This window comes from Myzus persicae, unplaced genomic scaffold (genome assembly GCF_001856785.1).
Source record: "Myzus persicae strain clone G006 unplaced genomic scaffold, MPER_G0061.0, whole genome shotgun sequence".
Lineage (NCBI taxonomy): Eukaryota > Metazoa > Arthropoda > Insecta > Hemiptera > Aphididae > Myzus > Myzus persicae.
This window is the reverse complement of record NW_019103974.1, coordinates 46,060-118,148: the sequence shown is the minus strand read 5'-3', so window position 1 is coordinate 118,148 and position 72,089 is coordinate 46,060. Positions and strand designations below refer to the sequence as shown.

Sequence of the window (72,089 nt, the reverse complement as noted above, 5' to 3'; positions counted from 1 at the left end):
TCTAATAATCAAATTGGTATAACGAGAGTATATTATTGAACATACAATATATGCTTTATATTTTTAATGAAACAGCATAAAATTATATATATCATTATATAGGCCTATTTTGTTTAAAATTTTCCTTATTGATTTACCTACACAGAATTTGTAATATTTTGAAACTAAATATAATACTGGACTAAAATAAGACAACAGTTAATTTTTTTCGAAAAAAATTTAATTATTATTTATTTAATTATTTCAGCATAATTCAATAGTATATTTACTTAAAATCAATTAAAATAATATGAGGTGATACTTTTACCAACTGATTTATGCTCTTCCATCTGGTATATAGGAACCTGCTATAGAAATTACAGAATTAATCTCATTAGCTATTTGATAAAATAAAAAAAAAATTATTGCTCAGCATTGGTTTAAACTATATTTATTGAATACACGATATATTAATACCGGGTTAGGTTAGATATCATCACTAAACATTTAAGGAATCCATGGTAAGCTAATGGCTCCTTAAACATGATTTAGTGGCCAACGATTATTCCATTACATTTTAATGAATCATTAATCAATTTGTCCACGAAATAATATTATACTTAGGTATTTAACATGCTAATATTAAATGAAATGCTTGAACATCAATCTAAAAATAATTAAATAATCAATATGTGTTATACATTTAATAATTTAAAAAAGTATTTCAACTGTAGTTATTATTATTCATTATATTAATAAACAACAGAAGATTTTTGGTAAAAATCGTTGTATATTTGAATGATTTAATATTTTGTGTCAGATATTAAAATATTTCTCAACTTTTTACCTACCATACATTTTCATATGCCTATTATATGTTATATCACAGTACCACTTCTTGATGTGTAATACGATTTTACAGAAAACATTTCTCAAGTAGTCTGATTCAAGGTCTGGAGATGTCTCATGTGATTATAAAATATTTTCCCAAAGACCTTTTTTTTTGTTTTAAGCTAATTGAATCTTAATGTTTTTATGATAATATCATATATTATTATCAGATTAATTACTGTTTAAGTATAGAAATAAAATATATTTCCCTAAGCATTATATACCATAAAATATATGTATTCATAAATATGACCGGCTTTACAATTTTAACTATCAAAAAGAAAAAATTAGTAGGTACATAAATCTAAGTGAGTAGTCGCCTAAATATGTTACACATTCCTCCTATATAAACATATCTTTTATAGTCGGAACTGGTAAGACATATGCCTTAGAAACGTTATAATTATAAATTATTTTAATTAAACAATATAGAATAGTTATTTGGAATTCGAATCAAAAGCGTGCTTGCATACCGAAAAAAGTTATTATTAATGTTATATTTTAAATCTGTTACATAGTTTCAGCTATATCTTAATTCTTATAATATTTTAAATTTTGCAAAATGAATATTTAATAAATAAATATTTCGATAGTTTTATTTTCATCTTTAAATTTTTAAATGTTCGTTGTTCGACTTATTTACAACCAATTTACTAATAGAACAATGTAGTGAAAATTTGAATTTTCTAGAAACATTAATTGTTAATTATTGTAAATTTGCTGAAATTCTGTCGTGTACAGTATATTTTTCAATAAATATTTTTAATTTTTTTCCGAAATAGCCAATAGGTATACAAACATGAAGAGTACAAGAAAGTATGATCAATACAAGTATTAATTTTTTCATTTTTTGAACACTTTTTCACTGGCTTATATTTTTTATTCTATTGTTATATTATTGATAATATTATGATATTGGTGATTTTTTTAAGAAAACTCATTTCTCATTGTTTTAAACATTTTTGTAAATATTTTTTTAATATAATTTAAATAGTAATTTATTGTCAAACAAATTTTTAATCTCTAAAAATTTGTAATGTTTTTAATTTTTTGAATGACATATATTTTCAATTTCGTATTCCGATTCATAATTTTTTTTAAAGAATAAATACATATACCTATACCTATGCACATTTTAATTTTTGAATGAGTAGTTAGTTTTTATGTTTTAATGAGATTCTAACATCGATAAATAATTATGTAAAGAGTAAGTTAGTTATAACTTATAATTATGTAAAGTACAGATGAATAAACGAATTCAATAAAAGACAAGCTTAAAAGAAAAACGATAAAAAGAGGAAAAAGTTTTTTTAACTTCAAAAATATTTCTCAAAACGATAATATATTTCTAGAAAACAAATATTTACCTTTAAAAATATCACTCAGTACATATAATTATATATATTTTTTACTTAATTTTGTACCAACTATTATGGTAGGTACCTATATGACATAGTTCGGATCGGAATGATTGTCCCAACATTTTAAAAATCCACCAAAACCTCGACAAACGCGAGTGAATCCATTCGTCTAGATATCTACCGACTACGGGCAGGTTATTATAATCAGGCATGTACGAGATAGTTTTGAAATGTATAAAATAAATAGTACGTTATAACGTGTTTGCACGCAACGAGTCAAAAACTTTACGTGATATTTTTTTTTCGAGAATCGGTTTTGTTAACTAACTATAATAGGTGTATATAGTATAGGTATGAAGTACAAATCTCACGGAGGAGTTGAACGTTAACATCGCGGTCCGTATTCAAGTGAACTGCCCAGAAATACATATAAAACTATATTCTCTATTGACTATTAGTTATATTAAGAACTACGAGTGTACAGGTTTAAACAACACGCGATAATATACGATAGGTAATATTATGCGTTTATGGCGACCGATCGGCGGACGAGTGACGAAAACATTGTAAAGGCGGCAATGACGATAAAAAGAAAAAAATGTATTACCTACGACAAAACATCATAACAATCGCACAGCGCAGCGATGACGTTTGTACTGCACGCGCTGACGGCTGCTTCTGCGGCGGCGACTGTGCGCAGGTCGTGGGCGTCAGCGCCCGTCGCACACGGGGTACAATATCCGTCGGCGACGACGCGGCGGCGGCGTCGAAGGCGCAAGTACGTCATACGCACGCACAAGACAGACGCGACCTCGTGACGAGACGCCGCCGCCGCCGCCGCCGCCGCCGAGCGTCTCCGCGGACGTCCTCCTCGTGAAAGTGCTCGTCTGCACGCCGTTCGGGGGGATAGACCCCACTGCGGCGGCGCGCGCTGGCGACGGCCGATGACGTGTTTCGCCCCCACGGCCGGCGGCCAAGCTTTGGTCTCGGGCCTACTATAAATAATCGCGTGCTCCCGAAACAGACATTCACAGTCGACCCGTTCGCCGCACCAACAGGGACGCACACCACTGCTCGCCATCGTCGTCATCACCGCGTGTATTTTTTTTATTCCATTAAAAATAATATTCGTACGACGCGTCGTCGAGCTTTCAAGTCTGCGGAGTGTGTTCTCGTACAGTAATATAAGTGTGATTCGTCAGCGAATTTAATTTTTTTGTGCACTTCTACACCAGCGGTGTACACCGCGGCAGATACCGATCGTCATATCCTCTCGTCGGCTAAAAGGTAAGACGTGACTCTATTTTGTCACTGCTGCAATAGCGGATAGGCATTATACTATATTATTGTACAGATACAGTCGGCCACCATTATTGCCGTTATTATAAAATCATTTTCCACCGTGCGATTCGTCCGTGCATCTTATACATTCGTCTTCGGCGGAAACGCTGTCTAATCAATATCTTAACATTTTCCATACAATACTATACGCCCGTGTACTCGTAAAGTACACAGCAAGTATTAGTATTTAAAATCAATGGTTATACTCGTAAGCAGTGTGAAAGATATAATTAACTTTTATAATTATAAAACTAATATTATTATATGGTGTTTGTCCAAATGCATTCTCCGAGTTGTAGCCATTATTATAATATTGTATTATTTACTTTACAACAGCAGTGTAGTAAAATAATAATAGTAGCCTTTTTGGTACCGACTAATGAACGTTCAGAAATGTCTTATATCGGTGTATTATTATATACGTCTTATTGGTACATGGTTATTCGATTATACCATGATGTTATATGATAACATGTGATCTTATACTTGCAACACTTGAGTATACCGTTCACCTTTATTTTTACATGTTTCACTAACTATTATCATTTCCATCGCCAATAAAATATTTTATCATCATTATTATAAGAAGATTTAGCAATTCAATTTAATAAATGGACATTTTTCATTTTTGTTTATGAATTTAAAATATTAAGCTTTATAATTAATAATTAATATATTATGTGTAAACTAAACGTTAGAAATAAAAATAAATATTGAAATAATTCTAGTATATTAAACCATCAATAAATATGAATAAAATGTAAATGCTTACAAAATTAACACTATATATTCATCGCACTAATTTTTACCAAGCTGTATATTGTTTTAAAAGCAATATTGTAATTAACATATAAGTTATTTTTTCAGTACGATAAACTACAAAAAAAAATCATTATTTTTGATAAAAATGTGAACAATTTAAAACAATTATCCAATGTCTGACACTTATATATACCAGACATTTCATATCTGGTTTTAAGTTTTGTATTACGAAGGACATAGCGACTTAAGTATATCGTACACCACAATAGTAATAAAATGTACCTACTAAAAACATTTAAACAATTTTTGTAAACCATCAATGCTTCATTTTAATTTAATTTAATAAAATATAAAATTAAAATCACAACATAATAAAGAATATTCAAAAAGAATTGAAAAAGGCGATGGCCATCGTCTGAGATGGTTGAAATGTAATTTCCATAATTCGGTATATAATAATATAGGAAACAATTCGTATAATTGTGTTTCATCAAGTTATTTTTGTAAATAAAACAGAGAAAATAGTATTATAATTTGATTTGAAACATTCTTTTTTACTAAAATGCTATTAAAACGATTTTGATAGGCAATTTTTCAATTTAAATGAATTACTTACCGTTATGAAATAGGACGAAAAATAAGACAAGTAATTATCGATTTATGTCACGGTGTGGTATCGAATACAATCCTATTTCGTTTGCATCGACCATTACCATCAATATACGCTGTCCGAGGAAACGAGAGAGCGAAATTGAGAGGTTCGGTAGACCGACAGCTGGCATAGGTATTGTGAGACAGGCGGCCTGATAATATTATAGTATTATACATACAGGTAGTTTGTCGACCGAAATTCGTTTTTAATTATTGTAACTCGGTACGCAAATATATTGTACGCAATAATAATAATAATAATAATATGCTATTGTGCACGTGTGGCAGGTCCACGTTCGTTCCCATTATAAAACATTGTAAATAATAAAACAAACGTCTAACGTCACATTATTATACATATATAGATACACAATATACACGGGTACCTATATATATATAATACTATTGTGCGGCCACCGGCGCTTACCCGTAAATCGTATAATTAACTGACATTAATCGGTTGCAAAATATCATCATCGCCGCGTTTTCAAACCGTTCGCTGGGTCGCATCCGAAATTGGAACGGTCGTATTTTTCGAGTGTGAGAAGAAATACACAGTGGCGTGTTATAATAATAACGGCGGTGAACAATCGTTCGGAAACGTGTGTTACGTGATTCTCGAGCAAAACGCTCCGCTCGAATTGGTAATATTTACATAGGTAGGTACATATTTCACAGTAACAATAACGTGAGCCTATCTATATTGTGTATAGGTTTTGTAGAGTTATTACGACACGACGACAAGCGTCCGAATTGACCGATCCGGGTCGCCGTTGGGATTCGAATATTAATAAAAACATGTTGACAAAGAATAGACCGCGAAGATGCCTACTATATCATTATAACTTTGAGTGAGATTCCAACCACCTCACGTTTATCAGTTCAGTAAAAAATACCGACCATTCCTCTGCTGCGGGTTAACGGCTTCAGTTTTTATTCACAAATCACCCGAGGGTATTTATTTGACATTTTTGCATATATTTTAGGAAAAAATATGACCACCGGTCAAACATAATAGTATTAAAATATAAATGGTCTTGTTATTACTATTATCACTTGGCGTCCAAGATCACCGTAACATTTACATAGCATAATATATAATAGATCGTTGAGGAGCGCTATCGATTACTCTCGTTTATTTCACATTTTCACCGGGTCGATCAATCGATAGCCCGCCACAACCTCGGTACGTGACACAAACAATTTAACGATCGAGCACAATATTATTATAATAATATTATGTTGTGACTTTATAATAATATATAATGATATGAACTCATCGACCCGATCGGATCGATATAAACGACGTGCTAGCTATCATATTATAAAGTTGCAGCTCGCGGGTCATAAAATAGGTACGAGTTTGAAAAAAAAACACATTAGCCTCGCAAAGACAAGTTGTTGACCGTACAGACTCCAAAAACAATGAATTCGATACGCTGCGGCGGCGTAAGCTATATACAATTCGGTTGTTATTACGATCGTTTCGTTTGGCCGAAGGTAAGCAAACAATTTAAAACAGAAGGGCCGCCGCCAGATTTTCCTAGTTCGATAACGATCTCGCAGACCTTACACGGTCACACGCGTTTACTCTTGAACTTTAAATTTTACACTGGAATGAACCACTAAATTGAACACCGCAATTATCGTGTTATAGGAACATTGACCAGACCGGAGGGTGACGATTATTAAAAAATAAATACACCTTTTTAACCATGTTAGGTGCCTAATCATATACACATGTATTGCGCGTGCGCATTTCGATTTGACACAGAACGATCGGAACTGATGACCCGAAGGACGTGTCGACGGGCATTAAAATCTTAGTTCTGCGCCTGGGCGATTTCGATCCAAACAGGAGAGATCATTAATAGAGAACATGTATAAATTTACCTATAATTGTTGTTGCACCATTATGCAGTTGTATCATTAAAACGCACACCATCACGGACAAATTAAATCCGCACTAAATCAACCGCAGACAATAATACTATAATATACCTATACCTGGCTACCTAACGTTGTCAAATGAGTTTACCAGCCGTTTTACCATCATAATATTATTGTATACTGTACCCAACTATATCATAATATTATTTTAATACTGTTGTTTTGGTTTTTTATGTTTTCAGGTGGTGGTGTGCCAATCATCATGAATACGTCTTTCTTGCGGTTGCTGTGTAAGTATCTTTAATAGTAACACGCGCGATCCATTATTATGATTAATCGACCACGTGATTGAAGCTCTTTTATAAAGCCACAACTATAATTGTATATGTGTATAAAGTAACTTCAGCAGATAATATGCGTGCGGGATTTGTGTGTATAAAATCAATAGCATCACGAATTCTATTGGTTTCTCTTCCAATTACATGTATCGAAGCATAGTATAAATGCTGTTCGATGTTCTTTTTTTTCGTGAAATTTCGACAGTGCAAATCGTAATAATTGCGTTCGTGATATTAGATTAGCTGTCGGATGCACGTCGAACACAAGTTATGTTTATAATAACATTTTACGATAAGATCCCGTGGCAATAATAATAGACGAGTGTGCCAATTCGTTGGCAGACGGTTTTCGCAATGAAATGCCGTAATTGGCATTAAACGACCTAGAAGGGTTATCGTAGATTCCCATCCCGAATACGTGTCGTACCCACTTCATGGGATAAATGTCATTTGGGAATGAATTTTATTATTTTTCCTGCTACGGCGGCGATTTGTGAACTTTCAAAAATCGTTTCACAACCGACAATGGGAATCTTTAAAAATAATAAAAATAAAATAAAATGTAAATATATCACATCTCTTCTCTCCGGTGGAGACGGTACACATATCGACTGTTATATTTCACCTAGGTTTTCAAAAGAAAACACGACGGTGACTGCAGTGTGCAAACATAGCTCGTGCATGAAGTCGTGACCGTGCGAGATGATGAACGGGACGACTACTCCGTCTCGTCAGCTGGCGGCTTCGTTGCTCAATTTGTCCGAATCCGGCAAACTAAAACGGCCGAGGCTTGCAAAACGGTCTTAAACAGACGGGTTACAATATTTGTTAATTTCGTTCGCCTTATTGTTAAGACTACACAACAATAAAATAATATTATATCGTCTGAGTAGATTAATTGTTCCACATGACGAGTTATACCGTCAAACTATAAGGAAGTCACAGCCTAGTGGTCAACAAGGCGTAAGTTCTGACAAAGAAGATTGTATCGCATAATATGTGATATAATTTTATTGAAAAAATGTATACGAGCGTATTGTATTAAATTTAAATAGTTTACATATCGTCATAAAATTAACTTCACAACCAAATTAGGCGTGACAGCAGTGCATTGAATACAATTATAATAATGAACAGCTATTTCGCAGTGTTTGTTGATTGTGAGACAACTAAATTGTTAACATTTAATATACGAAAATAGGCATTCCATTCTTTTTTTTTTTAATGGGTAACTTAAAAGTCAACGAAATTTATTAATAATTTAAATAATTTGACTGCATTTTTCGGTGATGCTTCCACAGTTCTATGGTTTATCTGAGTTTTAATATTATACTAGGTACATTAATCAGGAATAAGATTAATATTATCAGATTTTAATTTTAAATGATCAATACAAGGAAGTACAACTAAGCGTAATATTTGTTTTGATTAGGCCAATATCGTATTCATTTTAATCTAAAAGATAAAAAAATACTTTGAATAATATAAGAATTACAAATTCAAGAATAACTAAATTTATTTTAAAAATACATGAAAGCTGTTGAATTCAAATAATACCAATTGCACACATTAAATTGCTTCTTAACTGTTAGGAAATAATATTTCAGTACATGTACTTCTTTTAAAAACTCTCTGAAAATGTATTTCAAGTATAAAGAGAATGTTGGTGACTTAATTAGGTGCAGTGGGTAAATGGTGCCGTAGATTCGTGTATAAAATAATATCTTGCAATTAGTTAATATTTACAACATGCTAATAAAGTTCATTGCATAATTGTTGGTATTTTCGTGAGAAAATTCTTAAAAATATGTAGGGAATGAGGTCACCTGTTAAACAGGTAATGCTCGATTTTCACAAATTAGAATTGACGAAGTCAGTCATTAAAGGTAACAATAGTTTCTACAATTTAAGTGACATAATGTTTAAAACAATCTCAAACCTCGACAAGGTTAAACTCTTTGATCAGTTATCTAGTTAAATTATATGCACTAAATTTTTCTATTATTTCTAAGTAGTTCCCAAACTTACGTAAATAACTATTATTTTGTGTGTGTTTTCGGTTAAATAAACTTAATTAAGTATTTGTGTAATGGTTATTTTTTAATTTGTTTCAGGCACCCTATTTGCACTATCCCATTATGCATTGGTAAGTGTTTAAAATGCATTTGATATGTATCATTGCCTAATATATTTGATGTATTTATTTTAGGCACAAAGTGGTTATAATTACAACAAACCATCAAATCCCTTGAACGGCCCAACTACAGCAGTACCATACGGTAACGATGCATTAGTAGGTAAGCCATCGGGCACTAGTTATCCTACTTCATTCCCTACAACGGTTTCATCATACCCAACTCAGGCTGACCAATTTGGTTCTACCGGACCTACTGGTACGCCCAGTTTTACTGGTGGATATGGTGGCCAAACAGCCTATCCTACATCTGCACCTCAAGATTTCACTACTGCTAACTTCCCTAGTACAATCGCACAACGACCTGGAAACTTCCCCACTGGTTCAGGTTCATCGCCTGGATATGGCTCATCTGGTGATGGTTCTTCTGGACCGAATACACGACCAACCTATGGCCCAAGTGGACAAGAAAGTTTAGGAGCCCCTCAGAGTGGTAATGGATACGGTGTGGGATTCGGGTCTGGTTTTGGATCTGGAAGTTCAAAACCAAGCGGATTTGGTGGAAGTTCAGGAACACCAAGTTCAACTGGTTTTGGAAGTGGAAATGCACCTGGTAGTTATGGAAGTGGAAATAATGTTGGAGCTACTGGCTTTGGAAGTGGAAGTGCCCCGGGTAGTTATGGAGGTGGAAACAATGCAGGAACTACTGGATTTGGAAGTGGAAGTGCCCCGGGTAGTTATGGAAGTGGAAACAATGCAGGAACTACTGGATTTGGAAGTGGAAGTGCCCCGGGTAGTTATGGCAGTGGAAACAATGCAGGAACTACTGGATTTGGAAGTGGAAATGCTCCCGGTAGTTATGGAAGTGGAAACAGTGTAGGAACTACTGGATTTGGAAGTGGAAGTGCTCCGGGTAGTTATGGAAGTGGAAACAATGCAGGAACTACTGGATTTGGAAGTGGAAGTGCCCCGGGTAGTTATGGCAGTGGAAACAATGCAGGAACTACTGGATTTGGAAGTGGAAATGCTCCCGGTAGTTATGGAAGTGGAAACAGTGTAGGAACTACTGGATTCGGAAATGGCAACGCTCCTGGTTATGGCGGTAGCAGTGGATCTGCTCCAGGAACAGGTTTTGGAAGCAATCCGGGATCAAGCGGTTTTGGTATAGGTAGTGCACCTGGTAAATATTACTGTGAAAAATAAATAGTTAATTGTTTTCTATTTTCACGGTGCAATTTATTTTCAGGCAATTATGGAAGTAACAATGTTGGTACTCAAGGGCCAAATAGTTTTGGCAGTGGTGTTGGTGGTGGATCCAGGCCAAGTTATGGAGGTACCGGCATTGGTGCACCCAGCAGTGTAGGTGGTGGAGCTTCTGGTTCACAAGGACCTAGCAGTTTCTTTGGTGGAAACGGTGGAAGTCAAGGACCTAGCAGTGTTGGAGGTGGAAATGCAGGTGTACAAGGACCTAGCAGTTTCTTTGGTGGAAATGGCGGTAGTCAGGGACCTTCTAGTTTTGGAAACGGTTTTGGATCTGGAAACTCACCAGCTGGAAATAACGACGATGGTTCTTACGAAGGAGGTGACTTTTCTGCTATTCCCGGAGAACCTGGTACCGACTACCCAATACTATCCGAAATACCAAATACTTCATTTACTTGTAACCAGAGATTACCAGGATATTACGCTGATACCGAAACCAGATGTCAAGTATTCCATATATGTTCTAATAATATTAAATACGATTTCTTGTGTCCTAATGGAACAATATTCCATCAACAACACTTTGTATGTGTCTGGTGGAACCAGTTTGATTGTTCAACTGCTGAGAGTCTATATGGCTTGAACGCTAATATTTATGACTACTCAAAAGTAGGATCTCCAGGACAATCAGGCCCACAAGGTCCTATCGCTAACTTCCCCGGACAAGTTGGTCCTAATGGGCCAATTGGTAACTACCCCGGTTTATCTGGACCACAAGGACCAATTGCTAACTTCCCATCAATTTCTGGTCCACAAGGCCCAGTTGCAAACTACCCAGGACAATCAGGACCACAAGGACCAACTGCCAATTATCCAGGCCAAACTGGTCCCCAGGGTCCAACAGCTAACTACCCAGGACAGTCTGGTCCTCAAGGTCCAATTGCTAACTACCCAGGACAGTCTGGTCCTCAAGGTCCAATTGCCAACTACCCAGGTCAAGTAGGACCACAAGGACCAACCGCAAATTATCCAGGCCAAACTGGTCCCCAAGGCCCAACAGCCAACTACCCAGGACAATCTGGTTCTCAAGGCCCATCTGCCAACTACCCAGGACAAATAGGATCACAAGGTCCGACTTCCAACTACCCGGGACAATCTGGTTCTCAAAGGCCAACTTCCAACTACCCAGGTCAGTCTGGTCTCCAGGGCCCAACAGCTAACTACCCAGGACAATCTGGTTCTCAAAGTCCATCTGCCAACTACCCAGGACAGTCTGGTTCTCAAGGTCCAACTGCCAACTACCCAGGACAATATGGTCCACAAGGCCCAACAGCCAGCTATCCAGGTCAATCAGGTACTCAAGGTCCATCTGCCAACTATCCAGGTCAATCAGGTACTCAAGGTCCATCTGCCAACTATCCAGGTCAATCGGGTCCTCAGGGTCCATCTGCCAACTACCCAGGCCAGTCTGGTTCTCAAGGTCCATCAGCCAACTACCCAGGACAAATAGGATCACAAAGCCCAACAGCAAATTATCCATCACAGACAGGTGCGCTATTCCCGAGTCAACGTCCAAGTAGTTACCCAGGTGCACAAGCTACACCATCATACCCAACTACAGGTGTAAACAATAACGGTCGACCAAGTTCTCAAGGTCCGTTTGGAAGTTCAGGAACAACACCTTACCCCGGTCAAGGAAGTACTGTGGGATCATATGGTCCAAGCTCAACTTTAGCAGGTGTATCACCAACTTCTGCCTCATACCCGGGATCAACTTCCCTATCTGATGCGCAGTTTGTAAACTCATATAATAAGCCACCAGTACCAGAAAGGGAATATTTGCCACCATACAAAAAATGATGACCTAAGCTCAAAATTGCCATAATTTAGTTTTACTATCAAATTTATTACCTAGTGTTAAGCTTTTTTATATTATTTTTATTATTGAACATTATTAATATTACAATAGTTTATTTCGCTTATTTAAAGTCAACTATATTATAATCAATAATCTAAATACTATATAGAAGAGTATTATTTAAAAATTCACATAAATGTATTTTCATATCATATTATGTATATAATAGTCTTTTCGCAAATGTTATTGAATTATACTTCAAACATGCACTCAAAACATATTACAATGTCTTACTCGTAAATAACTACTTGTAAGGAGTGCGTTTTATAATTGCTTTATTCATACATATATTTATATTCAACAAAAATCTTAATACTTTTTGCATTTTTATACTTTTATATTATATTATAAGTAATCTATTAATCATATATCGAAAACTGTGTTACCATTACTATAAGCGATGTGAACAACATTATGAAATAAAATTGATTTTTAGTTTGCAAACAAATGTTTTAACTTTTAATTATGTAACGGATCTTACCTATGTCTTATAATGTATAATAAGACTACACAAAACTACTTCCATTTATAATACAAAATATTTCAATATTTCAATAATTGAATATAAAATATAGAATTATATTCCTTGGTAACAAAGTATAATATATATAAAGATTTGAGTTACTTAAAAGAAATATCATAACAATACACCAATGTATTATTTTTATTATTTTTATTTATATTTATTCAGAATAAAAATTTAAAATATGGTCTTATTATAGGTGAAAATAAATACCTCGTTCCACAATATATAGGGCAGCCATTGAGACTAGATCCATAATTAAGTAACAAAAGCATCATCAATCTCATAAAAGAAACAAAACTATAATTAAATAGGATTTGATCAAAAACTATATAATTCAATTGTAAATAATATAGAAAGCAAATTATGTACATAGTGTATAATTGTAATTACAGTGCCCTCCTCCAAAATGTAAATTAATAGTTTAAACCTAAACAAAAATTGTTGTATATTTTTTGTAATAATATCTAAATCAAAAATTATTTAAATTTAAAATTTAACTATAGCTGATAGGTCTACAATGCTGTCCATTTGAAACCATGTAAATATAATGTTAAATAACTAATATTTCGTTTTCTTAAACCAATAACACAACCTCGGGAACGATGATAAGTTTCTCGTAACTAGAAATCAGAATAAAAATTGTAAAAATGTAAAATTTATATTTTAAATCGAAAAAAAAGGAAGATGATACTGAAAATCTAATCAAAAGTCATAATACAACAAAATTAATATTTTGCAACAAATATCAATATAAAAATCATAACATTTTAATGCAAACATAATATTTTAGATTTAAATCAGAAAAAAAACAAATATCGATAGGTGAAATTGAAATTAAAATCAAAATTTTTCATTTTGATTTCAAGTCCTAGATAAATATGTCCAATTTTTCGTTAATCTTGTAATAGAGAACGTCATAGTCGTAATCTAAGGTATCTAAGATAAATAAAGGCTTTTGATATCACCAAATCTGGTAGGTATTTCAGAGACCATATTATTACTATAGTTGTTATGGTTTGTTTGTTTTTTTTCTATTCAGTGTAGGTACTTTACAAAATGAATGTTCAATAAAAACTTTTTTGTTAAATATTTCATTGTTTTAAATACTTTTTTTGACGATAAAAAAAAATAATATAAAATATAAATATTAACATTTATGATTATTTTATTACATACGAATCCACGTCTTTATAATTTTATTATAATAATATGGAACAATTAATTCTTGAATATTTAAGTAGCAATTCAGTAAAAAACAATTTGATATGTATAAGTATCAAGATCATAATAATATACAGCTTTAAAAGTGTTATCTAATTACACTATGCTACGAAAAAGATGCAAAACAATACATTTTTTTATGGCATTGCAAAATTTGAAGACATAAATGTTTACATAGGTTATATTGTTTTATTGTACATATATTGAATTGAAATTACATACAATACGAAAATACAATTAAAATCTAAAATAACTATTTTTACCTTTGTAGTCAATGTAGGCAATTAATAATTTAATTAAAGAACTTAAATTTATTATATATTAAAAAAAACATTTTTTTTCCTATTTATTATAGTTTAGAGTACCTAGAGTGCCAGTTTATACTTGTTTATCAACGACGTTTTAACTTGTAATTTGGTGTAATCTCTTCTGTGAGTTCGATAAAAATTGAAAAAATATAAGTTTTTTTATATAAAAGTCATAGACTTTATTTAAGTAAAAACATTCTTGTATCTATTTAATCTAGTCCAATATTATTAAAATGTAGCAAACAATATATATTTACAAGTATATAAATGAAATAATATAGTGAGCACAACAAATTTAGAACTAGACGAATTTTTGTCTTGACTATATACTACCTGGCCTATGTAGCAAAATATTTATTAAATAATAGTACACTTTTTTTTTGTTATGTTGTATTTTATTTTATTAAATTGTAAATAAAATAAATCATAATGTTATAATAAAATACAGACATATGTAGGTCATATATATATCATATATATATATATGTATTCAGGTCATATCTTCTCTGAAAAATAATCACTACCTATAGATTTTTGATAATTTCGTGTTAGGCCATCGATGTTATTCTTATGATTTTGAGCGGAGCGATGGATGCATTGATTTTACAATGATGTGTGTATGTTTATCGTCACCAAGAACCTTAAAAACACCTGTAATATTAAAAATATTTAGATTTTCAACTTCAATATTTTTTTTGGAAGGAATCTGCTTTATATTTTGGGACTTTGGTTGATAAAAAGTGAAAAGCAAAAATGCACAGTACTTTTCTTTGAAATTCTCTCACCACGATATTATTTTGGTCACCACTGTGTTTTATATCGGCTTATTGCCTAGCAGTTATGCTATACTTTTTCGGATACATTAAATCTAAAAATAGGAGTAAAAAATAAAAATATTTTAAATATTTTATATAAGAGAAAATATAAATGCTGAAATATATATATATATAGTTTATAAATTCTCCTAACAGAATAGTTAATACAAATTACATAAGAAATATGTTTTAGTTATTTAGAACATATTATATTATGAAAATTGTGGCACATTGAAAAAATTGAGAGAATCTCTAGACACTCGACCAAAGGAGTATAAAAAAAAGACGCTACCAACGACGGGTTAATAATTGAGAAAAATTGGAATTTTTATGCAAAACCAGTTTTTGACTCAATCTATTTTCTAATTTTGTTGTGAACTTAACCAAAAACATAATTTGCATATTTTCGGTATTTGGATGAATTTCCCCAAAATTTAAACTTGAATGCATATAAAAAATATTCGTGCTTATGGCGTATCTTTAATATTTTTTAATTACCATTAAAGCAATTTATAATGAACCTTGAATTAAATATTCAAGCTTTTTTATTAAGTGATAAAAATTGTATTGACAGTAATTAAAAAAAAATTACAACATTTTCTCATGGCTTTAAATAACTAAAAAAGTTTGATTATTGATTATTTTGAGCATTTTATCATGTTTTCGAAATTTTAAATATTTGGTGAAAATGTCAAGTTTAAAGTCAGTTTTTCTTAAAAATTCCTATTATTCCTTTAATTTTTTCTCAATACTTTTAAAAACTACTGGGAATTTTAAGTTTTGACCTCTCGAATGCACCAATTAGATTCACTTTTATATTATCTATACGGAATTTTAATTCTCTTCTCTCCAAAAATCATATACCTCGGCCTTGCTTTAGATCAAAGATAAACGTGGGCTCATCATATCAGAACCAAAAGTGTTGAAAGAAAGAGATTAATAGTAATCCAAACAATATTAAATTAAATTAATAAAAAGATTTTTAATACATTAAATAATAAACCATATAATAATAATATGAAATGTACTCAAACATGTATATCGGCAACGGGTAGCATATCTCGACTAACATAAGTAACTATATTATAATAATCCTATAGCTAACATTTGTAACTGCCGCATGCACATAAATAATATTGGAAATATGTCACCTCTGCATTTTCGCTTTCATACTAAATATGTAACTATATAGCTAATCTACAGTATGACAATACTACTCATGGTATACAATCTACGGGGTGATAACTAAATTATAAATTAATATTTCAACAAAAAGATTATCATTAAACCATCGTCTTCGCTTACTTAAACTCTTATTATCCAATAATAATCACACCTCTATTAGAATTCAACTGCTTATATACAAAACACTATTGAAACCACTATAGACCTACGGCCTTCAGCTTTGGGGCAATGCGAAAAAGATAAATACCTTGAAAATCCAAACCTTTCAAAATATTGCACTTAGAAAACTAATGAATACTCCACCCTACGTGCCAAATCATACAATACACACCGACTTAAAACTCAACACAATAAACGATGAAGCTAAAATCTTTTATAAAAGATTCCATTACCGTCTAAATAATCACCCAAATCAATTAATAAAAAACTTGGCCACTCCCACAATTCCTGTAAATCCTCCGAGACGTCTGAAGCATAAGTGGTGTCGAGATCTCTTAAATTAAATTTTAAAATATATATATATATAAATAAATAAGTAAATACATAATTATCAAGCTAGCAGAAAGTGCTGTCAATGGGTTGGCTTCTTTCAACAAAACCTCATGATATGTTAACCTTTATCAAATTTTTTTATTGTGTCTAGTATGGATACAGATTGTTAATTACTTTTGAAAATAAAAAAAAATTTTTAAAAAGAAATATACCCTTCACTGTAAATACAATATATTCATAACTACTGTCAGAATCTAAAAAGTTTACCAGAAAGTGAAATAGATTCATTATGAGCGTTTGAAGTCGTTAGACATTAGACGTTGTCATAGAACGATTTTCTCATTTTATTCTAATTCAAAAACTATTAACTGTATAGGTACTTGCAATTTTTAACAAACATATATTTTGTCATTTTTTTTTATTTTAAGCTATTTATGCAACTAAAATTTTGTTTTAGTTTTTATTCTATTTTATACATTCAATAACATTTTCAACTGCAACTTTTTCTGAAAAAAACATCTCACCTTACTGTATGACTAATAGTAAAATAAATTATCTACTTTAATAGCTATAATATCATAAAATAATCTTAGTAATAGGTTGTTTTCCTCCAGAATCGTTTTTCGTATGTAATTATTTTATATCGTGTAATTCAAATTTAAGACATCCATCACAGTGACCCGTTCGACAATTAATGAACAGCAGAGTGGTACGCACTGGCCAAGGTACAATCGACACCTACTATACAGCAGAGCAACTTCCTCGGTTTTCTTGCGAGGACGATGATCATAATATTTAGGTACTTTTTATAAATAGGAAATAGGTTACCAATTCAATATGCTGTACGACAATTGATAATCAAGTTTTACTAAGTATACACAATAATTTTATGTTTTATTTACAATATTATGCAATTTACATAATACATATAATGTGATAACATTATTACATGGCATATAATGTAACTCGACTCATAATATGAGTAAATGAAAAATATTATAAAAGTATCATTATTTTTAATTCATACGAACTAATTAATAATAATATGCGTTGAACGTAACCGTATGTTTCATACGTACATACGCATTTACATTGCTAATGAATAAATGAAAAAGATAAGCAGTTTTTAACACATAGATTAAAATTGTTATAATAATATTCTCTCTATCAATCGATGGTAAAGTTTTTAGATTGATAGTCGATGTTTGTTACAACTTGAAAGAAGGTATGTAGCAAGTAAGTACTTAAAATAATTATCGACAGGTATGCAAAATAAGGTTTAAACTTAATGTAAAATAAAATAACGTGCAAAAGATAAAAAGAGAAACACATTTTAACTTAAAAATATAAATACCAAAAATACATGACATACACCTGTATACAATTGGTAATTAAAATTAAATCGAATCTTAACAGAAATCTACTTTTGATATATGAGCAAAATTATATAATAACATATGCATACAACATGTTGCAACATGTATACAAAGTGCACGAATATAAGTCTTAGGTAAGCCTAAAACAGTAACACTCCGATTCGCCGAGGACTAGAGTCAATTTACATTATGCGTATATTGTCGAACATTTACAATTAATAATATTCTGTACTAGGCGATGGCAACTTACTTTTAAACGCTAAATAGACATGATAATATAATGATACCTAAATGCAACGACCGTTATAAAAGATGACTGACTACCGTCTGTTAAAAATGTTAAACGTGGAAAAATACACAAAGATATTATTTTTTTATTACAGCGATAAGATGATGGATTTTAATTATGCGTTCTGATTTTGGTTGTACAATATCTCATGCTATTATATTACTCTTGATATTGTATGAAATGTATAAATATATTTTTAGAACAGTATCTTTAAATTTATTACTACATAAAAAGTAGTCAATTAACATCCTCGGGGTCGTGCATTGTGTAAATAATTTTCTTGTCACGATTAAATTTTAAATTTTTGAATAATTAAAAATTATAACTAGTCGGCCATGATTGAAATTGAGCATTTCGCGTGATAAGTAAAGAAAAATCAGATTGGGGGATATAATCGTGATGCATTATTTATTGAGTATGAATTGTAAAATGTAATTTTTTGTCCTATTATTATGGTTTATCGACTTTGATCATTTTTTTTATAATCCCAAACCGATTACAAAATATAAAATATTTATATTAACATTATAAAGACAATTCGTAAATAATTTGATTTTCACACGGTTATGACACAGGCAGAATGGAAATACCGTCGATGGATGAACGTCCAACTACGACCATTTGGATGCTATCGAGTATAGGGACTTGAGGAGTTCAACTGCTCGGGCGTCAGAATCATCACTCAGCCCTGGGCCCACATCGTTAGCTCCCTGCCAAGTATTCAAGGTCATTGGAGTAGTGGAAACAGGGGTTGACCTACTCCTGTGTACAACTCTTCTCCTGGTTCCTTTTCTAGATTTCTTATACTGTCCTTCGGGTAGTGGTGAACCATCTTCCTGTATTCTCTGACCGAATGGGATTTCCGATGGGGATGACGGCAAGGGAGTAGATGTCGGGAATGACGGCAAGGGAGTAGATGTCGGGAATGACGACGAGACGTCATATGCTTGATCAGTACTCCTATTGTCCAGTAATGCTTCGATTAAATTGATTCTAGTCTGTTCAGGGCTATTCTCTTTGTTCGAGTCATTCACCAACAGTAAAACCAACCTGTAAAGTAAAATAAGAGCTTAAGTATTTTAAAAAAACACTATGATAACAAAAAGAATATTTTTTTTTTTAGTTTACCAGTTATATACAAATATTTATTGTGATAATGCTAGATAATAGATAAAGATAAATGATAATAATTAAATAATGTCCCTATAAAGTTGCAATGTTATTATGTACCGAACACTCAATAAAGGACCATGTGTATCGTGAATTAGTGAATTAATTAATGTTGACTGATAAACTAAATTAATTAACGTGACAGTTATTTTTAGTAATGAGAAAATTGCCACATTGAAGATACAATAGAAAAATGCAATATCATTTTGTATTATGTATTTACTATTTAAAAGTATTCATGAAGCTATTAATTGACTTAGAATTAAAATAATATAAGTAAATTATTTAAAAAGCATATTATATTTATTAATGGTTATTTCAAATTGAATGCAATTTATAATTTAACCAATTATATCATCAAAAACTGTTGAAAAGTGTTCAAGTTTAAATAATTATAAATAAGTGGGAGTTATTACATATCTGTTGTGATTATATTATTTTTTACTTACTAAAAACGAATAATGTATTATACAGGTGTTTTACAATATTTATACATACATATATTTTTTTTACTATAGGGAACCCGCGGCCACATAAGCCATTAGGTGTGGGGTGGTACAGTAAGGAGTTTTTTTGTATAGCTTTAGTAGGTTTTTAACGTTGGTAGGATTGTAACACGTGTTAGTGTATGTGTGGCAAGGATGTGTTGCTAAGAACCCTAGTGGTCACCCATCCGGGAGTTAGCAAAGTCCGCGACTCACCAAGCCACATTTATATATATTACTTTCATACATAGATGCCTATGTTAAATTTTTCATACATTGGGGCCCTAGTTAAATTTTTCATAGGTACAGGTAATCATTATTTTACCATTGTTTCTGAATTTGCACTACTAATAAATTATGCAATTTTTTATAAAAATTATTACCATGAAATTTTCATGCATTCATCCCAAACTTTTAATATATAAAAAATAAACGAAGTCTATAATATATGTACATAGCAGTCTTGTATAAGATAGTTTTTTGAAGAATTCAAGTGCAGATATAAATACTTATTTTGAAATGTATTTAAATAGTCGGCAAAAAAAAGTATTTGAGCACTGATACAAATACTTTAAAAAAGCATTTATAGATTATTTCAAATTTTTTACAAAATATTTTTTTTACTTTATAGATCAACTGAACCGATTTTCATATTATATGTTCATTTTATGGAGTTAATTTTTTAAACTATTTGTTGGAACTTACAATACTCAACTGTTTTAGCTTTCAAATTATTTTATTTCTGGTTCAGTATAATTCACAGTAAAAAAAATAATACTATACATATTCTCAATTATCTCATTATTTTATGTAATCAAAAGTAAAGTAGAAAATATATAAAATAAAAAAATGATTATAGTATTTGATGTTTAATAATTTAATATAGATGCTTTGAGTAAGTATTTTAATACTTTTATTCAAGTACTTCCCAACACTGTCAACACTGATAAAAAGGGGCTTCATTTTATTTTAACTTAAAACACTGTTCCGTGAGCATTCATTAAATTGATGTACTGTATGGGCTTATTATATTTGCTATTAATTCCTCTTAACTATTATTTATTATTAGTTAAACTCTCATTATAACTATACAACATATGCATAATTTTAAACATTATATTTAATTTTTATCATAGAAGTTTAATTGAAAGAATTCTAGACAAGTCATATTATTAATGTGGTTATTTTAAGAGTCTATTACCTTTTAACTGTATCATTAACTTGAGCAGTTTTCATAACATTCATCAATACTCCTGCCTCAGACGCATTCAAGTGACTGAACATTTCTTTGGCCCTTTGTACAATTACAGTAGTTTCTAAGTCTTCTGCGGTGGTAGTGAAGTACACTGGCGACAGAGTGGTAGATTTTATGTCCTGCTCAGTGTCTATTAATGGAGAAACTGTCCATGTCAACGTGGAGGCGGCTGGTTTGAGAGTTTTCCCAGTTTGAATGCTATTATCTCTACTTGAATAAAACGAATGACTTCCAGCCAATTGTAGCTGTTCGCTATCTTCCAGTGGTGCATATTCTTGTAGACCAGCTTTTGATGTTTCAGTATACTTCGATGTGATTTCTATTAATGGCGATGAGGTATATTGTGGAATAATGGTTGATAAGTCTGCCAGTGCATTAATACTTTGTGTCATACCGTTGATTTCAGCTGCTAAATTTGGGCTTGTTGTACTTGGTTCTGTAGGTTTCCCTCGTTGACGCTTTGTATCGTCCGAAAAATCCAACACTTCTTGTTCTTCGGTAACGCTAGTCTTAACACTTGGTGGTTCCGTAGGTCTTACTTCGGCTAGTATTTTACGGAAATTCTCTGGATCGTCCAAGTATGCAGTTAAAGCACGCGTAAATACTGCAGCCAGTTCCCTCAATTCCGCCGATGAACGGTTTAAATTCAATCCTTGAGCAAATCCTAGGTTTACCGAATTTGTAGGATTTTCTACAGGCTTACTAGTGTCTGCTAACTTTAAACTGATCATTGATTCTTTAACGGTATCATTTCTGAAAAGCTTATCATATGCTTCTTTTGTATTCTTTGTCAAAACCGCCGGTATATGTAAACTATCAACCGGTGTAGTGGTTTCGACCGAATCAATAGTAGTTGAACTTAACCCACTGGTGTATGCTCTAGATGATTGTTCGAAACGATTAAACTGCAAGTCACTAGCAACAGTGGTCAGTTGTGGATTTTTCACATTATTAAAATACACTGCAACGGAATTTAGTTCATCGTCAGTGTTCGTTTGTGAAGGGTAAGTGTTTTGCCCATCCAAGTCAAAAAGTAGATTATTATCTGTCAGTGATTGTAATGAGTTTATCATATTCGGGATTAATGTCTCTCCGGACGATGGTAATGTGGAATTATCGACCGATGCATAGTCGAATACTGTAGTCATAATTGGAGCAGCATGAGTTGAGCTATCTCTTGCGACAGGAGTATCGGGTGATCTTTGATATTCGACAAATGAAAAAGCTCCATTTGGTGAATAATCATTTGTGTAAGAACTTGTTACCGGATACGTGGTAGGTGGTACATTTGTCTGAGGAGTTTGTGTGTAGTAATTTTCTGGTTGAAAATTAAAATGAGGGGAGTTTTGGCGGCCTACAAATGAAGCTGATTCCGCGGGTACTTGGCTTTCCTTGGCTGGGATGGTTTGTTCATTATCGGCTGGAAAAACAGTAGTCGGTTGTTGATAAGATTGTTGAGATTCGAATAGATTAGGTTGGACAGTATCAGACTCAAACTCTGGGTTCCAATCTGGTTGTATCGTTGTTATTGGTTGTGAGTTGTAACTATTTGATTGGAAATTATTGACAGCTCCATTCCAGTTAGTTTGTGGTACGGTAGTTGTCACTTGTTTTTGAGAATTTGAAGTCCCAAAGTGGTCGGAACCTTGATTATTCCAGTTTACTGGTGTCGGTGTTGTTGATGGTGATATTTGATAATTTTCAGTTTGTACATTTTTGGAACCTTGATTGTTCCAGTTAGCTTGAGCGGCTACTGTTGTGAACGGTGATTGATAGTTATCAGATTGGTAGTTACTACTACTACTTTGACTCCAATTAGGTAGTGTTGTTGAAGGTGTATACGACTGATAGTTGTTAGTTTTAAGACCACTGTTATCGTTATTATTCCAGTTAGTTTGAGTTCCTGCTGTAGTGGGTACTGTTTGGTAATTTCCAGCTTGATAATTATTTCTACCTTGGTTCCAGTTTGTTTGAGACACGACAGTGGTTGGCTGTGGTTGGTAAGCTACTTGTGAACTGGTAGCACCTTGAACCGTTTGAGCACTTGTGGTGAATTGTGGTTGGTAACTAGATTGGAAATTACTAGTTCCTTGAACGATGGATGGTTGTGGAGTCGTTACAGGTGGTGCTTGATAAGAACTAGTTTGATAATTTTTATTAGCAGCCTGGTTCCAGGTTGGCTGTTCAGTCGTAGATTGTGCTTGATAATTGTTATTAGCAGCCTGGTTCCAGGTAGGCTGTTCAGTTGTAGATTGTGCTTGATAATTGTTATTAGCAGCATGATTCCAAGTTGGCTGTTCAGTTGTAGACTGAGCTTGATAATTGTTATTAGCAGCCTGGTTCCATGTCGGCTGTTCAGTGGTAGACTGCGCTTGATAATTGTTATTAGCAGCCTGGTTCCAGGTCGGCTGTGCAGTTGTAGACTGTGCTTGATAATTGTTATTAGCAGCCTGGTTCCAGGTCGGCTGTGCAGTTGTAGACTGTGCTTGATAATTGTTATTAGCAGCCTGGTTCCAGGTCGGCTGTGCAGTTGTAGACTGTGCTTGATAATTGTTATTAGCAGCCTGGTTCCAAGTCGGCTGAGCAGTTGTAGATTGTGCTTGATAGATACTGCTTTGATGGTTGCTATTCCAACGCGGCTGTGCTGTTGTCGAAGGTTGTGTTTGATAATTTCCTTGGTTCCAGTTCTGTACAGGTGATTTGGACTGTGGATAGTAATTATTAAAATTAGTTTGTAACTGTTTTCCGGCGAATGAACCCGTCTCAGCTGGAACTTGATTTTCGTCTCTTGAATAGTCACTAAAATATCTGGCGCGGTCAGGCAGTCGGCTTTCAGAATTGAAAACAGTTGTACTCGGACCAAACGAACGCTCTGTTACAACGCGACCACTATCACTTGTTTGTGTTGTTGTTTGTACTTTTAACATAGCTTTGGCCAATGTTTCAGCACGCTCTTTAAAAACCCGCTGGTCAGATGCAAGCTGTTCTGCACTCTCTTCGTATAATTCGATTGATCTTTCACAATCCACACGGAACCACCAGTCACAAATTAAATGTGACTGACGAAAAACTGTACCATTTGGACACAAAAATGATACTTTCCTTCCGTTATCACAAATGTGAAATACCTGAAAAAAATGTTTTCATTAATTGATTTGGAAAAAAAATTAAATGCCCACAATGAGTAAATGTACTTAATTATTTAAATACTTTTAATTTTGATAATTAATAATAAACGTTATGTAACTATAATACTTCATATGCCAGTAATATAAAAAAAAAACTGATGGTATTTATACTTAACTTTATTTTATTTATAACACATTACACATTGAAATTATTTTTGAAAACTTAAAAGTGTATTAAGTGCTATTTTAATATCCCTAGTTAATAAATTATTTATATACAAGCAATATTGCCTTTCGGATTAAATTTATGCGCACCAAGAATCCATTAGACGCTTTATAATAGGACGTATCTATAAAATATTGGCTTTTTGTAAAATGTAGTTAATTATATTTTATAAAAAGTGTTACCAAAATTGTCCCAAATCATTTCTATGAAAATTAAAATTCAAACTTTGCATTTTTGAAAACTTCAATTAAATGTATCCGATCCATACACAGTTATCGAATTAATCTTATTAAACCTGATTAGTTTTAATTTGTTGATATCGGATCACTATTTTCAACACCACTAAGGCAGTAACTGTATAGGCAATACTTGATTTATATACATGTATTAATTACGTAAACATGTATTACTAATAATTTACTATCAGCTATTGTTGTAACTAAAGTTATTTATTATATAATATTATATAAATAGTTGTTTTAAGTACTACTGAAAAAATGTAAAAAAAATTATTCTTGTTTTTGAATTTAAAAAATACTGTTGCTTATGAAAAGTATATTATTTACCTGACAATCAGTTTCGGGATCTGCGTAGTAACCAGGTTTCTTAACCTTCTTACAGCTGAAATCGGTATGGGGTATTGATGGCAATATTGGAAAGTCAACACCAGGACGTCCCATAACTCCTATAAAAAATACAGGATAGTATTATCTAAAACTAAGTAGTGCCTATAAATAGCACTTGCATGTTATTATTTATCACGAAATGTACTCTTTCGACAATCACGATATTATAAAGAAAAAAAAGAAAAAAACACCTTGATACTCTTGTAGTTCCGAGTTATTGTCTAGATCATCAGTTCCCAATTTCCTGGGTGATCTCTTATAATTATCCCGCTGTCCTTCGAAGTTCTTTTCCAGTTCATCGCTGTCTACCAAGTATGTAGCCGCCTTTAACGCTTCGGCCACCTGCGGTAGACTCTCTTTGGTTGGTATCGGTAATTTGACCTATAACAATTTACCGTTCACGTTATATATTTCAACCAAGACATGTCATTTATTACGATATATGTACACATAATTATAAAAAAAAAACAACAATATAATTGGTTGTGGTGTTTGGCGGGGGTGTGGAAGGGGATCCATCGAACTTAAACCGACATTGCACCGTTTTGGGATGGTTTCGTGCCGCGAGGTGGTTACTCGGTCACGACAAACCGATATTTCTTCAGCTCGTCCGGGAGAAGGTAAAAACTTCGATGGGAACCGAGTTTGTTAAATAATAATAATAATAAAAAGCATGAAGAGACCTCGCACGAATGTCGATGCTACTCGCAGTGGTATATTTATTATCCGGTGTAGACTTTTACTTAGCTCCAACCGTACTGTGGAATATACGTTATTGGTGTGAGAGTGAGTCACTCTGGGGTTGTCCTCGGAGTCAATAATAACAGCTAACACAATATTATTATGTGAAGGAGCACGCAGTTTAACACTGTTTACACACTTGTTAAATTGTACAAGCTTATAATTGAAAAATATGTACTAAAACGTATTAGCATCTTGTTGTATTCTTTAAATGTTTACCTCATGAGTAAGTACTTCTTTCATAAGTATTTACACAGGTCACAGAGTCGACGGGTATAATCTTACATAATACATCTAGTAATACCTATGGACATTGATGCATCCCAAGTTCCGTCTAATACATATTATAATTATATCAAATTAAATTACTTGTAAATAGCGTGGGACTTGAAAACAGGAGAATTTTACAGTAATAGTCAATTATCCAAATTGAAAATATTTTATAAACGTGTTATTATACTATTTTTTTTTTGTCCTTAAATTAAAAAACCTCCTTTAATGTGTATATAAAAACGTTTTGACGTAGTATTATAATATTATTACTATACGTATTATACAACGCGCGTGGTATAAATTATAAATAATCTATGACCCCTCGTTATTTACAATTCCTATTCCACACTGTGAAATATTATTAATAAATATGATAATGAATAACCAATAATTTAAGTGTCATAGTTTTTGTGCAGCGTTAGTATTGACTCTGTTTATTCAAGTTATTTAACATTTCTTAAGAAAACGAATAAATGAGTAGAACCACACATTTGTTATAAATTTAGTTTATTACATCAGCATTTGGATCACTGTTTTGTTTTAAGTGGTAAGCCAATGCCATAAGACATAAAATTATTTCGTTCTGTTCTTTGTTATCAGCATAATTAGTTGTTATATCTCGTTCCTGATTAGAAGTAATTTTTTGGGGACTGGTAGTTTGACTCATGTATGGTGTACGACCACCCCTCATCAAAATAATAGTAATAGTATTTTATGTTTCTTCTTGAATATTTGTTATATTTTCTAGAAACTTCCAAATATTAGAACGACGAGTTAATGAGACTTTTTCTAATTTCAAATGAAACCTTCTAAAACATTGTTGGTAATTTGTCTTCGGCTTAATATAAGTTCATATAATATGTTCCAAATTTCTGGAGGGACAGCTTGTCTCTTACCACGCGCTGATCGTCCGCAAATAGATTTATGTTGATTTAAGTAGTAGTAGTAGTATTGAAGTAAGTAGCAAAGTAAATAACGCTTTAATCTCAGTTATTCATTAAGTTATCGACAATTTCTTACAAGTCCTCAAATGGAATACCATATTAATGGTAAAAAGTAAAGATAATATTAGCTCTAATATTTTTTTTAAATTAAGTGTTTTGGACTGCAGTACTGCACGGATGGACTAAACATTAATTGGATGAAAAAATATACTAAAATGGCATAGAACTAACATTTTTGGATCAAAATTCTACTAACTGTTCCAATAACAGAGATATAGATTTTACTAGAATATCCTTTATCATTTTCTTGATTTCAAACTTATTTTATCGATGTCTTTCAAAAAGTAATGTTCTTTCTTTGAGTCTCGAGTAGGTACAATATACTTTTAAAGTGCAGAGATTTGAATAAATATTTTTTTAATTATGTTAATGCAATAAATTATATACAATTTTTTTTATTAATATTTGAAAAGATGGAATATATAACTATGTTTCTACTACAGAAAAAATATTATAAATATTTTTAGAATGTAATAGGTACCTATTATTACCTACTATACTGAGTATGGTAAACTAATATTTCAAGTCAATAATACAAATTCTTCATCTTTAGGTATACCATGTTATTTAATACTTAAAAGAACCAATGTAATTTTCTGAGGTTAAAGCTATTATTCATCAATCATTATGTCTCTGTTAGTAGACATAGACAATTTAATAAATAAACATACAATTTCAAATTTTAAATGATAGGCTAATACTCAATCTCTTTTTGACCCGATGATTTCGACAGATAAGCGGTGACGAAATAGGTCTAAGAAATTTTCTAAAAATCACAACATATTTTGTATACACTGTCATAAAGCGAAGGGTCAAAGACATATTTAAAATTTGTACGTTAAAATTAAAAAATAATTATTCACCACTTTCTTGCATTACTTTAACGAAATAAGATTCAAGACTTATAAGTTAAAGATAAGGCCAGGATTTTTATATACATTGTACATTATTCTACAATTGCCTATCCGGGCTAACTAACTTTGAACAATTATAAATAAATAATAAATATGTTAATGAAATGTAATGAGCATGTATTCTACAGCCAATTTTTGTCATATTGAGTATTTTAGCATATTTTCAGAGTTGATATTAGGTGACTTACTTATTTCTAGGTAATAACGTAAAGTTACATAATATTTGTTATTTTAAAATCATCAAATTAAATAATTCGAATTTCTCTCAGTTTGATTGTAACTAAACTGTATAGCCTAAGATATTTTAAAGATTAACCGAATAAACGCATCATATTCTGAATAATATTTTGTATAATAATTATTTTATCATTTGCTATTAACGTCATTTTAAATGTTTCGTAAAAATAGGTAAGTTAAAAAAATCACATTATAGTTACAATTTCTTCATTTTTAAAATCTTATTATAATTTTACAAGTTTTGTTAGTTATTTAAGTGTCCAAAATAATAATATACGCATATCTTATATTTGTTTATGTATCTTCTTTGCATACCATTTTTAAAAAATCTGTGAGTATAGATAAATGTATATTCTATTTATTTTTTTGCATTAAAATCTGTGCCCTGCCTTATAATGCTAATTTTAATAGTCAGGCTACAGGTCATAGTATCTCACTTTTTATTTAAAACGGAGCAATTACTTACGCTATTTCATTTAATTGTATAACTTAATAGCCAGTGCAATAGAAAACCCGCCCAGATTTCACCAAACTTATTTTTTCAATCGTTTTTAAATCAAAAAAAAAAGATTTCTTGAATCATTTATATTAATTATCATCATACAGAAAATATTAAGTACCTACATATATCTAATAAGTTAAAAAAAAATATATATATATGTAGGTATAAGTGATATACATTTATAAGGAAAAAAATGTTTTTATTATTCTTTATTTCACACTACATAACATTATAATTTTCATGTACCTACTTCCCAGGAAATTACGTGTTATTAAAAATACCTGTGTAAATATATTATATAATTGTTTTGGACCTATGTATTGTAAAAAAAAAAATTAAAATATTTTTTCTCATGATTGATCGATTAATCATAAAGTAAGTCACGAGGTAAACCAAACATATACTTTAGGTGCTTATGTTATCTTGTTTACTATCTGCATGGTAAACTACAAAAATGTTTCTCATACTGAGAAAATCTTTGGCTTAGATAAAGTATAATATTATAAGTATTTCGATGTTTTTAATAAAATTAAAGGTTGTTATTTAAGTATTATATCTTTTTTCCATATATACTGATACGTATATTTTTCTACCTGTTATAAATGTCTACCTATAACTTACCTACTTGGCAATTATATAATATAAAGTTCTACTCGGGAAAATAATATAACGAGTAGTGAAATCACACTAAAATTCACCGTTATACCTACTGTTTTATATGATTTTTGCATGGACACGTCTTATTACACCCCCAGCATAATATTAAAATAATAATAAAAACGTACCGTTATTATACGTCTCATTAGACGTTCAAATATGAAATATTTTAGAAAATTGTAGTTAAAATTTTACACGTATTAATAAAGTGTTGTATAATATCGTCGTAGGTTGGGTAATGGGAAGTTAACTTAGCGAGTAGGTACCTACGATTGTTGACTACCGTTAAAAAAATATTCATATTATCATATATTATGCAGCACCCCAATATATGTAGCTATGTGAATATATTTATTTATAAATGGCGTTAAATAATAATTCATATTATGGTAACTGTATTCGGGTATTATTATTTATTACCTTCACAATTTACATAATGTGCAACATTGTAAGACCATCTTTTTAGTGTACCAAAAACCATCAAACTTCACCCAATAATATAATATAGCGATGATGGCTGGCTTGTCGTCATTTAATAGTTAAAAATAATATGTAGTATTATATATAGTACTATATACCCACGAAAACTTTACAGTTGGATAGGCTTATAAATCTTCACAATGTGTAAATATATCCTTGAAGAAAAAATGTTGGGACCAGGGTAGGCTAGGTATAGCCCGAAAGTTGTGGACTGTGTTGTGTGGAGCCAACTAAAGGTTACCTTAGTAGTTAGTTGTTGTATATATAGAGGTAAAGAGAGAGAATGATTTTTATATTATGCATTCTTTTCAAATCCGAACTTTAGATTCTGAGCAGATTGATGAAAGTATATTGATTACAACGATGTGTGTTTTTAATTTTTATTATAATTATTCTTTTACTTTTATGTTCGTCAACATGATCTTTTGGATCTTAATATATATCTGAATAATAAATAACTATTATTTTTTTTTAATGTGAATTTAAGTTAATATAAAAATCCAGCCAGGAGCGTAAGTCCGGAATGTGTATATTATATTATTACAGCACTGTTTTAAATACGTATTATTTACGACATAAATATTAATGAAACCGGCGCATCTATATAGAAAGCTATGAGTCTTCATCGCTGTGACGCGTATTATAACATTATTATGACCATAATATTATATTGTACAGAAAAAATCGCTTTGCTCGAGCGGTGGGTGTCTCTTATTACCACGACATGGCCGGCGGTTCCGTGAAAAAAATAATGAAAACACACGTATCGAATAGTATAATATCTATTAACTACCTATACAGTTTATTATGATATTATTTTCCGTACATAAAATACACTCCGTTTTTTCTCCGTCATCGCACGCAGCCCGCCGGACACGGATGATTCCCGCGATAAAAACTGCGGATGTACCTGTGTACCTATATAGGCGCATACGCATGTGATGTGCTGTACTTAAATATTATTATAATACGCCGCGACGACGCGACACGAGACGATTGTCGGGGGGGGAGTGCTCATCGGGTCTTCGCGTCGTGCCGTATCGGGACCGAAAATCAACTCGACGGTTCGCGCGGTAGGTCAACAGGAAGTAAAAAACCCGCAGCGGCGTATATGATAGGTCGTAATACGTGTATACATTGTACACAATGTGCAATGCGCCGACCTACGTCGCGTCGTCGTTTTCACCCGTTGTATGGACTTGGCGAAAATAAAAAAAACGAATAAACGAACAGAAAACACAACCTGCATTTGCTGCAGTCGTGCATTAACGAACGCCAGAGATCTTCGACGAGTGGCTGCAGCCGCGCCGTACTCTCGCAGCTCGTATATTGTATTAATCTCTTTTTAAAGTTAAAAAATATTAAAAACTAAATTGGTATTTGTTTCCCACAGTGTTTGCAAAACATTCCAATGTAATATGCTTAAGAAACTAAACAGTATTCCCGGACTCGACACCGGACAGAGTAATACATTTAAATATTCTAGCACACACAATAAAATTATACTAATCCATTCTAAAATCTATTTCACTTCGTAAGCGAAACCCCCCGAAGAGGTCACCACCAGGGCTTTGCTCCACAACGTGTGTGTTTTTATTTTAAAAATTAATAGGTCCGTAAAAAGTACCCTCGTGTGATCAATGATTTTAATATGCAATCATAACTCTTACCAGTAGTTAATCAAATAATTAATGACTTTTTTCTTTTTAATTTAAAAATAAAAGCTAAACTTTTGTGACAAAACTGTTCCAGAAACAGCCCTAGAATTATCCGGTAGTATTTATCGTTATGTAATAACCTACTCGTTTCATCACTCAGAAAGTACAAAACTCAAACTCTATAAAATTACTTATAATTTGTGTAACGATTTCAAGTCCGCAATCAGTACATTATATTATTTCGTCTAAATCAAAACCCGCACTGCACCGTACTGTATGGCTATATAGATGATGTATCAAAAATAATGACCAGTGGAATATTTAACCATGGTATTCAGCAGCACTGGTTATACCTTATACCTATATACACGTGCAACGTGCGTATATTTGACGGGTAGACATTATAATCAGCGATGATGGACGTGTGCCTACACGGCAAGCATTTATTTATCATTATTATTTATTTATTGTTTTACGTGTTGGAAACCCAGTTACTAAAAATTTCAGCAGAGTAAGAAGAAACATGTAACATAAGTCATAAACATTAACATTTGGCGCACTCCACTGGGTACATACACAATTTGTAGCTTAGATACCAGGTACCTCTTTAATTCTTAAATAACCCTTTTGCGGGCATTGCGCAACGAGTAACGACGACGACGTGATTACGTGTATTACGACTAGGTCATAATAATAATATATTAAAATAACACTTGTAATAATACGTGTATAATATTATTATATTCGCGCGGCGTTAGGTCGAGTTTAAGACGATGATAATAGACACCTGTAACGGCAAATTGTTCGCAAGCCGAAGTGGTTGTTCCGCGATATCGTCGGGCGTGCGACCGTAGTAATAATAATATTATATCCCATTGCTGCCCAGCTCGTGTAATAATAATAATAATGGTACGTATTATTATATTGTCTAGCTCGGCGGTTCGCACGTTTGCGCCGATGGTAAGAAAAATGCCCGACCGGAGACGTTAACGCGGCGGACCCGGACGTGTCGGCGTCGATCGCCCCCGCCCCGCCTGCAGTATTATACGGGTGCAATATAACGCAATCATCATCGGATATAGGTACGTGTCTCGGTACGGAAAGCTATTCGGCTGCACCGTTTCTAAACGGAAATACGTGAATATCGTTATTATGCCCACTCGTTTGACGTCCGGCAAAATAAACGATAATTGCATGGGCACAATAATAATACGCCCTAGACCTATGTCTTGTACAATATGCTACAATATATTATTATTTATTAGTTAGCGCCTTATATAGTACGAAAAACAATTCACAGCGAAGACGGTCTGTCAGCGGCCTGTGTTACTAAATATATTGTTTTATATTTATTTGCCCATCATCCGTATTACGGTAGGTAAACACCTGGGATGAATTCATTTTTGCCGAAAAATTTTTGTTTACTGTAAATATTAATATTTAATTACTATAATTATTATATTATTACTGTTATTGTTATTAACTTTTGAGTCTATACTGGCTCATACTGGCTTGCCGTATAACGGTATGAATATTATGTTCGTGGTGTTAAAATTTACAGGCAATAGCATAAACATTAAAATGGATCTAAATGTTTCTTTGTTTTATGTCTAAATTTGTACTTCAAACGCATATATAAACAAGATGAGACTGTGTATTTTCAGTATTCAATAATTGTAGTACATTAACAAGCTTTTTAACAAATATTTATAGAAAAAAATAAACTAAAAAATGACCTTTTATGAATAATTAAAAAAAGTTGAAATATTTTAAGACCTATAGGTACTATGCATAGAAAATGTTAATAAAAACATTTGAAGATAATTTCAAGTATCTACTGCAGTCTACAGTTATTCGTATTTGAATTATTAGAAAATAAGAAAATCGTTTCATAAAAAATGTTTATTTTACACTTGAATATTTTCGTACATTTTTATCAAGACGCGTGTATACAATAAATTATGACACAATAAAGTGTTTACGTTAGTTTCCTCTACTAAATTTAGAGAACTTAAAACACATATTTTGACTATAATAATCCTATTAAAATTTCACAAACGTATGTTAAAAATATTTGTCTGATTTTAATTGTATTATTGATCTGTAAAAGCGTGCTTCCCGCCGGTTCAGATCCATAAGATGATAATATAATATATTAATACAAGTATAAAAGCAACGTTCCTCCGCCTATACTCAAAAAAAATTCAAAAATAATATATGTGTATTGGTTTTTTTTTGAACTGTGACTTCAACGAATAGTTATTTTTCGATATAATGATCATACTATATTGGCAAAATGTATAATTTACAAAATTTATGTTTGCTCTTTTTATTTTACTATGATTGTAAGTATTTTAAAATTGTTTAACCTTTTAATAAAATGCTTATTATTATATTTATATTTTATACATCATGACTATAGGAGATACCATATGCTCATAATAATATTTTTCATTTTTGTCCACTGAAGAAATTGTTTTAGTTATGAGAAATCTTTACATATTTACAACAATACTTAATTATTATTATATTTCAATTGTTATTATTTTATTATTACTCTTATTCTTTTTAACATAAAAATGTTCAATTATTTCAAAACAATAGATAATAAAATGCTTTTGTTCACCAAAAATATATTATACTGAATAATATTAATGATAAATTAGGTAGGTAGGTATATGATTAAATTATTAATCGTTCGTTCATTCGATCGATCCCATTTCTTGTTGAAAAAATGTTCCTTTGTTTGAATATTATTTAATTTAGGTTTATGTATTTATTATTGAAATTAACCTTCCTTTAAATTATATTATAAACTCAATGTCTAATGTTTATTTATGACCTCCCTACCTACGTTTACAAATCTAATGTTATCATTATGATAACTTGGCGACTCCACATAACTAAATCGGCCCTGATGTTGATATCGATGGTTTAAAAAAAATATTGCCTGAAGATACCTCAGAAAAGGTCTCAAACTACACAAGTTGCATTGTGTAATGTTATCACATATTATAAGATGTATTATTTCTCAATGAGCCAAAAACAATGACGATGTTTAATCCTTTTAATGTTTAACAAAATAAATACAATTTACGTAACTTTTCCATTGACCATTGTATTATTATAATACACATTTTGTTTAGATGATACTTAATTCGAAACATTAAATAATATAATCATATGAAGAGTAATCAAATAATACTATATTCTAATTGGAGAATGTGAGTTGTGGTTGTATTGCAGGTTAATGCGACCTAAGTACATCGTAAACTTTATAATCGAGGTCTAAGATAAGTAGGTTAGGACTGCAGTTTAAAAAATATTTACAAACATTAAAGAATGAAGAAAAATGTTTTCAGCAAATTTATTTCCAAATTAAGTATATGTATCTGATATAGAGACATGTCTTCATAGTTCATACTTATATCTACTTATGTTATGTTTCATACAATTTAAAAACCGCTCATTAATTTGATCATATTATACAAATTGTTTGTATGTAATATGTATTTTCGTATTATTTGCAATAATACTGATATCGGAGCTAATGAAATTTTTCTCGAATTGAGGTAATCGATATTTTTAATTATTGATATTACTTCCAATATTTATTCATTGAGTTGGCTCCCTCAACATTTATTTTATAAATCCATTGGTTATCAAAATTATACAAAAAGAAATTCAACAATACATTAAAATAATTTAAAACACAAATACTACATTTTATATTGCATTCAATAACGTTTTTCTGAGCCAATTAAATGTTCGATGAGATAGGAACTTTACCTAATATTGGAAGACAATTCAATGGTCACAATTAATACGACGTATGTTAATTATGTAAATAAAATAGGTTTTTAGGTATACATTAAATTATAAATGTATAAATATTATAATTAAATCAGGCCATAGAAATAGAAGCTTAAATTAATACGAAAAATAACAGTTTCGTAAGTTACTTTAAAAACTTTTTGTTGATTATGAACCATGGAATAATTATTTCTTATTTTTTGAAGTAATTTGTAGTGTATTTATTCGATTTTAGTTTTTATTTAGTTTATACATTCTGCAGAATTTCAATATAATAGTAAAATAAACGTAAGTGATACAGACATTTACAGTTACAAGAGAGGTGGACTTGAGTGGAGGTGCTGCCCATTGGTGACACTTCAACATTTCAAATATATTTACAATTTCATAGGAGATCGAGGAGTGAGAGTAGTCGAAAATATTATTTATTGATATTTTTTTTTAGGTAGTTGTGTGATGACTGTTATTATACGCGTCTGTTGTAAGTAACTTACATGTTATATAACGTACTGCAAAGTTCTGCAACTTTGAATGTTTGCAAAACAATTATTCACTGAAAAATGGTTATGACTTATAGCCGTTATAGGGCTATTTGGAACTATTCAAACAAAAGGGGGTACTAATACTTAAACCTGGAACTAATAAAACACTTTGGCTACCTTTTATGCTTTATTATTAGAAAGTTTTTTTTTATTAATTTAGAACATTGATCAGCAATTTTAATTTAAACTCATCAAAATTTCTATAACTATAAATGTTTTGATACCTACAAGTATGAATGATCAATATTTTATTTATCATAATATTATAATAATCAATTTATTTTTTATGCTTACTTATTGTATTCAAAATGTATTCTAGTTGATTCCAACTAATAAGAAAATGAAAAAATTGGTAAACATATTATTTAATGTTCCAAACAATGAGTAAGTACTTAATAAGATTTATATTGTTTACCATTTTCACTCTATTATTTTTTCAATTACTCTATTATTACTGTACCTACTCATGTCAAATTATTTATTTGCCACTTTAAATACATGTAGTTTTTAGTTTTAATTTCATACATTTTTATGAATAGAACATAGAAGACATCCTCGTATACCTAGATCTAATCATATTATATAAGTACACATAGATTTTTGTCTGTGATATTCTTATTAATTAAGAATATGATGGCAAGTACACTCCTCGGACTTCAGCCAAAAAAAGAAATGTAATAATTCAAACATGTTTTTTAAAATATCTTATAACGGAAAATCTAAAATCTTAATTCGAGTATCAACAGAAACAACAACAATGGTGGAAATAAGCAGCTTCTGCTATAATAGTAGGTATACAGGTCGTACAGTCGAACACTTAACTGAAACGGAATGCGGATTGTACACAGATAAATGCTCAACACACAACATAATATCCCATACAGAAATCTGCAGGAGAAAGCATTGGACCAATCCCAAAAAACTCAAACAATTATATTATGTTAACATTTAATTTCAAGATGAGTCAACGTTTCCAAAAAAAAAAAAAAATAAAAATATTGAATAACCACTGATATTATCAAAACGTTAATATTACAAATTATTGTATTGTAGAAAATAGAATAAAAAACTGTAAACTCATATTTGGTGTTGGCCGAATTAGTAACTACTGAAGTCTCTGATCAAATAAAAAACATCATATAACATATCAAAGTCATCGTATGTTGCAACGCTTACATTATAATATTATTTATCCATAAATGCATATTTATAATTTGAAAATAATAAGGTCTTCAAACGCTGATACCTACCTATAGGTATTTAATAATAATGCATGTAGCAAAAACAAACAATATAATTACCTGGTTGACGTTCTTTGAACTAGATCCCGTTATTCGAGAGACTGCAAGAACTGAAAAAAAAACACAATATTATATTTTAGTACAATACGAGGTACATAGTACACACATAATTTTTAACCTTTATTTTTTAACGAAAAATTGCAAAAAAAATATTATGTTATTGAATAATAGTTCGTTTTAATAAATTAAGAAATACACTACAGAGTACAAGTAATAAATATAATATGATTCATTTTACAGTCAGTCAATTCCATCATAAATAATATTTCCTAAATAACTTAATTCACCTCTAATGTTCAGAAACAAATTAAATTATATGTTACATTATGTTATATATTATTATATTTATAAGTTATTACTTCATTGCAAATACAATTTTTATTCAATAGCCTATATATTTGTATACAATAGTTTTCAACTTCTGAGTAAAATATAGGCACATAGTATAACACGAATTATAATAAACACAAACAATAGACATAGACATAGGCTGTTGGTAATGATATTATAAGTGTAGTATGGATTTTTTTTAAAAGAAATTTCGACAACCAATAAGCAAAATTGAATTTAGAATAAATATGAATATGACTATCAATATTATGTAATATGAAAACATATTTTAATTTTAAAATGTTGCTATTTTATTCTCTGATACTATATAGAAATTATCAGTTTACTTATTAATAGTATTTACTAATACCTATATTTACAATTAATACTTTGAATATAATATAAGTTTATTGATGATTTTTATCTTAGGTATAAGATAATTTGCTTTATTTAAATCCTAACCAAACTTGATTTAAAAAATACGTGAAAATTCATAAAAACCTTAACAAATGTAGAAAAATATATTAAAAAAGCGAGAAAGTAGTTCTCAACTCAATATTATATTATATTCCCTGTATATTATATTATCTGTGAATGGAGCCCATTTTAAAAGTCACTATCCCATTATTACATCTCGATCAGTACAAAAACAAATGTATGGAGTGTTAAAATAACGCGTTATTCTGAGTACTAAATGAATATCTATAGGGCTGCAGTACCTAGCAAGAATAAATTACCAATATTATACACTCGTCTACAAAATATTATCGTTCGCTTTACCCACGAAAAAAGCTGTAGAAGTACTGGCAGTATTGTACTATTCATAAAAACCACTTCTTAAGGTTGTATTTGTGGAGGTGTATATTATATTATATCCTTCAAATATTTTCCAATACAATTTAAATTAACTTACAAGCCATAGTATTATACTATTGTTCCACAAAATAAACAAAATCATCAAACCGTACGATGAAAAAAATATCATTATATCCGATTGAAGGTTTAGTACTAATAATAAGCTGCATGTAGAGTAATTAATTATTTTGACCGATATAATACATAATTAAGAGTATACAATTTTGGATAAGATTTTTTTGTTGGAATTTATGAATCAAAATATATAGCAAATATTAAAAAGATTCTTGTCAAGGTCGTACATTTAAACAGCGTTTCCTGTCGAGATTTAAACAATTATTTTGTATTCATGTTCCACATCTTTAAATAGTAATTAAGTTACTAAACTTATCTCACTATTATCTAATTTATCTGATACCTATAGAAATGAAGACCTAAATGATATCATGTGATTTATATCTCAAATATTTTTTTTTATATAGGACAACAATGGATAAGGATTTTATAAAATATTATTTTTCAGGTATGATTTTTAAATTACTATTCATTGCTGTGTGTGTGTCTATGAGTGATTTTTAAATTTAAATAAAAAAAATCAATTTGTAATATTTTTACGCAACATTCTTTAAGAGAATATCATAATATATATTATGTAGAATCGAAACGTATAATATAGATACCAACATTTCGGAGATAATTTGATTTATTCTATATACGCCACCACGTGTATGCTCGAATCAATACATCGCACACGTTCTTAGGTTGTATATGTATATAAATAAGTAGACAAGTTGGTACAACATATTCTATTATAATGTATATTACATTTGTACTTGGAGACATTGGTACGTCTGTACAAATATTATATTAATACACAATTGAATAGCCGAGGCGTGTTTCCTTTTCTCGCGTTTCATATTATTCTACATGAAATGTAACATTATTATAGACATATATATTGTGATATACGCGTGATCACAAATATGTGATTTTTTTTTAAATTATACGTATGGTAAAATAGTCTGTTTTTTTTAGAAACACGTTACGGTAGGAATACGTTTTGAATAGACGCGTTTATGTATGACCGCGGTCCGCAACGCGTATCTACTACCTGTTATAATAAAGTGTAAGAACAGCGGCCTCACATGATGTACCCATTTTATTGTGGTTACCATAGGGACACTGTATACACTTTAGGTAGACATAACTGCACGTTATGGCTTGTGTCGTACACTGACCTACGAAATTCGGCGACTGCGTATGTGTATATAGGTATTATAAAGGTGGGTATGACATAATTGAGTTTTGTATTTGTTTGACAAAAAAAATTAATAAATGCCAATTGAAATGTATACGAAATATTTGTGATAATGGTATGTAGTGTAAGATTACAGCACTAGCCTATAATTTTTTTAATGTATCGTCTCCACAGAAATGTTAATACCTACCCATTTACCAATCTGCAGTGCACACCATTAATTTAAAACAATTTAAGCATGAACAATTATTATGTAACCTTTACTCGGGAAATGAATTATCCGAATGCAGAATAAAGACTGCAGAAACCTAACCAAAAAAGGAACTGAACTTTTTGAAAATTGTAGAACGAAACTCTCGTCGTGGAACCAGTATTTACATTTTTTCCTGAGAAACCAACATCTTTTAGATCATCCAATTTCTGCACCGTGTATAGATAGGTATCAGCTATAATATACTACCTATACATTGCAGTTGAAATTTAACGATGGTATCTTCCGCGAAAAACCCGAATCATCTAGTACATATTATGGAACAATGCAGACAATAATAACACTTAACGACAATGTATAACCGGACCACATATCGAGCGTTGTACCAGTAACCGGGTACTTACCTATAATACACCACGCGCGTGGGCGAATCGGCAAACGCAGTACGAACGTGAAACATTGATTGCGGAAAACAAATAGCCGTTAGGTGGATATTGGGTTGCGCAATAATTGCATAATATTATAATAAAATGTACCCAATAAATTATTAATATTGTACATTTTATTATATTATGGGTTTTTTTTTTTGCGCCGAAAACAACAATAATTCCGGTTTTGCTTTCGTGTGCTCGAATGCCGCAGACGACGCGACGTGTTTCATATTATACCGCCGCCGCCGCTGCATTGTGCGATAACTCCAAGAAGGCGGTCACAATTAATATACCGCCGCCGCCGCCGCGGCCGTCGTTGCAGCTTTCACTTGGTAAAAAAAAGAAAAAATAAACAAATACACGGCGCAAAACAAAAAATGATATTCTGAAATCTCCCACTTGGCGCGGGCGGCAGGCCCAGAAGACGTTCCTGCGCCGCCGATGTAGTACAATAATAATAATAATAACTGTATAATGCGTGCTATGTGCAGGTATGCTGTAACACAATAATAATATAAACAATGTGTATAATAGACGGACCCATCCCGCGTTTATATTTGGACTTAGTTGGGCCATGTAAATCGGGATCTATATAATATATACTGGCTATATATGTTCATATATTCCACGCCTCACGTATCGCGATCGTACGTGTACCTCCTATACAATAATAATAATAATACATAAACCCATACAATTTATTGCATTATTATTATTTCGACAATCCACTGAATGCACTTTTCATATTATTATTATTATTATTATTACACCGCTACAACAGCAGTCGGGCAATGACTCGACGACGTAAGGTTCGCGACCGAAAATCGTAATATATAGGTACCTTCACATAGTAAAATATTGTATTATGTGTAGAAAACATGTAGACGCTATTGCTGGGAAATATTATAATAATTTATAATATATTATAAAATAAATAGGTAGATATATTGGATATGGCGAACGGTGTAGTGCGGCACGATAAAAAATACCTAATCGAACTGTCACAATAAATTGTGGTCTAAACGATGGGACGTATAATAAATCTATAGAAAACTTAAAGGTACGTCTGGGTCTATATAAACATATTATATTTTATGTGCACATATTTATTATAATTTTATAATAATAAGTATAAAACAGTATATAAGTATATTACAAGTAATATGTGAACGAATATGCTGTATACGCGTATAAATCATATATTACTCTGGTGCAGTGTTCACACACAATGTAGTATATTATTACGCATTTACAGACATTTTTCACCGCAGTGTTATATTTCTATATGGTTTTGGTTTATATAATTGTTACCATATGGTACAAATATAGAAATCATTCCAATCATAGTACCTACAGACGGTAGGTAATACTTTACTAAATTATAGTGTTATATAATATTTGTTTTTGATCGTCTATAACAAGGGTCAACAAATGGCGGCCCCGCGGACGAATGTCTTATCTGGCCCGCAGACCAGAAATGTAATAAAGTCTCAATGTAAACGCTACATATAATGTGATATACCTATACTCCGCTGCAGTCATAATATTATTATTTATTACATTGTACACCTCCTGTTCAACCCTTTATATGGCTGTATAATATGTATGAAATTCGTATCGAAAAAAAAAGTTTACTAGTTCACTGCAGTATCTCTGTATTATTGTTTACAGAATTGAATCGTTATACCTTACAGATTGAGGTCAGCAGATCATACTTTTTATCTCAGCTGTCTCGACGGATTTAATATCGGATTTTGTATTGTGTATTCCCGTAGGAATTTTCAACGGAGGTTAGATGTATAGTTGTACACTTGTGCAGTTGTGCCTTTTGGTATACATATTATGACCATAGACAAGTATTACAGTTACACTTACTATTATCAAGTATAATGGTTTATCGAACATTTAGTAGACGTTAAATCTACATATATATTTATTCATATAGGAACCATTGTGAGAACGAGAAACGTAGTTTAAAGGTTCAATTCGAATAAACTGACAGAGGATATATAAAAATGAGTACAATGTAATGTAAATTAAAGCTCTCGATAATGAAGCCGATTCATCGGTATATATAGCTAAAAAACAGTAACAATATAAGTACACACGATTATTGCAGTCTTAATACGCGTGTATATTCAATGTTACGCTATGTATATTATATGATTAACGACCATTGCCAAAGCCATTGGATGGACCTATGTGGGAAATGTTCCACCAAACATTTTTTTTTTATTATTATAATATTATTATTATTATTATTGTTATTATTACCATACACAATGATCATAGAGTATTGTATGTAAGTACATACAGCAAATGTGTTTTGAGTGATCAATCGAAAAGCGTTCTCGAGAAACGACCGAAAGACCGAATCCGAATAATAGACAAGACGAATGCAGTTAAAATATACGTTGCTCGTTATTGATAGTGTGAATGGGCGAGGTATACAAGTAAACATGAAAAAAAATTTTAAAAACGAAAACCGGTGAAATCATTTCTATTTTCATTGTCACGGATCTCTGCAGGTGACAAGAAAATAATTATTCTACCCCTGGCTGAGTAACCAATAGCTCACTCCGCGTTAATCTAATTTGGACCGCGTTTAATTGAACAGTTAATGACTCGTGACGAGGTGGCATCGTCAGTGATAAATATATATATTGTATTAAAATATAGGTAGGTTATACATGTTGTTGTAGTTTTTGTTACTCACTATTGCCCGGTGAAATCGACGATGCGCTAGCAACGGCACGGATCACAAAAAATAAATCATTTGTCAGTTTTTCACTCATTTAATATGTGAAGATACAACCAACACACTCCAAAACGATTCGTGTATAATTATAGTCTATTGATATAATAAACTTATATTGTCTATATGCACTGCATCGGACAAAACTATAATGTATCTGGACACCGGCGAAGTGGAAGTTTTAGGTGGGTGATAGGGGAGAAAACCTATTCATTAACCCAATAATCCCTCTCCTCCACTTGGCACTTGGTTAATTCCTTTTTATACGATGTAAATATTAAAAAAAAAAAATAATTTATGACAGTTAATATATTATTATAACAATTATTATATTAGTAAATGATAGATATTCTAAAAGTTGTAAAACATAACAAAAATAAAACGTAAAATAGATAAGAATAGGACACTTGAACTTGAGTCACTCATACCTCGTCAGCATGCCAATCCTGGGACACATGCCAAACAACCCTCCTTACAAATTAACACATAGGTACCTATAATGAGTAATTATTCACTGTCCAAAATACTAAACAGTACACCATTTCCTCTACAATCCAATATCAGAAGAAGCTCTCAACCAATTCAACACTAAATATGTATTTAAGTTGTTTAAACACATAAACCCAGATAAAAAAAAACAACAAAATTTAAACCCATGTTAAAGTGCATTTAATCTAATATTATAGTCTAATATTGATCAACAGGATGAAAAAATCTGTCCCCCCACCACACACACACACACATACACACACACACACACACATCATGAAGTTCTGTCAAAACCGCTACCTACTGATCTGCGGAAGCGGAGTTTAATATAATATATCAAGCAGGCGTCGTTTACTCTCGTTAATGATATTATTATAATATATACATATATACACGTATAATAAGTATGGGCACTCCAGATGTAATCCATCTCTACCTACCATATACATTATATACATAATATATAGTATATAGCCGCGTAGGTGAATATAACATGATATATACTGCGTGCATCGGATTGGCCCGACGACTATATTATAATAATTATACCTATATAGTCAATGGTGCGTGCGTTTGTGACGAACGGCTATTAAACGACGACCTTGGCGGAAAGAAGATGCTAAGGACCAGATAAATCCCGATGGCTAGACGGTCGGTGAACACGATAGACACTATTTTTAACACACGACCGACCGATTCCGCAACGTAAATTTTAATATAATTACTGTAATCGACTGCAGATTTTTACACGAGAATATATTTTATATATATATTATTCTACATATAAATCCAGTCAACGATGCATGTCACTCGGTCAACTGTGTTCGTGTATAGGTATATATATATATATATATATGTAAGTGTATGTGCGTGTGTGTGTGAGTGTATACATGTTGCTACGCGAGTTAATGTATCGAAAGGATGCGATCGGATTTGTATATAAACAAACCAACCGTGCCAAGGTCGCGAACACTTGAGTCCGCGCTGCTGACAGACGATCGTCCGTCGCATCACGCATAACTCAATACACGTACCTATATAGGTACTCCAGGTATTATTCATCTTTTAATTTGTGCTCTTTTCGTACTTATTATTCTACTTTGACGCCGCACTTAAATCGATTGTGTGATTTGTTGGCGTCGATTATGAGTTATAACTAGATGGTTATTTATTTTTCGATTTTAGAAAATGTAAACTGCATAAAACAAAGAAAATGTGTCTTACAGTAGATTGGATAATTTGATCACAATAAAAATATACACGACAAAATACACAAATGATTGATTAATACTGTTTGCGTGAAAGTTATAGTGAACCATATTTTTTTTTTTTTACTCTCCCGTTAAAACGTTAATAATAATATGATCTAAAGATGATGGCGGGGAGTCATAGAAAAACCACCGGTCATTCCATGATTATATTTATTATTGTCATTTGAAAAACGAAATATTATAACCTACTGCAGTACTTTGTTAACAAAGTTATTTTAATTAATAATTAATGGGTTGAAATAATTATATACAATTAAAAACTGTTTATGTTTCTTTAATATAATACCGAAATAATTATGTATGTGTATATACCGTGTGTCCCCAAAAATAGAGTAGACTCTATAACTTAGGTACTTATATTACTTATATTACTCCGTACCCTATGGCCTATACATTTTTTTAAATCTATTTGCGAGACATGTGACTAAACTGTTGAATCATAAATTCCTATAACTTTCAATTTTCAACTCTCATATTTTGCATATGAGCAACTGCTTAACCTTTTCTGTGTACCCTGTTTTGCGGACATATGGTGGTAAGTATAAATAGATAGTATCAAATACATGTAATGTATGTTGTAATTTAGTATTTTAAGTTTATGTTTACAATTTTTTAATGCATTGAAATCGGAACACTAGATGTAAAATATCAGGTACTAATGATCCAATTGAAGAACTTTTCTAAGCCGTCACGTGGACAGCAATTAAGAGAAAAGGAGAAAAACGGTCCGAACGGCGAAAACGGTAATTATTTTCAACGGTCAATGTCGTTCACTAGGTGTTTTGTTATGTTTTTCGAAAGCTTATTCGGGCAGACTAAACGGACAGACGGGACGACTTGACATTGATGTCGGCGATGGCGTCCGCTGTGCAACTTTTTACAAATTAAATTAAAAAATTCTCCTATTGTGTCCGATAATTGGATGCATTTCCGACGTGTTCTGTTCGTGTCTGTACTGCCTTTTATCATTATACCCATTTATTTTCTTCTTTTTTTTTTTATTCTTATAGTATTTATAATATTCCATTTGTATCGTTATTATTATTATTATTTTTTTTTTCGTAAATTGTTTGCCAAACAGACACCGGACGCTGTCCGAATTTGGCGAATTACCATATTATTAAGATCATTCGGGCCAACATCGCAATGCATAGAAGCGGAAAAAACTGAGTAGTACGTTTTTATATTATACCATTATGTTACAGTGTCAAGCCCAACCCTACAATCGAATCAAAACACAACTATTTCGTTGACTGATTTCAATGTTTTCTTTTTTCTATTTATACTTCTCTTGTATTATACACAACTAAAGTGTATAATCATTACCGCTGCAACAATCGTGTCACTTAGAATTACTATAGCTGATAGGTAGGTAGGAAGGTACCTATCTATATATTTAATATATTATGTGTGTCTATCGAGGGAACATCGAGGATGTCAGATAATGATATTTCTCAACAAAATCCATCAAACATAAATATTTAGAAAGGCTAATATTTTATGATCTATAGTTACGAGTTACGACAGTAGGTGAACCATCGTTGCAACGACAAGCAAAAACAATTTGTAATAATGACATAAAAACAAGAGATATATCATTAAATCGAATATTAATAATTATGGTAGATACCTAAATAATGACTGTGGATTTATTTAAAATTATAGTTATGGAAAGAAACTAATGGCAATGAAGCACTTTAAATACCCATGGTAAAACATGCAGGCACGAAATCAATTAATTGTCCAATTTTATGAATAAATTATGTAATATAATTTTTTACAGAATTGAGGGTTTAAACCTCATTTATAATGAATGTAATTAGCTAGTTAATTTAAGATGTTATCAATCAGTAAATTGTAAACGTAAAATATAAAATATATATAACTTCATTGTATTTTATTTTATTTAATGCTCAACTATATACAGATAATGTATGTAATATTTAAATTTTCTGATAAACCCAAGTAGATATTACTAGGTATTTATTTACATTTTTGCTAGAAATTTTACAGTGGGAGTGTGTAGAACCAAATAAAAATTATTATGTATTAACGCGTTCAAGGCCTCAGTTTTTGAAAAAAAGGCTATACAATTATAAATATAATTTAAACATTTAAATAATTAGTAAATTTGTAATTTATTTTATATGCTAAATGAAATGGTATTTATAGAAAAAAAAAATAAACAACAATATCCTAATCTGTTTGGAAAGTTGAAACGGCCCACAGTAAACGTCATAATGGATTGATCACTACCGTTAAAGATTTAGCCTGACAAAGCAAATTTTGGTAGCTGTATATGGTTAAACAATATTTTAGTTTAATTAAAACATACACCTCCGTAGAGGATATTCAGGAATTTCTACTGTGTTCATATGTAACTATAAATTAATAATGATATGTTAGTTTATATTAAACTGTGGTTTATTTATTGTACCAATTATATATTTTAAACATTCTAAAATAGTTATCAAACTGTCAACGTCTTTTATAATATTATGTAATAATTATTACTATATATATAAGTAAATTAAAATATCCCATGTCGATAGGCTCAACAGGTGCAACAGTGGCGTATATTATGGAGATGATTAAAATGCTCTGGAAATAAATTTTACTTTTTATACTTCTATTGGCTTTTACGCAATAATTGTATATTATATTGTTATAAATTATAATACATTAGTTTTGATTATTCTTCGAATGAGATTATTTTTAATTGATTTGTAAGTTATTTCAATAATTAATATTGCTTGAAACGTATCATAAAATATATTATTATTACATAGGTTTTAACACTTTAACAGTAGGTATATATCATTTTTAATAGAGATTATATAGCTTTTTATAATTTACGCACTATACATACGGTTAGTTGATAATCGTTCAAACCAATTATTTAAATTTTAAATTCAAAAATAAATAGGTACCTACCTAAATATGACGTACCTATAGTTAATACAAAACTGTTATAAATTACAGTTTTATATAATACAATATTACTAAACACGATGTTATAATTGCATTGTTCATAAGTTATAACCATCATGAGAATGTAGAAAATTATGTAAACGTAAGTATTCACAATTTTAGCTCATATGAGAAAATCCTATTACATTAAAATCAAAGGGTGTTTAGCGAATTAACCTAGACATAGGTAGGTAATGAAAGATGTAATTTAATAAATAATTAGATAATAAAAGAAAATATGTAGTTAAGTGTTTGGTACTCACTCAAGAACAGGCACCACAATCGATCCGTCCTGATCCAATTGCTTTTCATCTTGTCATTTGTGTGGGAGTCCGCTGTAAAACACAAACACGATTCTTTTAGACATGACGGTCATCCATGATACTACTTGTGTAAACGCAACCCGTTAAAAAAATATAAGACGAGTGATAATGATAATAATAATGTTACGATGACAATGAATAATTGATAACTAAATAAGCGAATATAACTCGGCGGCTGCAAACGAAAATCAAAAAAATCTATATCGTTATAATAAACTGCAACATAATATTATCGAATATCGGCAGTCGCAAAACGCTGTGGCGGCACGTCCAGCGTGTGTGTAGGTATACATCGACGACACTATTCGGCACTGTCGCCTGGTTGACACGCCGCAGTGACGTTCGCCGCATTGGTCTCCGCCGCCGCGGATACTGCAGGTAGGGGAAACCGGGGGGGAAAAACACCTCCGATGAATCCGACGCGTACTGTTATAAAATATGTATGTACTATATTATGTGTGCGTGAGTTCGTTTTTCCCGGAGTTTTTGTTTTCCCACGGACAATGCTGCACTCTTCAAAAGTGCGCTTGTTGTGCAACCACAATACCTACCTACCTGCCTACCTGCACATACTGTATATATTTTAAATCGCAGTTAATTACGGCCAAAGTGTATGAACAAGTCACTTCGTATACAGTACCACGTACATTTTAGTTTATACTTTATTGTGCACATATTGTGCTGTTCTCGGTTTGAATATTTATTAATAACGAAATTTGAATGGTATATAATGTACCGTATATCGCTATGTAGGTACACCTATTTTATTTACACGGCAGAGTATTATAAGGACCCACTCTTGATTAATTCCTCACTAATGAACATGGTAGTAATACAGTACACGTTTGTAATATTCTTATTTGCCCGTTTGTCCAAGTTGAGTTTTAGGAAATATTTTGAATTATATGATGTGCCCTGCGCATCGGTTTATCAAATTAACTACCACGAGTGAGTTTATTATTGTATAAAATATCGTATATTGTATAGGTTTAACACGTGGGCACATAGCTTTAAGCAATGGCGGCGGGATATAATACTATCTGAAGCAATTGCTTCATAGTTTCATAGCTTCAACATAGTAAATTATCGTTTTGATGTAATAAAGGGGATGGTTGGTGGTAAAAATATTAAAAATGTACAATTTTCTTCAAAGACTCAAAAAGTTCGCGCCGCCACTGGCTTTAAGTAAGGTTCTATAAAAATATTATAGGTAAATATATTGAGAAGTATTTAGTTGTATCCAATTTTGAAGAATAATTGTAATTTGTCTATATTAATTTTGAAACTGTTTATAAACCAATACATATTAATAATTAATGGGACTTCATCGTGCCCATTGAGCATAAAAAAAATACCCAAGATTAACTTTTATATAAGAAATAAGAAATATAATTTCGAACGTCATTAGGTATCAGATGATGTATAATATATGTAAGAGTATTTTAACCACGATTTTATGAAAGTGAATAAGTCTATAAAGTGATATGTTTATGTTCAAATAGAACAACAATTAAGCATAATAAGTACCTATTTTAAAATGTACATAAGTGGTGTACTAAGTATTGTACTTTATTAGTGTCGTACAGGTTAAGTGTGTAACATTTTTAACGATTAATACCTATTACCTATTTTATAACACAATAACTATAAACTATCAGCGTGTTACTGCAATAATAGTTATTGTACTGTGGACACACTTTATTCTTAACGTTTATATCATATATTACCTATTATTGATTTCAGCAATTCTGCAGTACTTCAGTAAGTACTGTTCAGCGTTTACGTACAATATATCTGTTCACCGCGACATGTCAATCGGAAAATACAATACCGGAAAAGGGATGATAAGACCATTATTATAATGTAATAGAACATTAATTCTCGAAATAGTGAAACCGCTTTAATCCACAATACACTGTCCGTACAGACAAACGCGACTTCCGATTCGATTTGTACAGTGAACACTGCGGATAGCATATTATTGTATATATAAATACACCATAATATTATAGGTACTATTGACTGTCGAAGTAAATCGAATGTGTCCATCATGTTTTATGATTACCTCATTGTGAGTTCCCGTTTTCATGGATGGATTTCCAGCTATATAATATATTAAACACCAAATACACGGGTGCATGTCTTTTGTTAGGGAATCGTGTATATGTTTGAAGTAAATGTATTACAAAAATAATATATATATATATATAAGTATGGAAAAGATAATTGCAGGGCGTTGAGCGAAAACGATATTTTGGAATTCACGGTTGATCGATTAATAAATGAGAAAATAATAGTTTACTTACTCGCAGCCGATAATTAAACACGTTATAAGAATGTACAATTAAGGGACACATATTATTATTAGTTTGTCAACGAAAAACGAAAACCATCTATTTTTTAAAAATATTTTAACAAACGTTAACCAGATTCTATGTTTAAAAAGTAACAAAATGACACTTTAATCGCTATTAAAGCATAAGATGTCTTTTCAACAAATAAAATGTGCATTAAATAAAATAAAGCTGAACTTAATTATTGTTTCACCTCGAGTAAACGCGTTAAAGCTAGCATACAATTAGGAAATTAGTAAATGAAAAACTAATAAAGCACGTATGCAAGGTGGTAGAATCTCATAATACGTGATAAATTTAAATCACTAATAACCAACAAATAATTAATAACATGATTTCCATTAATCCTACCTGTAGGTATTCAATACCACTGTGGTATACCTATTACCAAATATTTATTATAAAAGTCGTTTTAAATATTTTGATTCAACTACTACCAGTTGGCAGGTTTATTTTAGAGTTAGATCATAGTTTACATTTGTTCTCAAACTTAAACTCGTAAGAAATAAATAAATTAATTATTATATAAGAAATGTAGTTGAATAAAGTTATAAAAAATCGATACATCAAAAATAATTTGTTTATAATTTCTTTGATAATAGATACATAATAATATAAGCTATATGTTTAATGATATGTAGGACTTCAAAACTGACGGTAGAACTTTACAAGGAATATCTTCGGTCATTAATACATTTTCGATCAAAACACCGGTGTGTCATAATGTCATATTTCTCTTGTATATCACATGAAACCGGTCTCTCCTACCCAAGTAGGTATATGATGACGAATAGTGTTAAAATTAAATAAAAAGACAAATTAAAAAAAAAACACAGTATAAACAACACTTTTCAACAGAAAACGACGTACACATGCACGTTTCAGTGATGTCACATTTACCCGTCTCTCGGTCCATCCGTCAAACAATAGCGAGACGGGTAAAATGATAATTGGTAAGAATTGTATTCATCATTGCGAACGTAGTGGAGAGCATAATATATAATATACACACGCGTGCGCGCCGCAGCCGCCATCAAAAAGAAGAAAATATATCACGTTCCGGGTCGGTTGACTTTGTAGAATCATTGTATTTTCAACCAACACGCGTCGAGTGATCGCAGAACTGTTTTTTTTTATTACTATTATTATTACTACCTAATTGGCCGGGAACGTAAAAAAAATTTTGAAGGAATGTTTACTTTGATATCACATGAACAGATATCATCTGAGTGGAGGGGGTATTTCAAAAAATAAATAATATCTGGAAAGTGAAAAAAAAATTAGTTGAAAAACAAATTATCTTATCAGAATTCAAAGGTAAATAAAAAAAATCATCAGTTTTTCGTTAAAAACGTGTATGGTTAAGGGAATCCTACATAATAATACAATGGAAAATTTTGTAATGAAATAACAGCAACGTACTATATAGGTAATACATATTATTATTGTTTGTATATAGTTTACTGTTTATTTTTACTAAGTGTCTGAATTTATACATAACATGTCAAGACATGAATTCGATTTCAGTGTACTAAAAATTGCATTTAATCATACATACGAAACACGAACATTTATGATATCATAATAATATTCCAATGGTTTTTAAACCTACAAAATAATACGAGCAATGACGTGTTGGGCAACTTACGAATATACTTTGTAGCTTAACGATTTTGCTCTGCCGCATTTACGATACACGCATTACACACTTTGATTAAATTATATAGCAAAAATGATTTCTCAATCAAAAAATGAGTAATTTGTTATTAAAACTCATCAGAGCATAATGAGGTTATGCTTTGATAGGTATGAACCCGTCATTGTGAATATGAATACAATAGGAAATGTTTTATATATGAATAGATAATACGGCAGATAGCATCAATATTAAACTTGGTACCGATCTACATTCAGTTTAAGATGTATTAAACATTTAGATACCTACCGCCTTATGCATTGACTTAGCAAGTAATGTAACATTATACACGAATACATATTGACTTACATGAATTCTTGAACTTTACGGATTCGTTAAGACTGCTAAGAGAAAGGAAATCAAAGTATTTATCAGATTGTACAACGTGCAGGTACGACTCTTATTCGTGACTTCGTGAAAACTATTAAAATTTCCATTTTTCACGTATAAAAAGATTCGGGATATCATTGGGTGGTTACATTTTACTCTAAGTTGTGAATTTTTTATTTTTTTGTAATACAAATCAAATACTTAGGTTATCTTTTTTAATATTCGATTGAAACGAAAAAGATATAGTATAAAAATAATTGGTCCAGTATATGAAAACGAATTGAACCCAGGAATCTGTTAACTGATTTTATGCAATTGAATTCAATTTACTTACATCTATTATGCCATACGACTGACATAAAAATGTAAATACAAAACCATATTATATTCTGGACATTTAGATAGTATATATGTTATATTATTTGTTGCAAAATCGTACATAATTAAAAATTTGTGTCGACTGACCATACTACTATCTTACTATATGCCTGTATAACAGGGCAATTACGATTATTGGGGGACAAAAATATTTTATACATTTACACGTGTAAGTGTAGTCACACATTTGAATAATATTAAATAAATATTTAATAAATAACATTCAACATTCAATGTCTACAAATATAAAAATTAAAAACTGTTTCGAATTTGGGATGGTACTACGTTTATTTCAAACTTGAATATTTAAGCCTTTAAAATGTAATATATTTTTTTATAAACATTAAACACGTTTAGTAACATTTGTTGTTATAATATTTTAATAAATAATTTGATTTACAATACATACTATGTAGCTATGTATAGGTAATATCTGTGTAATTTGTATGTATTATTTAAGCAACAAAACAAGTTGGGAAGTATTATGAAATATTTTAATATAATCGTTCTACATACGATATCGTATTTCATTTCTATATGAGTTGATAGTCGAGATTGAAAATAGTATCGTTCGCATTATGCAAATTATATTATGTAGGTGCGGGCGTTAAACGTGACTGAATATGGATCAAATCGATTGATTTTTAATTCATACACAATGATTTATGATTATTTTATGAGTTCAGTTAACATAATAATATGATATATTATAACTACATGTCATATGACATGGTAAACTATATGTATAGTAACAAGTTAAAGTAGCTATTTTATACTTCTTTATATAACATAATTTACCAATATTTTGTTCTAGTTGACGCGTTATACATTTACAACACACTTTTTGTAATGTTTCGAATGGTTTCGATGTCTAAAGAATTTTTTACAATTTATATTTAGATTCTATTTCAAATCATTAAATAATATAACGATATATTTAAGCCAATAATTGTAATACTAATACCTAATGTCTAATTGTATAGTTCTCGAGATTGAAAATAAGTTGTTCAATATGTTACATGGTGATTTTCAAATTATCCACATCGATATCTACAAAGCGGAGAAAATTATATTTTTGTACATGGAAGTATTACTGAATATAATTTTTTACTATCTGATGGTTCTTATGACAGTTATAATACAAACAAATCGTTATTATTAGCTGATAGTTTATTGGTATTTCACCATATTTTACTGAAATTCGTGATTTCGTTACAAGGCAAAAACTTACATCATTTTTCAATTTGGTTTGCGTGTGAAAGTTCAAGACCAATAATTTGGAATTCAAAAACTATGTGGATACGTACACATCATTCACCACCAATAAATTATTCCACTTATAAAATATATACTATTATTATTATTATTATTATTATTATATACGCGCATAAAAATTGCTTGTTTATTCTATAATAGCAAATTTATCATTTATATTTCCGTGCCGATGCCATAATAATAATATACGTCAATAGTATGCTGACTTACGAGGAAAAAGAAGAGAAGATAAAAAAAAATAATAATAATAAACGTAATCATTATTATTATTTAATCGAAACTTATAGTTAGGTAGGTGTAATCTATACGGCGGCGCATCGTCACCAGATGATCGATGGGCATATATATTATAGCAATATTATTCACCTATTATTATCATCGAGTGTCCGAACACATTGGCAGTGTACGCGTCGTAACAACCGGATTCGTCGGTTATCGTGTCTTCTCCGCTGATATATTATATTATGCTAAACACAACATATAAAGAGGAAGGCAGTTTTGTAGCCGGTATAGGTGATGGGTATACGAGTGTAATAATATAATATAATTTTTAGTTGCGCAACGACGACATCGCAAGCGAGGAGTTATGCGTAAAAATGTCGGGAAAAAAATATCGGGGAAAGTTGTGAGACTGTGCAGTGTGCATCGTGCGATGATGGGTTCCACGGCGAGCCATATTATAATGGAAGACGCCACCGATAAAAAAAAAAGTGTTCGCGTGTGTGAACAGTGTAATCGACCTTCACCTTTGCAACACAACATCCGCTATATATAATAATAATAATATATACGACATATCGGGCCAGGTCCCCCGACCGAGTGATGTTATAATATTAGGTTTTTTTACTACATTATGTTGTGTTTATATTATGCGATTGTACGAAATTATGTCACATGGGTCACTCGGAGTATTAATTTATGTATTAAACACATCGCGCATTTTATTAATCATCATAATTATTTAGGTAATAATTGTTTATTTTACCCTCAACCTTTGAAAATATTATCAGCGGGGAGTGCGTAACACGCTATCTCGTTTATTCGTCATTCCTCCATATTATAACATGTGTATAGGTACCTATACCTATTATTGCATTAAACTATTGTAGTATAATAATATAAATATTACACGGCTTTTAATCTTTTAGCCTATTATTCGTTCACCAGAATCCTATTGTGATTACAGAGATTACGAAACTCAAATAAAAAAAAAATTAATTATAACGTCGTATGCTAATGTTATTTTTGTACTATACGCTTATACATAACGATAACGATTAATAATATATTAATATATTATATCATTTTCAATCTGTATAGAAATCGTATTTTTTTTAACTATAGTATTTACAATCTCAATAGTTGAAGAATCCTTTCTTTACGGTCGGAGCTTTAAATACGATTTGACAAAAACTAAATAGTATACATATACTCAATATTATGGTAGTACGTGACCTAATCAATGCATTTAACGGAATACAATAGGAAAGTAACCTAACCATCGTGTTAGTAGGTAGATATACACAATAAAAATTAATACAATTAAGGCTGTAATTCTAAAAAAAATTGTTTCTGAGTCTGTTACTAAAAACTTGCGAAAGAATAATATCTTACGAGAGCAATATAATTATATGTGTAGATATGTATAAAATATTATCATTTAATTGATGAAAACAAAATTACTAAACATGTCTAATTAAAAATACAAATAAAACTGGAATTTTAACAATTTGTATATGCGATTGTAATAACTTATTATGTAAATGTTGAATTATAACGAAAGTTAATATCACATTAAATAGGTCTTACGTTTTCTATTAGATAATATTATATAGGTAATGTCTATTTAGTTAAGTGCCTACACGGGAATTCATATTAGGTGTAATTTGTTAAGTTGTTAACTAAGAAATTATATCATTAGATGTTTAACTGTTTAATATTCATAACTGTATTATACCTAGTCAATATTTCTGGCAATTCACGATTCGCGAAGTTCCACCACCTATTCTAATAAGAAATATTTCGATGTTTATGTTTTTTTTTTTTTTTGTGAGGTAAGTAGTAACTTCAATTTTGTGTTTTACAAGCCAAATTTACTTTACTTTTAATTTAACCTTCGTCGTACTTTAGAGGACACCTCAGAGTATTTTCAGTCAAATAATATAGTTTCGTAACCAGTCGACTACGCTTTGCAAAATCACGAGTGCATACTGTATAGCTACCCAAATAATAATAACGTACACACATAGTATATGTTACTTTAACGAACCGCATTTCATTATGAGATGATATGATGATATAAGTATTAATACATTTTCACGTACATGTTTCGGATAGATTCGATTTCAACCCGTTTCGAAGTGCACGTCTGCACCGAGTGAAAGCCATATAGTGCGGTATATGATCATAATATATCATACATAATAATATAATATTATATACAAATATACGATAATGTGGATCTATATGGACCATGATCCAACGATGATTCACGAATGTGTATATTATTATATTTATTATGACGAAACGGCCAACGGGTTGGTATGCGTTACAAACGTGTATTAATATGTGTGTAATAAGTAATAACAATCGTTCGTAGGAAGCGAGAGATGCGCTCGTGGGACGAACGCGCGTTGTAGGTACATTCGTAAGTCGTAGGAGAGTAGACCACCGTCGGCAGCGGACGTCGGATCCGATGTCCATTGTGGCTTGTATGTTATTAACATTTTGGGCTACATGCGAAAACAATATAACATGGTTGCAAAACTTTACGGTCATATTATAATATGCATGCGCTTGATTCGGGCACCTACTGCAGGACACCGTCGTTTGTACCTTGGGTATTATCTACGTACGATATAACCTACCCACAGTATAAAATATAGTATAGAGTGTACACGAACCCAGTGTCGCGCAATACTAGTGTTGTCGATCGGTATACATAAATATTTAATGGGTAGTATAGCAGCAATAGGCGTGAGGAATATCTTGACCTATATACCTTGGATTCATAATAATAGGTATTTTCACGATAAACGGGGATGCAGTGAACTGGGTAAAACAGGTGTCATAATATATTCCTTATACCTACCCTTAGACTTTTATAATATATGAAAGAACAGCCCTCTTATATGTGCCTAGTAAGTCACTGACGACACTATTTTTAATATTTTTTAGGTTTGTTTTAGTTAATTTTTTCTACAAACATCTAAACGATCAGTGTTTTTCAGTTTTTGGGAAGAGTATAAATAAACCCTGGGCCAGTTTTTCAATAAGGCAACATTTGTAATCTTACAGATTTAATATTTGTTTTTTACGAGTGATTTTCAGCTGTTTGGTTAAGGTTATAGGAATATATCGAATTTACGGAATGGTATAGAAATATGTCATACTTACTATGTTTACCGAATTTCATATTGCAGATCTAAGTGATAGGAACTAGTAGTAGGTACTATTAAATATTATACTCATTATTGTTAACTATATTTTTCGATCTCGTTGTCAAAATTACGTTATTTTCCAGTGAGTTAAATTAGTATAATTATATTGAATATAGGTACGATCAGCGTTTATAAATAAAAATATGAGTCTGTTTTAATTTTTAGTTCGTTAAAATATATTTTTTTCAATGAATGTAAAATGTTTTATAGTGCATAATAAAATTGGTTTTTTTTTAAATATTCTCAAGGATTTCCATTGCGTTAAACTTTTTATGAAGTGTTTTAAATAATTTATAATAATGAACTGGAGTTGAAAAACATGTACATAAAAGAATTAATTAAATTAGTAAAAACTTGAAATATATAACTAATAAGAAGTTATTCGTTTTGAAAAGTAGATTATAAACAGATACAAATAATATAATAACAAAAAAATATATTTAATACATTAAACATAACTTTTTAACATAAGCTCGTTGTGGATTCTTTTTATAAATTATATTTTTAAAACAAAATATATGCAAAGCTTATACCTAGCACAATAAACTTGATTCTTTTTAATATCATTCCCATTTTTTCAAGGATTTTTATTGCATCAATACTTTAACGATGGATTAATATTATGCATATTAATGAATAATAAGTGCATAATAACAAGGTATGGGTATACTGTGTAGTGTATATTTAATACCATATTATAGATAACATCACACATTAGTATGGACAGTATAGACACATTATAGTTCTTACTCAGATTAACAATATTTTAATACAAATAATTGGAATTGGGCGTGTCTAATGTATGTCTAGAGTTTAAGCAATATTAATTATGGGGCAAAAAGTCTAAAATTAGTAGTTAAATTAATTATGCATATAAAAATATTTATAAAAGTAGATTATAATTGTACGAAAAAAAAAACATCCCCAGTAAAAATAAACCTGCACGGTGTAAAAATTAATTAATTACAAGACTTGGCAACAGGCACGTTAAATATAATTAAATATTTTCAATTTATAAAAATAATAGTTTGGACAGTATAGTAATATATAAAGGCAATTAAACCTACCGTTTTATAAAAATAAAATATTTTATTTTATTATTAAAGTTATTAATTATTATTCAAAAATTCAAATAGTTTAAACGTTGATTCATTTTTCTAATTAGGGTTTTCTTCTTGGAGATTTTTACTGTAAAGACAAAATAGGTTGATAAAAATAGACTTTCGTCAGTAAATAAAAATGGCTAAAAAATAAAAACCCAGAAGAAAATATGGTATATAGATTATTATTTTACAACCTGTTATATATATATATATTTATATATATAATATCATATATTCATAAATATAATATCATATATTCATATATTTAATATCATATATTCATATCCATTATCTATTCTGTGACAGTTAGCGGTTACATAATAAATTATAAGGGTGGGTTACCTTAATAACTCATAAGTACAGGATTCCGTTCACATTCGACCATAGTGCTAATATCTATAACAATGATGGAATATTGTCAAAAATATTTTGCAATAATAGCGTGTGTAATGGACTAATTCATATAAAGTGTAAAGTATAAACTGGCTTTGTGCTCCGTGCTGTACTGATAAATAAAAATGATTAACGACGTAATATTGTGTATTACATTTAGTGTGGTCTAATGATTAGACTCTAATCATAATAATATGATATATTATAGTCATTCCACGTGATGATGACAGGGGATTGAATGTTTATTCTATAATAGTTTAAGATGTTACAATATTGAAATACATATTAAGATGTATGTTTAAAAATAAAGTGGTCGCCGCTTAATGTAGTTAATCGCTTTGGTATCTACTGATCATACTGATAAAATAAACCGACCGATAACACAACAAAAATTTAAAAAAACAACAAAACGTTTATCAAATAAAAAAAAACTCAAAAAGATTCGAACTGTTTTGAAAATTATAGCATGTATAGAAAATGCTAAAATAAATATTTGGTGAATACTTCAAGTATCTGTGGTTATTTTTTTTTTGATTTATAAAAAAATAAGAAAAGCAATTTTCCAAAAAGTAAAAACTGATTTTGCTTAAAATATCCGTTGATTATTTCTAATTGTTTATTTTTTTTGTTTTTTGGAGTTATTAAGAAAAGTACTTAACATTTTTTTTACTTTTGCCTACACAAAATACTAACTAGATTCACTTTTCTATTACCTACAAAATACATCGAAGTTAAAAATCTATGAATTTTTACTGCTCCGAAAGGTGATGACGGACACAAAATTTAAAAAAATTTAAAATAAAGAAGAACATACTTTATTTTAAATCCATACATCGCTCTGATCAGAATCTAAAATTGTATTTATGTAATGTTAAGTGTATTATTATTGGATACCTATTGAATTTAAAACCTTTATAGTTATAAAAATATTGTTTAAAATAAACATGTTTAGTATTTAAATTACAGAACTAAAATTGTTTTTTAAAAAAGTAACTAAAATGGTCAATGGAAATACGTATGAATTATTTATTCTAGGTAAACACTTACTTAATTTTTCACTCATTTCTACCCTTCAATACACACGACATGCAAGCACAATATAACTGCCTCAACTATCATACCACTATTTAGAGTATATTATACGAAGTGTATTTCGGAACAATCAACAAGTAAAAGTTTGTCCATGTATAGATATTTTGGGCGATTGTAATTTGTAAGTTGCGCCCATAGTGAGCGGGTAGTGAAAATACTAAATAGTAAAGTAAATTGTGCCCGATATTTTTCAGGTATAGATTTTTGTGTAATAAAATGTGCACATAGTATCTAATCTAAGTGACCTTGAATTCATCCGTTTTAGACACTTTTGTAAATTTATTGGTGTAAAAACTAAACGTAACCGTTAATCGTTATGATATCGGCCATATCGAAATGACCACGTATATTACGGGTTACAACTACCTACTAATACTTTAGTATGTTTCTTCGCACCACTCGACAGCATGGACATACAAACTGCATTTAACCAAAAAGAAAATGAATTTATAATATACGAAAATAATACATTTTCAAAATTAAAACGTGAATTGTCTTCGTGTGAAACAAATCGGTGGTGTTCAGTGAAAACCTGTAAAGCATTTTTGAATAACGATGATATAAAATAAAAATATAACAGAAAAAAATGTAAATCATAGTCATTAAATTGATTTTCAAAAATTACAACGATAAGTTGTGTCCGCTAGTGCGAAGCGGAGAGCAACTGAAGATATCTTTGAAAGACCAGCAAAAATACTCCGTACAATATCAACCGTTCAAGATATGACTTTAATCAAGGTTAGTGAATAAAGATAATATTTCTATTGGGCTCAATTTACCACATAGAAATTTATACCTAAAAAATACCGGGAGCAATTTACAATTTTTTCCCTTCGTCGGGCGCAATTTACGTTTGCCCGATATTATTACCGTTACAAGACGGTAACTTCGATATAGTGTGTACCTAAGTATATTTATTATTTTATTAATATTAGTATAATGCTCAAACTGATAACATTAAGCGTCGACCTGTTGGTCACAATAATTATTGATATAATTCACATATTATTTGGAACACTTTCGGCCAGTATTTACACTTTTCAAATTTATTGAGATTATAACGTGAAATTATTGAATAAGTCTTACATGTTGCACATTATAATATGTACGAGTGATGATGAAGAGTAAAAATATTTTTTTAAAACCGGGAAACGCGTCGTCACGTTGATCTGGGAAAAAGACGTGCAGAAAATAACAGGTTTTTGTTTCATTAGTTCTTATAGTTTCTTACCCATGACATTTTTTCGTGCTTCCGACATGATTATACCTCGATAGTTATGCAACAAGCAAACACAATATTGTTCATAATCGGCTCACTGGCAGTACTAAGTAGGTAGCGTAGCCAGGTATAGGTTATAGGTATACTTAAATATATTATATCCTATAATGATAATAATAGTATAGGTAATCAATGTCCGTATAACTCGCGTATCCCTTATGATGGGTTATCTAAAAAATATTGTTTTTTATTGCGTTTCCAGTTTGGCGTGACGCAACGGCCATATACCTACCTATTACCTACTGCAGTAGTTTCATTATGGTTTCACTGCAGTCGTGTATTTTATCGGCCGGTAGTAAATAATTTATTTTTGATAAAATCAGTTAAGACTTTAAGAGTCCCTAAGATTTATAACCGGATTAGAGAAATTGGTGGATTTTAGTATAACTACCATAAGATTCTAAACATGACTCTACAGAATAAACGTCGAAAGCTCTTAGCCATAAAAAAACAACACGCGCTTTACTCGAACTAACGCGTTTATGTAATATTTTTTTGTTATTGTCGTTGTATTAACAGTTAATTAATAGTCTCGTTGTGGGTGTTTATTCGAACCACAAATGTTAATATAACTGTATTTTTTTATTTAATCAAGTAAATTTAAATGTATAACATGCGGTAGTGAAATTTCTAAACAAAAAGATGTACAGATAAAAATTTAAAGACAAGATAATTTGGATTATGACTTTATGAAAAATACTTAGAAAATGTTAAAAATATAAACGTCTTCATCTGATTTTTCTTAAAAATAAAACAAAAATACATATTATAGAAGCCATAGTTAGTACCCGGATATTAGAATTTATTATTCACCATTTAAACACAAAATCGATCATTTATTCATAATTCATACGGCATCATACCCTACCCTTATTGTATGATATGACGATATTTTTAAATCCATATTATAATACACGTTTAAAAGAAGACCTATAACTAGTTGCATTTAATATTTATATATTACACCCACTCGTTAATGATTCCCAAGTTCTTAAATCATGTATAAAACATACACACACGTTTGATTTTGCTCATTTAATGTACCCGAAATTTTTTCTACCTACCATGTTAAATTTACATCCATGTATTTACTCGTTACATTCGATTGCATAAAGGTCATTGTTATTAAAATTTAAAATACTAAGTGTGATTGCGTAATCATAATTTAAATAATTGTAAACGTACATTAGAATAGAAGGATGTTCGATATTGAAAATAAAAAAATTCAAGTTCAAAACTTTAACCACAGCTCATAGATATATGGTACAACATAATAGTTCTAAGTAATAGATATACATCTATACATGCACAGGTTAGTTTATAAATAGTCCACCAATGATCAAACATATTCATCACTCAATAATATTTGAAATCCCTGATTTCAGTATTCCCGGTATCCCAGTATCATCGTCTGCTCGCGAATTTTCCGAAAAGTGGAAACCGATGAAAACTATTATACCTTATGTTATAAGTCTTATCACACGCGCGGTATACGAGTACAGAACACGAGCAATTCTTTTTGTTAGTGCCTTAGTGGGTATACGCGCACTTGGGCAACTTGAATGTTTTATTATTTAATGGATCAAATGGGTCATGAACGACGAATTTTAATCACGATTGGCTCGTGTGTTACTTAATCCGTCATACGCATTATTATTATAATATTGTAATAATATATATAGTAATAACATTCAATTCAGAGACGTGGTGACCTAAACGCACGGTTAGTAGAAGTGGTAGCTGTTCAGAGTTTTAGCGATTTGAAAAATTACGATGAAGCGTGACCCGACGATAGGCGGCTACATGTACCTATATGTTACAGATATGATTAGGTACTGTTTTATTGAAATAAATTATAATAGACCGCTGTTTCAAGTGAGTTATGGTCGTATGCGCTTAATGAATTCATGTAGTTAATTTGCTAAATCCATTAAGTGGGTACGTAAATAATTCAAAAACGGATCAACTCATCAACTAGCTATAACGGTTCAACCGTATAATTAGTAATTACCTAACATAATATGTTCATCTAACTACAGGTTTTTAATAAATACCAAAAAAAGAACTTAGTTTATGAGGTAGGTCCATAAATAATTAAAATGTATTTTTTAATTAAAACCAAATAGAAAATGTAATGTTTTTTTCGCATATGTCTATAATATAATAGGTACATAATAAAGAGGAACTATAAGTAGTTAACGTAAGAAAAATGTTTATCTAAAATATAAGGCAATTACATAATAATGGACCCATGATTTTTTTAATTTAAAATTAATATAGATCGCTTAAAGTAATAATTTTGAATATTATTTATAGGTACGTAATTGTCCTAAAATATTCATGATAAATAGCCATATAGATAGGTACTATATATTTTATAATAAAAGCAAATATTAACAAGCAATTTCTTTTCAATCGTTGATAGTGAAGGTCATTCTATTAATTGAAGGATTGTCATAAAACACATTATTTTGTATTGATGCTTTTTGGACATTAATAATCTAAAAATTGATTAAATACATTTCCAAGGCTTTAAAAATACTTGAACATTCACTACGAGTTTGTTTGAAATTATACATACAAATTTTAATGGTGTATAAAAATAAAAGTCTAATATTTTAACCGAAAATTGTTAGCTACAAATACTGGTTGTTTATTTGTCTATATAATGGTTGAGTACGGAATCGTTACTTAAATATTAAACAGTTCAAATAAATAATGTCTATATATTATAGCTGGTGAATCAGTCAAAACATTGTTTATGTTTTAAATATTATTCTGTATGCAATAATTTTTCAAAATACGTGTTTATACTTTATAGTGGTCTACGTAAACAATACTTAGATAATAAACTCAATGATTTAATTATTCTTTAAATGTTAGTACCTAAATATTATGTACTATTTTATCCATATTATAATTGTATTTAATGTAATATACCTTGTTAAGTTTAGATCACGCAATCCAGCCTTTCTTCGGTAGTAAGTATATCTTATAGGTGAGAATAAAAATAACGTGAGAAACTTTTAACAGATAATTTTACTTTGTTTCTCCGATTGTACTACATTAGTCATGTAATAATCTTGTTTTTATAATTTAAATATCAAAATGTAAGCCGTGGATTTTGCTGTGTTATGAAATAAAGAGCCAGTTCTCGGGGATTCGGTGTCACAGTTTTTTTTCCTTAACAAAAGCAAACATTATCGCGATAAGAAAGAAGTTGTGAAACGTCATTAGAGCGGAGTGAGAGAATCTTCAGCATTCCATCCATGACAGTTGGAGGCCGACCGTTCGACCCCACAAATTAAATTAAATAAAACAACAAACAATAAGTTCAAAGTATAAAAAAATTCTAATGCAAATCCTTGCACTAATTATATGTTAGGGACGTGTTGGACTACAAATCGAAATCCTTCCGAGACTGATTTGTTGAACGAGCATAATTTGGATTTATATTTGTCACGACAAAATGAAGGAGTCTAATAGGAAAAATGTATTCTTAGACAATAATTATAAAGGACCGTGGACCTAGATATAGTATCATATTATATATATAAAAAAAAGACATTAGTGTATTTTTATTTTTAAGGTCATAATATAATTTTTTAATACCTATCTAAAATAAAAGCAAGATCAGAACATATTTTGTACACATACCTAACATACTATAATGTCATTGAGTCGAAAGAGCTAATCTAATTTTAAACATTTTTTTTACAGGACATGTATATCTAAAACGTATGTATAAACTGGGAGAAATTCATTACATAAAAAATAAATTTATAAAAATAGGTGTGCAATCAAAACATTGTATATAGGTATACATTATTATGCTGATGATTAAATCTAAAATTATTAGTTATTTTAAATTATAACTTTAAAAGTCACATGATAAACATAAACATTTTTATGATTATTGATTAATGTTAGTGTTAATCATATAAATTCTAAGTTGAATAATAATTTACATTTGCAATGTGTAAGCTAAAGTGTTCACTAACAATGAACAAATATCACATTTAAAATAAACAACTAGGTTATATCAATATGTTTTAAGAAATTAAAATGTATTAAGCCAAAATAAATAATATTTTAATATTTATAATATTTTTCTTAGTCATAAGCCATAACTCATACTTAGTATGACTACATATTGCTTGTATAAATAACAAATTAATGTATACTATCTATTACTAACGTAATTAATATTTACGATTTTATCATAATTTGAACTATTAAAAAATGTATTCCATAAAGTTATGTCACAGCTTGATACTACCATATTTTTTTATTCTCATCATAATCAACTTGGATAAATATAATATTATACTGTTTGTTGTTACGAATTATTTCCTATAGTCAACTACTTTGATTCACAAAACATGACACAACTATTTTTGTATACTTTCCTTTCAATCAAAACAGTGTCCAACAATCACGCAGTGGCCAGTTACTCTTTAGGTTTAGCCTATTTCCTTCCCCCAAATAATTTCCTACTTTTTAACGACAGGCTGAATATTACTTGGTGGGCTCAAAATTTTGTATTGCTGATATACTTTCGAAACATTATATTATTACTATTATACTAATAATTAATATAATAATATGAAAATTGTAAAATAATGTTTTATTGAGTTTATCATATTTTTATGTGCAAAAAGTATACTATAAATAAATGTATTCCCAAAAATCTTCGATGTATATTGTAACACACGTATATTATATAATACAATCTTGCCATTATTATAGTTATATAATTTGTATTTTTGAACGGATTCAAACTGTGAACAGGACCGAATAAAAACAATTTTTGATAGGTTTACAGTGTAACAATCGATTAGTAATATGCGCATGTGTTTGGCTAACTAAAATCGAGCATAGGTCACCACAGCTGGTTAATGAGCAAGCTGGTCTTTATCAACACGTAAGTATACGTCACGGATATTTCATATAACATATAGGTATAACCCCGGGGAAGCCGCAAGTGCACTGGAAGTAATGATAAATGAAATTCACATTAGTTTCCTAGTGTACTCGCCGTGGAAACGCTTGAAGCCATTTTATTAGTGCGATTACAACCGGTTCACTACTATTTCCGAACACGTGCCAGTAGAACTATAATAACTTTAAACGATCGTAAAGTGAGCACCTGATGTTAGGTTTAATCCTATACATTTTAGATAGTTGTAAAATAATGCTATACGCTACTCCTAAACCCCATATCCATAAATATTTGAATCATAACATAGATAAGAAGGTAAGTCAATGTTTAATTTAATTTTTATCGACTTCTTGTAGACTTGGTTTTATGATAAATACTAATATTCTAATACTATAAATTTGAATCTGATGAACGTATATTAATCAAAAAATGTAACTAAAGATTAATCTTTTATTCGAAATTTGTCGATACACATACCTAGGTAATATAACTGTTTATTACTTAATAATACATTAATACCTATCAAAATTTGTAATCAAAACTACCAATTTTGGATCGGTTGAAAAATTACACTTTTTTACCATATTATATTAAAATTCCTACTAATAAACTCATTACATTTTTTAAAGCAATAATTAACCGAGAAGATACTATCTGAAGAAAAAATTGAGAATTGCCTTAATATCTTCGACTTTTAAAATTCGTACAATTCTACATTTTATTTGTTCCTAATATTTATAAGATGTTCAGAACAGTTTTTATGTGTATTTGCGTTAACGCTGATCCATAATATGATATTAAAATTGTTTGAATTTATAAATGTTTTTCGTAATGACTTTTTACGACTACCTTCGACAATGTGAACTTTCTTTTGTTAGGTTAGGTCCTTTGGTCACAATTTCATCTTGCGTGACCACTAATTAGACAGTTTTAAGTTTCAACATTTTTAAAATAAATTTAAATCCAATGTTGAATGGGAAATCTTGAACTTCTTTTGTGTGCTTTTAGCATGGTAAATTAAATTAAGTATAAAATATTGGGAGTACCGTAAACAGAAATTGTATTGTAACAGTACTAAGTACATATTAAGGAAATAATAAATTGATATCTATCTTTTTTCTTTTTTAGATATATTAATTTAAATCATATAATACATATTATAGTATCATAGATACATAATGCATGTACCGTGATAGGAAAACTATTTTAGATTAAGTAATATTTTGATGCCCTAATTAACAATTTAACAATCAAAGTTTATTAAAACATATCATACCTATTCATAATAATTCTATTGTATTAATGCTTCAATAAGTCCCTAGACTAAATAATCTTGTCGATTAATCGCATTCAAATATTACGTCTTATTGCAATTCTTAGACAACTAGTTCAAACAATTGTGTTACAAATAAACAGATTTAAATATTGCATTTGTTATGGAGACGTTATAAGTTAAGTGAAATTTGTTTTTAGTATTAATGTTAAACAAACGTTCAGAAATAATATTTTTAATTTATGCGATCGATATTATTCTTCGTATGGTCGTTTCTTTTAAAATGTATACCAATAAAAATATTTTGTTTTTGATATATTGACCATTGTTATTAGTAGTATGGGTAAAGCAGTACCTACTTAAACTGCAGGTATACAATATTATATAACTTATAGAAGCAATTATTTTGTTTAAACTTAATACGCCTCCGGATCAGAGAGAAATAAATTGCTATACATATTTCATTTGGGTGAGCGTGAAAAGTAGTCTTATTCTCAGTATTATGCCTATTGTGTTTGTGTAGAGTATTTAATAAATAACTATGCCAACACTCGTAATAACACTTTATGCATCGTTCAGTCCTGTTTGGGCAATTTAATAAGTTTGGAAGTAATCCAACTCGGGTAAATAATTTATTTATTGTACAATGTCAAAGAGTCTACTCTTAGTAAATTCAACTACATTACATTTTGATTATTTATTGTAATATTTAGAAAAACAATTTTATAAAGTTATCTTAAGATATTAAATGCATTAAATGAAATAATGTGTGCTGCGCCGTATGTAATGACCATAGTATAATAGTATACATATGAGAGGTATTTGTTTTTTTTTCTTAAATTTTATAATAATACTAATTATAGAAACAATAAATTGCATTTTTCAATAATGGACTTTTAATATACCTATAATACGAATGGGTACCTATTATTTCATAATTTGTTTGACATTTTTGAATAAATGATTTTTTTAGTGGGATGTTCTGGCTTTCCAGACCATACCGATAAACAAACCCTTCTTTCCTATCTATCACTGCCTCCCGCTACTATTGCGAATGTACGAATATTCATATCCACAGCTTTGCATCTTTCTAAATCTTAAAATAATTTTAGTGTTTAACTACCTAAAGTATAATATTATATCTTTCATATAAACAAAATTATGTAATATACGATTTATGAACGATATGATTTTGGCACACTAAGAATAAGTACTAAATGATTACGAAAAAAAATAGAACATACAGCAACAAAATTACAAAACATATACATTTACACTTTATACAATAAATTAAATATAAAAAAAGACGAAATGACAACTATAAACAGAGCCCTCCGGTATTGTTTTCGAAATATCAAGCAACTAAACACGTCTACTTCACTATGTTTAGGTACCACAGATCATATTATTTGATATCGAATAGATTTTGTTTTGTTGTATACTGGTTGAAGAAAAAAAACTGAAAGTACATTTATCGTGAATCGCTTCAGTCATGATGCTTCCAAACTACAGGGTTCTGCGATGCCCTTATTCCGTGGTCATAATCGTGCGTTGATTCACAGTACAAATCGTGGCCAAATACAATAATAATTAGTTCATCGTAATATTCTGAGCATTCGTTTCAAAACAAAATCGAAGAAATATAGAATACCAACTTATTTAGAGCATATTATTACTTTTTTTTTTTTATTTAAAATACGGATCATAATGGTATAACATAACCGTACTGAAAATTACTGTAATTTGAGCGATTTTTTGCAACCAAAAAAATATTTCGTATATATGACAATTACCAAACGGCTAACACGTCATATCACTTAAAAACACATAAAAATGATATTATGATATATAATATACAACTCATTATACTAATATAATTTAATTTAACGAAATGGTCCAATCTATGAATAATAATTTTTTGATTTTTGTTATATTTACTGCAACAAATTATTGGTGAACTTTTACGGTACAAAGCAAATCGTAAATCAAAAATGTTTTGACAAAAAGTGTTACATACATTTTTTAGTAAAATATGAACAGTGACCGACCATATTGTAATTTACACATTGTGTAGATATGGTATAAAATAATGTTATTGTTTTAAAAAACATTCATAACAATTATTAACATTTTAATGATATTATGTCATTTAACATTGCAATGCATATATTATATTATTAAACTATAGGTATAAGGTACTAGGTACTTATATATTTTGTAGTGTGTGCTCACACAACGATTTGATTGTATGAAAAAAATTGATAAAAGTTCAAAACCCAAAATAACTTCGTATGCACTGTATAATATACATTATACATAATACATGCAAATTTATATTGTGCGGTGGTTCAACATCGTCCATATATATATCTAATACAATAATAGGTAGGTACCTATATGCAATACGTGAATATTAATATAATATGAATCACATGATACGTCTATTATTATGCGAGTATATTATACAATATACACACATATATAGTCTTTACAGATCAAACATTATAATCATATAATCTATGGAATTGGCACTTACCGGTTTAGTAAATATACACGGCGGATCGGTTCGATAAGTGTGTGGGCGTATGTAATATATATATATATATATTGCCTTGGGTAGGCAACACGGTATGTATTGTGGCGTGTGTTGAATCCGTCGAGACGATTTTATTCGGCACAAGACACGTCGTCGACTAGCCGTAGGTGTAATAATATGATATAATTAATATAGCCGCCGCGTGTTTACTGTAGTGTTGTCGTTCGCGCAAAATCGGGTATATCGACGAATATTAATTCGCTGCTCGGGCACCGGTAGTGTTTCCAACTCGCGATTACGGACGTGAATGGACGATGGTGTAGACGACAGCGACTACGATGATGATGTTTCCAGACGCACACACGTCGAGGGTGTCGTCTTCCTTTCTCTCGTCGGCGCCCCCTCTTCCCTCCCATTCCCGCCCACCCACACACGCTCGCGCGAGTTAGCCGGACTCCGTGATCGTATATTAATATTATTGTAATCGGCCGAACTTCGGGGGAAGAAATATAATGCATAATACTATATTATAGGTACGTTAAATGATGTACAACACTGATGCAGCCGTTCTCGCGCGGAGAAAAAAACCGGGTCAAGGCGGTCGTTCGCGAAGAAAGAATAAAATAAAAAAATAGAAAAATTACGACGGAAAATATTGCGGCGTCTGTGCGCGTTAAAATAATATAATACACGGGTAAACGGGTTAGGTTAGGTTAAGTATCTACCCACCTGGTACGGGGTGCTTTTTTAATTTTGATTTGACTTGTGCCGCTCTCGTCACCATGCACTCGAGTGCAAGCAGTATTACCTATGTCGTTTGTTTTCGTGGAACTCGGTCTTTCGGATTAGTGTTTTTAAAATAATTACTATAGGGCTAGAACTTTACTTTACTACTGTGCACTGAAAATAACAAAATTATGCAATTCAAAATTAAAAATAACTAAAAATAAAGGACCTAAGTAAGTAAGTACTTATTCTCTTTTTGTCTGTGGATTTGTTTAACATTTAAGATTATAGGTAATCATTTTATTTTAAATTATAAATCATATGAAATATTAACACAAGTTTCAACTCTTCACGTCCAACATTTCTAATTCATTTCTAACATTTTGACTGAAAGCAGAAACCGCAATAGTTTGTTTTAACTATATTTAAAAAACATAATGTTTCTAACTAATAACGAACATTATAATTACAATAGTATTACGTTATATTATAATCTTTGAAAGTCTGAAGTATAAATATTAAATACACATAATGCCAAACCCAACAATATTAAAAACGAGTGTAATTTTAATTTTATCGATATATTTTATATTATTAAGAATTGTATTATATATTAAATATGCACCACAGGCAAAAATACAATAAAAAATGTACTGAGGATTGTGAAATCAGGAAATATGCACTTTA

General features: G+C 30.5%; 2 protein-coding genes across 4 annotated transcripts; one reads left to right on the top strand and one right to left on the bottom strand.

The window, feature by feature from the left end:
- The first annotated feature begins 3,249 nt into the window (after positions 1 to 3,249).
- LOC111037072 (collagen alpha-1(I) chain-like) lies at positions 3,250 to 12,910 on the top strand. The gene is made up of 5 exons (XM_022319435.1): positions 3,250 to 3,518; positions 7,118 to 7,165; positions 9,328 to 9,359; positions 9,423 to 10,527; positions 10,594 to 12,910. Exons 2-5 carry the CDS (start codon positions 7,138 to 7,140, stop codon positions 12,408 to 12,410), a joined length of 2,982 nt encoding a protein of 993 aa, XP_022175127.1. The 5' UTR covers positions 3,250 to 3,518; positions 7,118 to 7,137; the 3' UTR covers positions 12,411 to 12,910.
- A 4,980-nt stretch (positions 12,911 to 17,890) lies between these two features.
- LOC111037071 (mucin-16) lies at positions 17,891 to 71,004 on the bottom strand. Of its 3 annotated transcripts, none has more exons than XM_022319433.1 (8): positions 70,677 to 71,004; positions 48,526 to 48,597; positions 37,693 to 37,742; positions 25,762 to 25,951; positions 25,511 to 25,629; positions 24,155 to 24,718; positions 21,537 to 24,097; positions 17,891 to 19,730 (listed from the first exon to the last, which is right to left on the bottom strand). In XM_022319433.1, exons 2-8 carry the CDS (start codon positions 48,572 to 48,574, stop codon positions 19,292 to 19,294), a joined length of 3,972 nt encoding a protein of 1,323 aa, XP_022175125.1. In that variant the 5' UTR covers positions 48,575 to 48,597; positions 70,677 to 71,004; the 3' UTR covers positions 17,891 to 19,291. The 3 variants fall into 3 exon arrangements, with proteins under 3 accessions (XP_022175125.1, XP_022175126.1, XP_022175123.1); XM_022319434.1 differs by having other exon boundaries at positions 21,537 to 24,040; XM_022319431.1 differs by having other exon boundaries at positions 21,537 to 24,718.
- Positions 71,005 to 72,089: the final 1,085 nt, after the last annotated feature.

What these genes read in the sequence shown, in the direction of transcription:
- LOC111037072 (XM_022319435.1), top strand. Translation starts at nt 7,138, where the DNA reads ATGAATACGTCTTTCTTGCGGTTGCTGT. An exon ending in GTCTTTCTTGCGGTTGCTGT is followed by an intron (nt 7,166 to 9,327) that starts GTAAGTATCTTT and finishes AATTTGTTTCAG; the next exon opens with GCACCCTATTTGCACTATCC. An exon ending in CACTATCCCATTATGCATTG is followed by an intron (nt 9,360 to 9,422) that starts GTAAGTGTTTAA and finishes TATTTATTTTAG; the next exon opens with GCACAAAGTGGTTATAATTA.
- LOC111037071 (XM_022319431.1), bottom strand. Translation starts at nt 48,574, where the DNA reads ATGAAAAGCAATTGGATCAGGACGGATCGATTGTGGTGCCTGTTCTTG. An exon ending in ATTGTGGTGCCTGTTCTTGA is followed by an intron (nt 37,743 to 48,525) that starts GTGAGTACCAAA and finishes TTTTTTTTTCAG; the next exon opens with TTCTTGCAGTCTCTCGAATA. An exon ending in GTTAATGATACAGTTAAAAG is followed by an intron (nt 19,731 to 21,536) that starts GTAATAGACTCT and finishes TTTACTTTACAG; the next exon opens with GTTGGTTTTACTGTTGGTGA.